The sequence below is a fragment of the Camelus bactrianus genome, chromosome 19 (assembly GCF_048773025.1).
Source record: "Camelus bactrianus isolate YW-2024 breed Bactrian camel chromosome 19, ASM4877302v1, whole genome shotgun sequence".
Lineage (NCBI taxonomy): Eukaryota > Metazoa > Chordata > Mammalia > Artiodactyla > Camelidae > Camelus > Camelus bactrianus.
In genome coordinates, this window is record NC_133557.1 from 34,209,463 (window position 1) to 34,273,276 (window position 63,814).

Genomic DNA, 63,814 nt, shown 5'->3' on the forward strand with positions numbered 1-63,814 from the left:
GACGGTGTCACGTCCGACGGGGACGCTGGAAACGGGGCCCCTCGTGCGTGGCTGGTGGGGATGGAAAACGAAGCGGTCGCCGCAGAAAACTGCTTGGCGGGTTCTTATAAAGCCGGACACACCACTTACACGTGATCAACAGTGGCACTCTTGGGCATCTACCCCAGAAAGGTGAAAATTTATGCTCCAAGGGCATCTGTCCATGCACGTCTATGCAGCCTTCCATTCCTCGCGGCACCTCCAAAGTGGGAGCAGCCAGATGTCAGGCGGTCAGCCGGTGAGTGTCTGAGCAGACGGTGGTGCCAGGACTCCGTGGATCCCTGCCCAGCGAGAAGAGGAGCGACCGCTGCCGTGTGCACCCGTTTGGGTGAATTCTCAGGGAAGCCGTGTCCCCAGAGATGACCGATGGACCGTGGTGCGCGATCCCGCTGCTCCGGCGTTCGTGCAGACACACGGCTGTGTCCGAGGTAGCCAGCAGTCACGTGCTGGCTTAAACTCCCTTCGTGAGGTTTGTTTTCCAGTCGCCTCTTTGTGGTCAGCACGGGCAGGGGACACCAGCTCTTCCTGAGGTGGCTGCAGTGGCGTCCCCAGCGCACAGCACGGGGGCGCAGTCCTCGGCGGGTCAAGTCCTCACTCCGCCCCTCCACCCTTCCTTCCTGCTTCCCTCGAGGGCCAGCTTGCTTGGCTCTGAAGCGAGCCCAGGGACCCCCGGGCTGCCGGCGGGGGCTGTGCGGTGCTGAGGACGGGTGGGAGGGGCGCCCGGGGAGGCCGGCCAGGGCGTACTGGACCGTCAGTCGCATCGCGCCTCTGCTCACCCCGCCCTGTGTGTCCCCGGTCCGAGTCGGGAGCGACACCTGCAGCTCACCGTGGAGGCATCTTTTCAAGCCACCTCCGCAGACGTGGCTTGCACGGTGGGCGGTGGGGGGGGGGGTCGTCATCATGTCGCTGTTGTTGTTTTAATTCCTGCAGTTCAGGGAAGCAATCAGTTTTACTGAGGCTGTCGTTTGGGGCTTGATGTTTTGTGAGGAATGTATAATTTATCGGATGGAAAAATGCTGTTTTTCTGAGTAAACACTCCACTGCCTTCTGCTTTATTCAAATACGTGTTTTAAGTTGTTCAAGTGGAAAATGAACCGACATGAAGGCCCAGTGAGCAACGTGACGTATTACAGGTGCTCAGTAAATAAGAGTTGAGTTGGGGGGACAGGAGGAATCTCCTACTGGGAAGGACAGAGTGAACCCCGCGGGCGGCCTCCGTGGCCGGCCCAGCAGACGCAGGCGCTGCCCCTGGGAGGGGCAGTCCACGGGGGGGATGCTCGGACACGGTTCTCCTGGTGGGAGGGACAGCCCCCCGTCCCACACGGAAACGTGTTGTGCTGTGTTGACCTTCCTTTTCTGTTGCTTTTTTTCCCAGTAAAACCCAATGGCAGCAGCATCTCTTGGCGGGAGATTGGAGGGGGCGGAGTCACAGCGACGGCGACACAGGGGGGTCGGTCAGGACACACGCTCGTCTGGGACCAGGACGCAGCAGGTCTGGGACGGGGTCCAGGAGTCCGCGTGTCAAGAGCCCCCCAGCGTGCCCTTCACAGAGTGTCTGCGCTCGGAAGAAAGCTGCGTGTGATTATGTTCACACGTTTGAACACGGTGGGAAAATGATACACGGAATCACAAAAGCGAGACCCAGACTGGGCGCCGACCCCTGGCAGCTGAAGCCTGGAAAGCGAAGGGTGCCGTGGGGCACGTGTGTACCTCTTAGCGTTATTCCAAAAGCACGCACCCCACAGCTCATCGAGCGAGTGGTGTGACAGTCACACACACACCCGTGAGAAGCAAAGCGGACCCAGTTCGTGGGTCTCCCTCACACACTCCTTGCGCCAGTCCACCCGACGGGTCCAGAAAGCAGAAATCAGGATTCGCTTGACGTGAACACTTAAGTACAGACCCACGACCCAGGGAGGAACGTCTCCCAGGAGAGCAAAACCCAGAGGGCAATCGTGGACGTCACAGGACCTAGTTAGTAAATTGCCGCTCTGCGCCCTGAATGTTCCAGCCAGAAATACCCATGTAGACAGCATCTCGAACGTGTCCCTGGAGCGGGCTGGGACCTGGGACGTTTCGGGCTGGAAGTGGGCAGGGCCTAGTGACAGTGGATCCGGGGGCCACAGCACTGAGGTCATGGGTGGACCCTCAGGAGGGTTTTGGCCACACTTTGGGCCCTGGGCACTGGCTGGGGTTGTGCTGTTGTCCACAGAGCGGCCCTCCCAGGGGCAGGGTGGACAGTGGCAGCTGCAAAAATGCAACTGCTGCCCAGGAACCACTGTCCTCGAGGGCGTCCAGCCACTGCCCACTCTCTGTGCGCCCAGGGAGCATAGAGGTTTCCTTTGCCTCTGAGTGACTTCAGAACCCAAGCTCTAGTCCCCAGGGCCTCCATCCCAAAGCCCCCAAGCTCAGACACGGATGTGGGGCTCCCCTGTCTCTCTGCACGTGGGAAGCTGGGCCACCTGCTTTCCAGTGACTCACCTTCAGACGCGGAGGCACAGATGGAAGGTGGAGACCCTCAGGGAACCAATGCCTGGTTCCCCCAGGGCCCCGGGAGGTGCAGAGTCCCCAGGGACAGGACCACCAGCAGTGAGAACGCCCTCTGCCCCACGCTGGTACCTGGCACCTCCCTGTAGGAAAATGGCTTCCCGGCTCCCATCCAGCAGTGACGTGGACGCACAGCCAAACCTGGGCCGGGAGACCCCGCCCTCCTTTCCCGCCTGCCCTCCCCTCCTGCCACGGCCCCTCTGCTCTTCCAGTGAGGGTGCCCCCTTGTCACATGGAGACAGAAGGGGAGGGGAGGAGGCAGCTGTGGTTGGAGAAAGTGACGAGAAGGCGTGAGTGGGTGAGGCTGGGCGGACTGCCTGGCGGGGGGCGCGGCGACCGAGGCAGGCGATGTGGGAGGGTGAGGACAACACGGCGCAGGGGTCGGGGCCGTGTCACGAGCCTTCCTTGCCTTCCAGATGATGGCTTCACATCTCGGCACCAGCCCTCACCACCGAGGACTCTCCTGGAGCACCAGGACCGTCCGGCGATTCAAGGAGAGAAGGTGTGCCCCGGGTGTGAGAAGCGCTGTGTCCTGGGCCTGCCCCTGGGGTCACAGGGCTGCCCCGCAGGCCAGCGGCTCTCAATGCTCTGCAGGAAGCATGTAGGTCTCACTTTGCTAGGCAAAGCATTTCTCAAAATTTCTTGATCCCAAGACGTTTTATTCATGTCAGACTTACTGGCTAGGATGCAGCAACTACAATAAACAGCGGGGAAACGTTCCTTGGATCGAGTTGGGGGGAGACGAGTGGGCAACCGTCGGAGGTCAGCAGCAGGCGGGGGTGATGCTCCCAGGCAGCGGTGTCGTGGGCCCCAGTCCTCGCCCCCTCACTGTGTGGCTTCGCAGGGACCCCCACCAGAGACGGGACGCTGGGCTGGCCAGTGGGGTGTAAGCAGACGTGGAACCACCAAAGGCTGGACATGGCGCGCACTCTGCCGCCCCCCCCAGGAACACGCCCTGGGGTGCCCCCGCTCCGAGGGGCAGGGACACAGGTGCTGACCTGGGCCAGACAGGCAGCTCAGAACCACGCCCCTCGGCCAGCCCCCGCCGCCCCCCGACGTGAGTGAGAATTAGTGATCACGGGGCCGAGAGGCGTGGCCTGCTATTTGTCTAAGAAAATAAACCAAATTCTGGGTTGAAATGGTAGCCTGTGAACAGGCATCTGATCGTGGTCCCCCTGAGTCCCCACTGAGCTGAGGACAGATGCAGTGTCTCAAAACAAATCCGCAGGGCTGAGCAGGAGGAGAGACCCCAGCAGGAGATTCCGGGAACTGGGAAGAAAGTGGGTGCGAGTAACTGGATCTGTCTGCGGGAACCTGGCTTCCGGACAGAAGTGGGAAAAGGGGGGACAGCACAGCTCACAGCACAGCTGGTGGGGCCGGTTCCCTCGGGAGAGGAGGAGAAATCGTGCAAGCAGGCTGGGGCGCGAGTGTGGCGAGACGCGGCCGGCCCCAGGCCCTGCCCGGGGCTCGAGGGGTGCGGGCAGCGTGCGCCGGGGGCTCGGGGCCGAGCCCCCGGGGACGGAGGAGACGGCCGCGCAGAGCGCCTGGCCCCTCTCCCCGGGCGGCGGCCAGGCCTCCCTCTCCCCCCGCAGGAAGTTTCCTGAGGAACTTACCTGCCAAGAGGAAACCATAATGATGCTAACCTCAGGGCTCCCTCAGGCCTGGGGACTCCCAACCATTTTTCCTCTTCCTCTTCCTAATAAAAGGAGCACACAGCTGAGGGTACCAGGTAGCAAGGAAAACCTCTAACCCAAAACGCAAGCAGAGACGGGGGAGGCCGTGGCGCTGGGAACTGCACGGCTGCCCTAGACTGACGGGCGGGGACGTGGGGCAGCCGGGCCTGCGCGTCGCCGGGGGCTGTGTCTGGTTCAGCCGCTTTAGTGGCAGTGATTGGATGGACGCCAGCCCCGGAGATTCTCGGTGCGGGTGCATGAGCCTCTGTTACACTTTTCTGTGACTTTTTAAAAAATTAAGGCGAACAAAACATCTTAAAGGCAGCAGAGACCCAGGACGCTGGGCCGGAGCAGCACGAACAGCGTGAGCTCGGCGCGGTGAGCCCTGCGGTCGGGTCAGCGACTGGGGCCTGAGGGACACAGGACATGAGAAGCCGAATCTGCCAAACGGTGTGAGAACCGGGCAGTGCAGCCCCCGTTCTGAACACCTGGCTGGTGAGGACGTCATTGAGCGAGATAAAGAGCTCATCTGCGGGCGCCTTGAACTTGGCTTAACCTTCGGACAGTGGGACGGACAGCGGAGAGCTGGAAGCGCTGGCCTGCAGTTCAGGAGAGGTCGGGGCATGTTTATGTCATTGCGTCTGAAAGGTGTCTATAGAAGACCAAATACTAAGACGCAAAAACAGCTCGAGTTGGAGGCAAGAAAGAGTGAATGTTGGCAAGTTCATCTTTGTAGAAAGAGACCATGTGAGGAACTATTTTGAGACTGATAAAACATTTTATGTCAGTTTGCAGAAGAAAACTTTGAAGACTGGAGAGCGAAACCCCTCGCCCAGCGCGTGGCAGAATCGCAGGCACCGCTGGGTCTCGGGGCGGACGGGCCCCCCAGCCCCTTTCCCTGTGCTACGGCCCTGCTGCCAGTTCACATGCTGAGCCCTCGCCCCCAGGCCCGAGCGTGACCGTGTTTGGAGACCGGGTCTTTACAGACAGAGTCAACTTAACCTGAGGTCATCGGGGCGGGCGCTGACCTGGTACGACTGACGTCCTTGTGGAAAGGGGAATTAGGTGCAGGGACAGACACACAAGGAGGGAAGGCGACATGGAGACAGCGGGGAGCCGGCCTCGGAAGAGGGCCGGGCAGGTCCCCCCTCACGGCCCTGGGAAGGAGCCAGCCCCGCCGGCCCCTGGACCTCAGACTCCAGCCTCCGGACTGTGAGACACAGACCCCTGCTGTCCGAGCCGCCCGTCCGCCCCAGAAACTCAAAGACCCCCTTCCGGCTCGGCCACACCAGCCGCTTCCCCAGGTGTGGTCACCACGGGAACACTGAAATTCAGTCTCTCAGTGTAACAGAAGGAGGTGCGGGTCATTCTCCGAAGAGTGTCGGGTGTGCCCGAGGACCCCGGAGCGTGGAGCCCGGCGGGTGCGAGAGTCCGCGTCAGGGGGCCAGGCCGCTGGTGTCGATGCCTGGGACCAAGTGCCCCTTCTCCTTCCAGGAGGCTCGGCCTGTGAAACACACCTGGGTTTGTGGAGGTTATTGTCAGTGTGTGTGATGCTCTCAGAATGACACAGACGTCTCTTCCGGAAGCACCTGCCCAGCCGGCCCTGATGGCTGAGACCCTGCCTTCTCTGTGAGCCCCCCACCCCGACCCTCCGTCGCGGGCAGATTGTTCTGGCTCACGTGGCAGGCCACTCCCAGCCTGCGGGGGCGCCGAGCCGGGCGATACGCCATTACGACCATTACAGGAAGACAGCTGGCATTTAAAGATGCTCCAAGAAATTTTATTTCTCCTCATGGCCGAGAGGACTCTTTGGAAAGAGGTGCCTCGCAGGCTTTTCAGCGGCAATTTCGTCAAACATGATGTGACTCCCCTGCTCTGGAAGTGCCTTTCACTCTGCAGCTGAACTCGCCTGGCAAATCGCGTCACAGTGTACCTCAGCATGGCACGTCCTCACCTATGAGGGGGGAGGCCTCGAGGCAGAGGCCGGTGAGGGTCCCACCCCCTCCTTTCCTCGCTGACTCCCCACCCCCGAGTCTCAGTTCGCACTCACAGTTGTCAAAGCAGAACCCACAGCCCCGCAGGCCCATGTGCACCTCGCCCAGGGCACGGTCAGGGGTCTCCTGGTCCCCTGATGCTGCAGCCATCGGGACGGTCTGGGGGCCGCTGTGGCAACAAACCACCCCAACCTCGGTGACAAGACAGTGACGCGACACCCAGCCGTGTGCCCTACTGTTCCGAGAGGCCCCGTGAGCCCTGGGGGGCTCTGGTCCACACTCTGCTCACCATAGGCCCGGGGAAAGAGGCAGCGAGCCTGCTCCCTGAAGTCCCACCAGGCGTCACCGCCTCTTCTGCTCTGCTGGCCAAAGCCAGGCCCATGACGACACTTGTCACATGGGAAGGGGCAGTGCGGTGCCGTCCGGTTCTTGTGAGAAGAAAGAGGAGTGTCAGAGGGCGGCCCTGATAGCCACCATGCTGCCTGACTGGGCGCCCCGCGGATGTCCGCACCTCGCCAGCTGCCCGAGGCGGGAAGGCAGAGGGACAGGACCTGAGGGCCACCTTTCCTGCCCATAGGGTCGCCTTTCCCGGACAGCTCTGACACCAGAACCCCGGGACTGGGGTCTGGTGTAAATTAGGATCTTGTAAATTCCTTACGTACAAAGAGGGCATGTGACCCCATTCCGTGATAACCGAGGACCGCGTGGGCAGAGCACCTGGGTGACCACTCGCTTCCCATCCACCCTGCCACCTGCTTCGCCGACGCTGGGGCCACCTTCCCCGACGGGTGCCAGGCGCCTGCCAGACTCCTGCTGGTTTGGAACGGGGCGGGCGTCCCGCCAGCTGTGACGCGGCCTGGCTCTTACCCTGCTTCCCTTCTGGGCTCCAGGCTCTGGAGTGTCTTCTCCTTCTCCTCCGTTTCCTTGTTATGCATTTTAATTCTTCTAGGTGATTTTCTAAACTGCGTGAAGCAATTTCCTTTTCGTTCCGGCAGCTCGTGTGAAGTGTTGCTCCCTTCTAATTATTCAAGCAGATCCCTCCACAAATGACAGCTTCTGAGTTGAGGTTTATGAGCGCTCGGGCCTGGCATCATGTCACTCTCCAGGTAGTTGCCGGGCACGTGGTCTGTGCCGGACGCTGGGCGGGTGCTGGAGAAATAGAGGGAATGGCTCCCAGCCCTGAGGGTCTTTCAGTCCAGGTGGGAGGTGGGTGCTGGACAGGCAGGCAGAAATCAGAGGAGAGGGCGGGGCCGGAGAGCAGAGAGTGGCTGGGGCAGGTGCTGCCCGCCTCTTGGTCCCCCCCCCTCAGTGCGACCTGCCCACCGCCCCATGTCCCCCAACCCTGTGGGCTCGCCTCTGTGGTGCCCGAGGAAGTGCTGGAGAAGTAACCCCTGCAAATCCCTCAGCCAGCGCCTGGCGCCCGCCGTCCCCCAGAGGTTCCATGACAGCCCCCACGCCCCTAGAACATGTTCTGGATCGACCCCTGGAAGCCACCTGCTTCTGAGCAGCCCAACCTGGACAGTCCTTCATGGACAATGGAAAACTGCTGTGTCACTGAAGGTGAGGGGAGATCAGCGAGGCAGCTTCAGGGGAAGGGGGCTCTGAGCAGAAGGAGGGTCTGGGCCCCAACATACGGGTGTGGGTCGGTGCCAAGTTCACATGAGGGACAACCACTCCAGCGTTGCCAAGGGCTCCATCCGCAGAGCTCCAGCTCAAAAGCAGCTTAGCTGTGGCCCAGCACAGAATCTCTCAAATGGCTAAAGGATTTGGAGACTGCAGACCCCCAACCTCACTGCATGAGTGTGGGCTTCGATTCAGACTACATGAGTTAAAATCCCGGCTCTGCCATTCCCAAGCTGTGAGACTTTGAAATACTTTCCTATCCTCACTGTGCCTCAGTTGCCTCATCTGTAAAACCTGTGATGGTGGTGGAGATAATGATGGTGATGGTGGTGGAGATGGTGATGGTGGTGATGGTGGTGGTGTTGGTGGTGGTAGTGGTGGTGATGGTGGTGGTGGTGATGGTGGTGGAGATAGTGATGGTGGTGGTGGAGATGGTGATGGTGGTGGTGGTGGTGTTGGTGGTGATGGTGGTGATGGTGGTGGTGATGGTGTTGGTGTTGGTGGTGGTGGTGATGATGGTGGTGATGGTGATGGTGGTGGTAGAGATGGTGGTGGTGGTGGTAGAGATGATGATGGTGGTGCTGATGACACTTATTGAAGCAGAGTGTGAGCACCAGTCCTGAGCAGGTGCCAGCAAGGGAAGTCCTGTGTCTCCACGTTCCTTAGCTCTGGACTCCGCTGAATCTCCTCAGCCGCCTCCCCTTTATGGGCAACTGTGTCCCTTACAAATGGGCCATGCGTTCTTGTTAATCACGGGAATGAAAGCAGCGAGCAGTGTGACATTCACACTTCTGTGTCCCAGAGCTGACTGTGAGCAGGAAGGAGCTGCCAGCTTGACGAAGGGGCTGGGGACCCAGGGAGAAGTGGAGAGAGGGGAAGAGGAGGGGCGGAACATAGACTTGTCTGCTGAGGGCCCTCTGTCACTGGCACCTGCTCCCAAAGGTCTCTGTCTCCTGGACAGTCCGTCTCCCTGCCCGGGAGCCCAGCGTGGCCTCGCTGCCAGGGAACGGGAGGCTGCTGCCACCTACTGGCATTTGTTCTGTTCGATACCCGCCCCCTACGTCCAGCAGTCAGGTCTCCAGCCACCACGGCAGTGCTCTGCAGGGCTCTGGAGTGTTCAGCTTGCAAAGGTCCCCCAAGTCAGAGCCTAAGTCACCCCAGGGATGCCTTCAGAATGTGTGGCCCACGGTGAGGTTGGACAGAGGACTAGGAGGACGGGGCACCAGCAGGCGAAGGCTTCCCTCTGGTGGTCACTGTGCTCAAGTGGAGAATGCGGCCCAGGCCCGAGACTCCAAATGACCGTGGACAGTGGTGTCATTAACCCAGCCGGGATGCTGCCGAGGGGCAGGTCTGTTGGCTAAGCTGGTGACCTTAACATTGGACACGGGTGGTACCTGTGTGACATCCAGAGATGACACCCAGGCGGCACCAGCCCATGTGGTGTCACTGCTTGAAGTCCTGAGCGTGGGGGACACAGCCTAGGGAGGAGGGCGAGGGGCGGGGGCTGGGGGTCAGGGCCTCCTCCCTGTCCTGGGAGTGTCACCCAGCGTCCGCGGTAGGGGCGAGAATGCAGGGCGAGGCCTGCCAGGGGTCCTCCCAGAGGCCCCAGTGAGATGGCGTTTTCATGTTTCTCCCTCGTTAAAAACACTCTCCCAGGCTGGGAAGAAACCCAGCAGCCCTTCCGATGTGTCACTAATTCTTTCTTTCCTGACGTAACTGGGGTTCCGACACACATTTTTGTCGTGTGTTCCTGGTATTTGTTTTCTTAATGCCGTGAAGTAAGTGACCACCGCCGGCTGGACACGCACAGCTGCACGTGTTCTCAGTAGAGCCTGGTGACAGAGGAACGTCTCCCGCTTTTTCTTCACGGGGCCACCTGATTGGCCATCCCTGGGTGGGGGGACCGCGGCGTGCCTCACCCTCCGCATACACCTTGTCTACGGCGGTCTTGGATCCGGGTCTCTGGAAGCAGAGCCTGGGGTGGAATTCCCGGAAAACGATGCCTGAAGGAGTGTTTCCAGGGGAAACTCGCACTGAGCAGGGGACGAGGGTAGAGCAGGATGGGAGGAGGAGGCTGAGAACAGAGGAGGGTTTCAGGTGACCCCAGGGACCCTGGACCACAGCGTTGTCACCATCAGGCGCAGGGTCCACACCCCAGATGGAGAGGCGGGGGCCAATAGCCCAGGTCCTCAGCCAAGGACACCCATCCAGAGCCAACACCCTCAGCTCTGCTACGGGGGTGCCCTCTGCTCCACGCGGAGGCGTCAAGTGTGGGGCTGGGAACTGAGGTCCTGCGCGCAGCACAGGCCCCCGCCAGGCCTGAGGGGGTAGTGTGAGGGTGATGAGTAATGAGAAGGACCACCTGGAACGGTCGTCACATCACAGTCACCGGCGTCCCCCTAACCTGCAGGTGCGTCATGACAACGTGGGGGGGCCCTTCCTCCCACCCCAGGACCTTCTCCCCTAGTTCAGAGCCACGACCAGCCAGACAGGAGAGTCTCGTTCCCCAAACAGCGCAAGGAGCATTCATCTCGCAAGAGGAAGGCCCGGGGTTCCGACTCACTTCCCAGTGCGAGCTGAGGTCTGACCCCGCCCCCATCTGCAGCACGCAGCCCACCTGGGAAGGGCCCCTGGTCCTCCTCCCCGGAGGAGCCGAGCATCCCAGAGAGAGGAAGCAGGGAACGGAGGTGAGTTCAGAACAGGAGTGCACTTCTGTGTCAAGGCTGAGAACTAGAGCCTGGTGGCCGGGAGGCGATGAGAGGTGTGCAAAGTCCCCGTCCCAATGCCGGCTCTGCGGGAGCCAGGCACGGGGCACGGGTAGGTCAGGGGACCGCGCAGCGCTCCTCCCTCTCCACCCCGACCCCCGCGTGGACTCGGTCCTCAGCCACCACGGCCTGCTGGGGTGAGGCAGAGACCGGCGGGCGGGGCTCTGTGGGACGGGCTCACCTTCCCACTGTGTTAAGGCCGGACGCACGCTCGCCTCCCAGCCAACCCGGAAGGCCTGGGTTTTCCACCTTCTCCCTCTGTTCTGCCCCGGGGCTGCCTTCCTCGCCTGCCCGTTAGGAGGGGCTGAGCCACGCCCGGGTCCCACGGGGCAGCAGGAGGGTCGAGTTCAGGATTGGGGTTAGGACTCAGGCAGCAGGCGCCAGCAGCCCTGAATTACAGAAACCCTGTCCAGCCCCTGCCCACCCAGCTCTTACCAGGGACGAAGCACAAACGTCCCTACCTCGCTCAGTCTCTCCAAGCGTGGCGTGTCTGGGTCTTCCCACGAGAATGGAAGGTGCCAGGGTCACCCAAGCCTCAGGTTCACGGTTCCACGCAGCCCACGTGGGAGGCCAGGTGCCGGGGAGGTGACATGGACAAGCCACGTGGAAGAGGCCGCATGATGTGGGACCCTCCTGGATGGGGCGCACCCCACACCAAGGAGGCCGGGCCCGCCAGCTGTGTGTGTCTGTGTGTCCGTCCGTGCGGCTTTCAATGACCTTTGTCAGTGATAGACTCTGGCTCTAAAGGTGTTCGCGTGTTGTTTCATTTTCCTTCAAGTAAGCCGCCCTGATGGAGACCAGCTGCTCACCTCCCTGGTGGGAGGGGCACCGCGACAGCTGTGACTCAGCAGTTCTGATTCAAGGTGTTGGTCTTGGATCCCATGCCTGGAATGCCACGAGAATGAGCACACTTCCCCGTGTCCTCAGAGGCCCCAGAGAGCGCAAAGAGCGCACGAGGCCCACCCACAACCTCCCCGCTTGGGTCAAGTGCCTGCTCAGTCCCCGCAGCCCTTGCACCCAGTGCGCAGCCGGGAATCGGGGGCGTGCATCAGGTGCCCAGGGGTTTCCGCTCCCCTCTTGTTTGTCGGGCCTGAGACCCCCGGGCCTTTGCACGGCAGTTTGAGAATGTTGCTGCTAATTAGGTTTCACTAGAGGAGGGCTGATCACAAGCCAGAGAACGTCTCAACGATCTGCCTTCACACTGTTGTGCCCGCCCTGTGGCAGCAGGACCTTCAGCTCCTGTCGGCTCACTTGGGGAGATTCATCTTCTCTTAAGTGGTGTCAGAAAACAGTCCAAAGGGGCGAGAGACACTGGGGCTGAGGCCTTTTGGTGCTGGCCCGTCTGCTGCCGCCGTCCTGGCCTTAGCGCACGTGGTCCCACGCAGATGGAGCTAAGCCCTGCGGGGCGCACGCCCCCAGCGAACCGGCACTAAGCAGTCAGCAGAGAGGCTCATTAAACTATTTAATGCGTGCTCCCAAAGTCGTGCTCCGTACTCACAGCCAGTGGCAGGTAGCTGTGTCCTAACTCCGCCTCTAATGGCTACACTGTCATTTTCCCGAGAAGCACTGGAAATCCCAGAAGACCCGGGACCAGCGGCTAGCGATGGACAGAGTGAGGCATTCGTCAGTGCTGTCTGTTATACCAGTGATGGGGTTCTCTAAATGGAGGAGCCAGCGCACTGCGGGTAAAACCCAGTCCCACTGACTTGAGAGAAAAGGCTTCATTTGAAAGCATGTGAGGTGGGTCCCAACGTGGGGGAGCCTGGAGAGCCCGGCTCGGAAGCGAGCACAGACATGGGGGCGGCGGGCGGCGGAACACGGCCTGGGCACGCTGGTCGGGGCTGCAGCTTCCCCGACGCCCGGCCACGGGCCCCGCCATCAGCGCTGCGGCCGGAGGGGCAGCGTGTAGGCCACCAGTCCTGCCATGTGGGGTGTGGACACGTCCTTGTAAAGTGTCCGTACGCCTGTTCCCAATTAAAAATCCAGAATGGGAGCGTCTGAGTGGCGTCCGAGTCCCAGCGTCCTGGACGGACTGGCTTTCTCAGCTTGTGTAGCCGGGGCTGGGGCTCTGACTCCCTGCACGACACACAGGCGGTGGGGGGGTGGCTCACAGAGGAGGCGGGTTCAGATGCTTGGCAGCCCCCAGAGCGCAACACCCAAGCTGCAAATGTCCGGCACAGAAACCTCAGATCTTAGCTTTGACTGAGGAGCTAAAACTTGGAGATCAATTCAGCAGCACCAGGTCGTTGGAATTTCACAGGCTGCTCTGAAAGGGTTCTTTCCCTCAAAGCGTCTCCAAGCCAGAACCAGGATTGTTGGACTTAAAGTAATGATGAGTTGAAGTTATCAATTTTATGGCATTTGGTGAAATGCACACACACACTGGTGCTGGGCGGCAGCTGAGCAGATGTCACTGCTCCTTGCTGAGGGCACGTTTGGCGCCGGCGACACAGGCCTGCCGCACTGACCCCAGGTGCCAGGTTCGCCAAAGGGAGCTAGTGAATCGTCCTACGGGAAGCACGGATGGAGGCCAAGGGCTGACCAGAGCAGACGCCCCTGGGAACATGCTTGCAGCTCGGCCCAGGTCTGCACCTGCGGCCCCAAGGCTCCTCGAGTCACGTCTGCGGCAGCATGGTACCTGGGAGTGTGACAGTCGCGCAGAGTCTCAGGTCCCCCGGAACCTGGGTCCCTGCACAGGTTCGAGACTGGGAAGCCCCGGTCCACAGCCCCCGCCAGGGCCGCTGCTCGGCCCCTCTGCCCCCACCAGGGCCGCTGCTCGGCCCCTCTGCCCCCACCAGGGCCGCTGCTCATTCTTCAGTTAGTGGCAGGTGGACTCGGTCCAGGACAGCAGTCCCACTGGGCGCCCCATCTTAGTCCCACGCCCCTGCACTGAGGGGAGGGCCCTGAGCCAGGACACCTTGTCCTCTGTCACCTTGGGCTGTTCCAGCCTGGTTTCTACCTGGGAGATGGGGAGTCTTAGGGACTCACACTGTTTCCCCCACTTCTCGCTGAGAGGGCACACGGGACAGTGCCCGAGGTCAGAGCAATGGCCACCCCACTTCAGGGTGAGTCCCTGCACCTCGTCAGAGGTCCTTCTGGTGGGTTCTGAGAGGCAGACCCCCAGCTGCCGGCCTCCCTCTCCACGACTGCCGTCCACTTGGTGAACACAGGCGGGGTAGGGGGTGTGCACCCTCTGGCTGGTCCTCGGTGCGAGCTCAGGGCTCGGAGGGGAAGTGAAAGGGGGTGGGGAGGGCTTGACTTCTCCTCCGTGGTGGGAGGCCCTGCTTTACTCCAGACCCGCGGGGAGGAAGGGAAAGAGGAAGTGGGAAGCAGGTGGCTGCAGAGGCAGGAAGCGAAGGCGCCAGGAAAGCCCCGTCCTCAGTGGGAGACCCTGCCTCCCCCGCCTCCTCTGGACCCTCCACAGAGAGAGGGCAGTGCCGGCGGGCGACCATGCGTCACGCAGAGCAGAGGGCACACCAGGGTCTGCATCTTGGCACCTGGTCCCAGAGGCCGCGTGTTTAGCCGTGACCCAGCTCCTGCAGCGCAGGGAGGCCCTCCCGACGCCAGACAGACCCTGCTGCTGCCCCGTCCAGGCGCGTCCCCGCGGCCTGAGGTGACCGCCCTGCGGCCTGAGTGCAGAGCATTGGCTGACAGTGCAGTCCTTCATTCTTCCCCTCCGTTCTCACGAGGAGAAATTCAGATTCTGGAAGGGACAAAGCTCACATTTATCCAGGCTGTTAATGAGGAAAGCTGGGCCAAATGCTGAGAATCCATCCAGCTTAAGAGGTCAGCCTTGAACCCGAAAGAGCCCATAGCTGAGCCAAGAAGAGCTTGTTTTCCCATCAGTCACTCCTTTGTTTTAACAAACTCCTTCCAGTCAGGATCTGCACACCCACCAGTGATGTTAGCCTGAAAAAATGTGTTCTGCTCAATCACTTCTTTCCGCCTGAAGCACCACCGCCAAACTCCCGCGGCTTTGTGACCACGGGGGGCGGGGGGGGCGGTGATTTGCTTAGGGGTCCCGCAGATCTTGGGGGCGGGGCTGCCAAGTCTTACTGAGAAGTCAGCCTGGGACACCGCGGGGGCTGACCCGTCACCCGCAGCCCTGGGGAGCTCGTGGGATCCCACCCCGCTTGGCAGAGGACCCGGGGCTCCCCTCCAGCTTCCGTCCCAGACTGCGCCTGTGGGCCCCAGCCTCACCTGTCACCCCTCCTGGTCCCCATGGGCCCCAGCCATCACTTTCCAGGCCCTGTGGTCTCCCACCAGCCCTCTTCCCTCGTCCACAGAGAAGACACACGCTTGGCCCCCAACCCCTTTTTGAGTGAGTGGGTGTGGGGACATCCTGACCTCTCGTGCCCACACGCCAGGCGAGGCTCCAGGAGCGTGGTGAGTTCTTGCCCCTTCTTGTCCCCCGTGCCTGCCACCTCCCCCCCTCCCCCCGCACTGCCCTCGGAGCCTGGGGCAGAGGGACTTATGTTCCTAGGCACCGTGGTGACAGTTTGGGGAAGAAAACCACGTATTCTCAGGATGGCCCCCTGCCACAGACCTCTGGCCTCATGTCACCCCAAGGCCCCTTGGACCCTCACTCGGCTGAAGGACCAGGACGAGGACCTCAGCTCGTAAATTACAAGTGAGATCTGCTGAGTGTGAAGCTTCTCCGCGGAGACAGCAGCCACCACACAGCGTTTGTCCCCAGGCCGTGCCCGTGGCCACCCCTCTGGGAAGTGGTCTCGTGAGTCAGGCTGTGTGTGATTTTGGCAGGACTTGCAGCCAAGATTAGCGAGTGGTGCTTCGCATGAAAATGAAAACCGGTGGTGGGATGTGGGTATGTGCACCGTCACTACACCCCCGGACTGTCTGACCTGGAAACTTCAGTGGAGCTCCATGTGGCCCCTGGGCCCACCCCGCCGTGGCCCAAGGGCCTGCGGCCTCCTAGGCAAGTCCTCTGTGCGCCCGGGCAGGCGTCTCAGAGAGACGGCGCCGGAGCTCCTCGGCCTTGACTGCCGGGAGCTCATCTGATCTCAGACCCAGCAGGATTAGCTCCCGGCTCCCCCAGCACCTGTCTGACCTTCAGGCTACCCAGTGCCTTGGTCTGGAACCACCTGGGGAGACTGGAAACTGTGGACACTTGGGCCTCTGCCCCGGGTGGTTCCCACACCAAACAGCACACCCACGGCTCTGCTGTGGGGCAGGGTGAGGACTGCTGGCCTGACCCCGAGGGACCCTCCCTGGAGACATGGCTCTCGGGGTGTCCCCTCAGGCAGGCTGGGTGCCACCTCCCCTAGTCCTGACCCCATAGGGGACCCCTGGGCCTCAGAGTGGGGTCTGGGGACAGCTCTGCCCACTCTGAAATCATGGATGGCAGAGAATGGGGTGGGGTGGGTGGGGTGGGAGGGGCGGGAGGAAAGGAGGAGGCCTGAGGCTGGTCCCCCAGGTCAGGTGCTCCCTGCCCTCGGGCCAGCTGGGCCTGGGTGGGCAGTGGCTGCCTTGGGCTGTCCCGGACAGTCAGCATCGGGCCCTCTCCTCCGAGGGCTCCTCTGAGGGCCTCTTCCTGACACAAGGAGCCACCAGTTAGTCTTAAATACACACGTTTCAAATCAGTTCCATGCGCTTTCAGGCATAGCACCGGCTTCTAAACTCAATCCACTGTCGTGACCCACCTCCAGCCGCCAGCCGGCACCTTTAAGGCCTGTGGACTCAGACTGATGGTTGAAGCAAAAGGTGTCACGATGAGTGGCATTTGCAGGGATCCTCAGACCTCAGGAAGGGGCTTCCTAATGCGTCTCGGGCCCGGGGCCTCGTGTGCGGCTCAGAGGAAAGGACAGTGGCCGCCTGGGCCGCACCCCCTCCCCTCGCAGCCTCTGTGACGGCGCCAGGCCGAGGCCGCGTTGCACCTGGGTGTGCGAGGAGCCGCCTGTTCCTCAGGCAGCAGGAATGCACCGCAGGGGCGACCCTGCCATTGGCATGAAGAGAGGAGGAGAAGGGGTCACGAGGGCAAAAGGAAACCTTTCACTTCTCTTGTTTGTTTTATTTTTCTCTCAACCCCCGCCAGCTAACCCGAAGCAGAGGAAGGCCCTGGACGTCTGTGTTAGAAGGATGGTCTCCTCCGGAATCCAGCTCTGTGTTTCGCTTCTGTGCTGTGGTTTTTTGTTTGCTGTTGTTGGCCTGTCCCCCGCCTCCCCACACAGCCCTGGGCTGTACCGCCCACCCCCTACAACCTTGCAGGCTGACCCAGGGCCCCACACGCGGGCGTGTGGACGTGCTGCTGGGGCTGTGACTGTGCTGGCCCTGCGGTGGCCCAGGGGGCTTGGACCCCACGGCTGTCCCCCTCCCAGACCCCCGGGCCGGGGGGGACCGGGCTGACCCTCTTTGCAAGAACTCCCTCTTCTTGGACAAGTCGGCCACTGGTGACTGCGCATGGGGTGCCCGTTCCTCTCTAGGTCACCGTCCCCGCCAGCGCCCGTCCGCCTGGGGCCTCCGACCCCAGCTGCGGGCCGAGCAGGAACAGCCCCACGAGGAGCAGGTTCATTGTCACAAAGCCCGCGGGTGCAGGAAACGTGCTTCTGGGGAGGTGAGACCCCGGGGAGAAAGGGGTGCACGTTAACCAGCAGCCGTTCCCCACTGGCACGCTCAGACTCGACTTGGAGGTAACCGTGTCTGCCTGCGGTCGTGGGAGGCCCAGCGCTCTGGAGCCTTTTCACTTCCTGTCACTTGTGAGGCAGGAAAAGCAGCGCTAGTGTGCGCTCTTTCCAATCCCACTTCTCCTTCTGCAAGTCCGCGCGGGGCTCTCCCTTCCCCGTCTTACTGAAGTAATTAACTCCCCTCCGAAAGGCTTGAGCTGCAACGGGAGGCACGGTGACGGCATCTTCACAAAAACAATTAGGTGGAGTCTGCGAGCGCTAACCTAGTTCTTTCACTAATTCAGGCAACGCTTAGCGACACCTGGTGTGTGCGGGGGTGGCAGCGATCAGACCAAAACCCCAAGCCTGTAACTCTGGTGGGGAGAGGCAGAGAAGAAGGAAATTATGGACGCAGACATCAGGAGTGATGGGGAAAATGATCCAGGAGAGGAGGACGGTGCCAATGGAAAGAAAAATCACAACCTCAAAGCTGAGAGTTACGTTTCATTCGGTGGACTCGTGAGGACCCCCAGCCGGGGAAGAGGCCTCTCATGTCTCGCTGAGGGGCGGCTCCCGAGAGGCAGGGGAGGAGCCAGGATATAGGGGTTTTTGCAACAAAGACCAGGCAGTCAGAACATCAAAGAATGACTGTTAATTAAGGAAAACCAGACGCCTCTCGCTAAGGAGCTTAGCGCTTCCTGTGTCTGGGAGGCGCACGGTCTGGGCTCACTGAGATCACTCCTTTGACGTGCCCCTCGGCTCTCCAGGGCCGCTGTCCTGCTCTTCCCCGGCCTGCGTCTCCTCGGGGGCACCGCTGGCTGTGGTGACAGAGGCCGGGCTGCCGCCGTCTCCTTCCTGCTCTGTCCAGCTGGCCGTCGGGGGCGGCCGTAGTGACTGATGGTCGGACGGCTGAAGGCTGCAATGTCCTCGGTTCACTGACGTGCAGGCAATAATCTGTATTCACGACAGACAGGTGGAGAAGAGGGTCACAATTTTAAAGAGTGAGATCGGGGAAGGTGTCACTGAGAGGGTGACCCCGAGGTCACAGCCCCGACTGAAATGGGGAACTCTGAGCACAGCAGGGAGAGGGCAGCATAGGGGGTCCTGGACCCCCAGGTGGAAAGGCAATCAGCTAGACTGGGAGGGAGGACTCAGGTGCCAGTTACTGCTTCTGGTCACCAATTCAGACGTGTGGGCTTCTCCCCAGACCTCGCTCAACACTGTGACACCAGCTGAGTGTCCTACAATTCAACTCAATCCTGACACCATCTACGTGGAGGTGACGTCAGACCCCGGGTTAAGCCAGTCGCACCGTCTGGGCCCCTCACCCCACTTCAGACGCCCTGTGCTTCCGACTGTAGACGGGAGCGTCCCGTGACCCTCCTCAGGTTCGATCCATGTGCTTGAGCGGCTCACGGGACTCAGAGAAGCAGTTTACTTCCTAGATCACCAGTTCGTTATAAACGGATAGGACTCAGGAGCAGCCAGAAGAAGAGGTGCGCCGGGCAGGGGGAGGGGAAGGTGTGAGCTCGCCCCAGATCTCCACCCGTGCACCAACCCGCAAGCTCGTGCAACCCCGTCCTTTGGGGTTTTTATGGAAGCTTTATTGCAAAGGTCTGATCGATGAAATCCTGGGCCATCGGAGACTGATTCAGCCTCCAGCCCCTCTCCCCTCCCCAGGGGTCGGGGGAGGGAGACTGAAATTTCCAACCCCCTAACCGCATGGTTGGGCCCCCCTGGAACCCAGCCCCAGTCCTGGGTGGGGTCCAAAAGTCTCCTCACTATGTAACGAAAGACACCTTTATGGCTGTCACGTAACTTCAGAAATCTCAAGTTTTAGGTGCAGTGCCAGGAATGGGGACAAAGACCAAGTATATTTCTTGTTACAGGTTTTCCCTGCTATCCGGAAGCAGAGCCTTGCTAGGAAACTTCCATACAGGAAGTGGCGAGCAGCGAAGAAGCAGGGGCCTTAGGGTGCACCTGGCCGACAGACACGCAGAGGAAACGGAGGTAGAGCCCAGGTGCCCACGGCTCCGGCCACGGCTCCAGCGGCGGGGCGCCCCATGTGGTTCCTGCAGAAGGGGTTGCGGGACCACCCGCCGCCCCCGTAAAGGCTCGCTGAAGACAAACACCAGTGCGATTTTCACCTTTCGCCTTTTGTGCAGCAGCGGAAATCCTCTTTGGCTTTCTTTCCGTCCGTGAAAGCAGGTCCTAGCGTAGGCCTTCGGTAAAAGCGAGGTGGCGTAACGCGAACTTCAAAGGCAGGCGTCCCTGTGTGAGTCACACTGTCACGCGGGGTAGAGGTCGGTGCTGAGGCACCGGGGGGGTCGTGGGCTTGGTGGGTATCAGAGCCGTGAGTGTGGACGGGGCGTCCGGGGGACGGTGCTCAGGGTGCTGGAGGCCCGGGGGCCGGCTGGGCCGGGCAGGACGGGCGGGGGAGGCCGGACAGGGGTCTCTTCGCACCTCGCCCAGCAGAGCGGGAGCAGCCACTGCCAGGCTTCTTGTCCGGGGCGGGGAGCACCGCCTCCGGGCCTTCCCTCATCTGTGACAGTCACATCACGCTCTGTTGAAATGCCTTTTTCTGTGTCTTGTCCTCACCAGGCCAAGACTTCTGGAGGGCAGCAGCTGAGCTAGTCCGTCTTTAAAGCCAGCACCTCGCGTCCTGTGTTCCATGGATGCTCACCAAATGCACGAGTGAGTAAGCAGGGCAGACGCAAAACTGTTAACGTGGTTCACGGGGGAGGAGCCGCGCAAGGCCGAGCCAGGGCGGGGCGGGCAGCACCGGGCCCGGCTGGCGAAGCAGCGCCGAGCAGGGCTGCACCTCGCCTACCCGCAGAAGAAACTGTGCACAACGCGCTGCTCCGGCCCCTGCTGGTGCCTGACTGGGTCAGGCGTTGTTTTCCAGAAAACAATCTGGCAATCTGCATCCAAAAAAATCTTTGTAGCTTCTGACCCCAAAATTCCAGTTCTAGGAAGAAAATCATCCAAAATACGCACGGAGACTTTTCCCCCCAGCATAGCGTGTATCACAGTGTTACTCACTGCAGAAAAAACAAACTGGGAACAGTTTAAATGACTAGCATTTCAGAAAAATTAAACTATGGAATAGCAAGTTGGCTAGGGAGCAGGACAGACCTCTCCAAGGCTGTCAACGCCGTGTGAGACCTTCACAGCCCGAGGCCAGCGAGAACAGTGGCAGGAGGGACAGTTGCCCCTGGGCTCCGGAGGGAAGCAGCACCCCCCAGCGCTCACGCACACACAGGCACACACGCTGTCACGGGCACACCCTCGTCACGGGCACACACCCCGCCACGGGCCCACACTCCTACCACAGGCACACACCCTGCCACGGGCACACCCCCCGCCACGGGCACACACGTGACCTACCGCCTTTATGCTTGTCTTTGTTTTCTTCTTTGTTTTTATAAGGAACATATTGTACTAATTTGATATTTTAAAAGACAGTAACTTTTATTTTCAAAGCATTAGTAACCTCTTAAAATCCAGTTTTCCTGTACTGATGGTGACATCTTTTTTTTCAAAAGTTAAAACTGGCTTTGGGGATGGGGAGCGGGAGGGAAGGAGGTTGAGGGGGGAGAGGGAGGGAAGGAGAGGAAGTTGCTTCAGGTCAAAAAGAGAAGCAGCTGCGAACGTTCTGAGTGCCCAGCGGTGTCCTCATCAGGCAGGCACACCTGCTCTCCGGAGCCTGAGGACCCCCGCCACCCCCGACACCCCTCTGGAGGGGCTCCTGTGTGGGCGGAGGCTGACTTGCAGGCACACAGCGGAAGCATGAGAGGGAGTCTCAAGCCAGGTGAAAAAGGCCACTCCGAGCCGTCTGCCCACTGCGGAATTCCACTCAATGAAATTCTGGAATAGACAAAACTAATCTATATTTTTAAAAAATCAGTGAAGCGTTATCTCTGGGGGTCAGCACCCAAGTGATGGGGAAGGGGATGAGGGTCAGAGTGAGGTGACGGCCACATTTGTAGCTGACAGGGTTTGGGTTTCCTGCATCCGTCCAAATCTAGTGAAACGTGTGCTCAAGGGTTGTGCATGTCACTGGAGGTAAGTTTTACAAAAAATGAAAAAGCTGTAAATAAACATCGAGCTCTAGTTACGCCCTGCACGTGTTAAGTGTTTTGGGGTGAAGGGTATTGATGCCAACAGCTTCGAAATGCGTCAAAACAGGGAACACAGCCAGTATTGTATAATGACTATAAACGGAGCAGAACCCTTAAAAATTATGAATTGCTGTATTGTGCACCTGTAACTTATGTAATATTGATATCAACTATATTTCAGTAAAAAGAAAACTAAAAAAAAAGGCAGCCATTAAAATATGGACTGACGGACAGACATGTGCTGGGGCAAGCACAGCGCAGGACTGACGGAGGGACCGAGGTGGCGAGTGTGCAGGTGTTCCCGGTAAAACCCTTCTAACTTGGGTGCCTGTTTGAGAAGTTCCATGACAACATCAGGGGCTACGCGCCCCCTGCCCCCCCCCCGCCTCTCTCCGTCTGCCCTCCCCCTTTCTCTGCCCCCGCCCCCTTCTCCCAGGTGCCAGGCAAAACCTGGGGCAGAGCACTGGCTGGTGGCCTCTCGTGTTAAAGAAATATTATTCTGACGCTTGTCCTCTGATCCTGGTCGGAGGGGTCAGGAGCCCCCGCCTGCAGGAGCCTCCTTAACCTGCAGCCCGCTCAGACAGCTGCAGGAACAAGGACTCAAGGCTGCACACGCAGCGCTGGAAGGCGGAACACTGACCGCATGGCCGACTTTGACAGGAAACTCTGAGCGCCCTGAGGTAGCAAGGGGATTGCTCAACCCGACCTAGAGCCGCCCTGCTTTCCTTGCGGCTGAGGCTGAGGCCCGGGCCGGGGCAGGGGCACTGCACAGCCGCCCCATCCCCGGATGCCCTCTCCCTGTCCCCAGACCCCGACACTGGAGCCGCTTGGTATCTGTGCTGTTCCAGAGGATAAGTGGAAACTTGCTGCACAGAGCGCTGAGGGCCGTTTCAAGCACCCCCGTGCTCCCTGAGCCCGGTGCTGGGAGGGGAGCAGGGAAGGTGTGCGTAAGGGACCTCAGGGCTCGACCCTGAGAACCAACCCCTGCCCCCATCAGAGAGGTTCCCAAGCTTTCCGTGCTAAGACGCCAGGAGACCTGTGACCTGCTCAGTCAGTCTAAGCCATCTTTGTGGACACCGAGGTTTCCTTGCTCCAAGAATCTCAACTCTTGGCCACCTGATGTGACCACTTACCACCCTGGGGGATGTTTTATGCGCTTGGTCATGTGTTTACTGAAGTCTTACTTAATATCCACCTAGCATTGTTTATTTCCGAGCACCACTGTCACTCCCTCCCTCAATTTCTCACTCAACTAATTTGGATCATGAGATCAGTAGTCACACACACAGCCCTCGCCCTGCTCCCTCCTGGGCAGACCTGCCCCTCCCTCCGCACAGCTCAAGGTGTGTGGGTGCCCAAGCCCGCCCTGGTCTGGAGTTCACTGTCTCCCTCTGGGTTCCTGCTAGCTTGTCCCGGGAGCCTCAGGGCGTGGCTGCTCCATCATTTTAAACTGTATTTACCGGTCCCACTGAAGCCTGCCCATCCCTGGGGTTCTGACTGCTGACACTATGGTTAACAGAGTGGCCGCCTCGCCAGGTGGGTGGTGTTTGCCAAGGTCACCCAAACAGCAGGAGCAGACGTCCAGCCTTAGCAGACTGCGCTGCAGGTGGGCACCCTAGGCTGTGATCAGAGATGTCGCTGTATCAAGACGCTCCCCTCTCCTCACTGTGTGATCAACGTGTCGCCACTCAGGCCACCCCAACACACTCACCGCCGGCTCTGGCTGTCTGGGCCCCCACCTCTTTTCACCGACACAGATCGAGGACCGGGTCCGTCTCTGCACGGCACCCTCCTGAGCTGCCCAGCATGTCGCAGAAACTCGGGGAAGGACCAGTTTCTGCTCTTCAGAGACACTCATGCTGCTCAGAAGTGCCAGGGTGGGGGGCGGGGGACAGCCGCCCTCTCCCAGCTCCGTGGATCTCCTGTCTTCTAAGTCGCTGAGAGAGCTCGGACGGCCTCCTCTCCCCCACTGTCCTGCGAGCGCAGCCCTGCTGCACCTGCACGCACGGTGGGCGCGAGACCTTTCTAGAGGCTCCGGACTCGCAGCAGGGAGAGACGGAGGAGGGGGGCAGAGGACACGGCCCCTAAGTGTGCCACTTTGGTGTGGGGGTTATTTGGAGCTGCAGGCCGTCAGGACCCAGCGGGTTCAGGAAAACCTCTCACCTCCTAACTGCCTGGAGGAGTGTCTACACCAGCCCGAGTCTCAGCCCCCCGCAGCTGCTCTCCCATCTTCCTGTGGGTCGCACCCCACCCCCCACGGAAGCCCCCACCCCCATTCCTTTCCTGAGCTCAGGATGGTATATAAGCTTCAACTGCCTGACGGCCTCCGTGTCGCATTTCTGTGGGGCGCCTGTAAGTACAGAGTTAATTGATCTTTCTCCTGTTAATCTGTCTCATGGCAATTTAATTATTAGACAGCCAAAGAACCTAGAAGGGGGCAGGGAATGTATTTCCAGCCCTACAGTTATAACTGGGCCTTGGGCAACAGGGTCTCAGAAATACTGAGCGTGAATCGTCATTGTTAATATTGTTCTGGATTCGGGGCCAGGTCCCTGCCGCTCCAGCCCCAAGGCCACCGCGGGTCTGGATGGATGCTGACTGACCATCGCCTTGGCCACCCCCAGGAATGTTCCTCTGGTTTCGCTCTGAGGGGCCTGGAGGCCTCCTGGTGACTCTGCACCATCTCCAGAGGTCAACCATTGGTCACGGGGCCCCTTGGCACAAAAGGGGCAGGTAAGAGGACCATCTCAGACAGCCTTCCCCGCCACCCTGGGGCCACACTCGAGCCCCGACCCACACTGTCCTGGGCTGGAGGGTGTGTCAGCCCCCACAGCACTCAGCTGACCATGACCTCTCGGTCCTGGGACAAAGAGAACAACAACCAGGTGGACACAACAAGGGGGAAGCTCAAAAATGATGTCCAGCGCCAGACATACACCTTTGGCAGGATGTTCAAAAACAGGCCGAACCCAGGTCCAGGGGGACAGGCCGCTGCACGGCCTGGAGCAGGGGTGGGTGCAGAAGGAAGCTCTGCGGGCACGGGAAATGCTCTCGACCTTGGCAGGGCAGGAATACTGGTGTGTGCATTTGCTAAACGTCCGCCGTCTGGACACATAAAATGAGGCATTTTATTGTATGAACATCACACCTCATTCAAGTTGATTTTTAAAAATAAAGGCAGTTTTCCAAGCAGTAGACAGCGGACTGGAGCCAGGGGTGTGGCTCCCCCAGGGAGAGGCAAGAGCAGCCCACCACCTTGGCCTCCACTCCCTCCTGCCCCTTTGGCCTGCCCCTCCACGGCCCCCCCTGCCCTCCCTGTGTGTCCACTGGCACCGTCTCTATTTCACCCTTCTCTTCACTTCCAGCAGAGCACCTGTCACTCCTTGACCGTGATTACTGATGACTGCCACCCTCACTCACACCCACACCCCCTGGAGCTGGGCGGGGCAGCCGCACCACCCCGGGGGTGGGGTGGGGCTGGAAACGGCAGTGCGCACTGGGGCCTGCTCCGAGGGTGAAATGCCCACACAGGATTCCAAAGACAGTACACACAGAAGAATGTGAAACATCCATAAACGATTGCCTGCATGTGTTGAAATAATACGTTGGATATATTGGGTTAAATAAAAAGTATTGTTTTCACCCGCTTATTATTATTATTATTTTTTCCCTCTTAAACGCGTCTTCTAGAAACTGTAGTTACACACAGTTTCGCGTTACATCTCCATCGGGTGGGGTCCCTACCACCCGAGGCCCTGGCCCCTCGTTCCCCCACCCTCGGAGAAGTCCCAGAAAGGTTTGCTGGTTGAATAAATAAGAGTTGTGAGAAAGAGAACCAGATGAGCGTTTCCCAAATAAAGGTTAGTTCACTGGTGTTTGGCAAATAAGTTCCCAGGACAGGGCGCAGACCCTCCTCTGCCTCGGAAACCACAGCCCTGCTCCGGGGACGCCTAGACGAGACCAGGCGCGGATGGTCCCTTTCAGACCAGGAGACAGAGTTCAGGGTTACCAGCTTCGGGCGGCCGGGAGAGGGCTGCCATCCGGGAGGCCAGGGCCAGCCGGGCTGGGGAGCGCCGAGTGGGGATCGTGACGCGGAAGAGGGGCCGTGGGGGTGGGGTGGGGAGGGGGGCTGGAGGCGGGACGGGGCGGGGAGGCGGGGCTGAAGGGGTGCGGGGGCTGGGGCGGAGCGGGGCGGAGCTGGGGCGGGGTGGGGCGGAGCTGGGGCGGGGTGGGGCGGGGCTGCGCAGGCGGGGCAGGAGGCTGGGCGGGGAGCGGGGCGGGGCGGCCCCGGGATAAAGGCGCCGCGGCGCCGGGAGTCCTCGCCATCAACCTTCGGCTGCGTCTCCGTCTGCCTCCCAGAGACCATGGCCGAGTCCCCGCGCGCCCCGCTGCTCTTGCTGGCCGCCCTGGCCCTGGCCCTGGCCCTGGCCGTGAGCCCCGCGGCCGGGCAGACCTCCAAACGGAACCGCTTGGTGGGCGGCCTGATGGACGCGGAGGTCAACGAGGAGGGCGTGCAGAAGGCGCTGTCCTTCGCCCTCAGCGAGTACAACAAGGCGAGCAACGACGCCTTCCACAGCCGCGTGATGCGTGTGGTGCGCGTCCGCAAGCAGGTACGGGGCCGGGGGAAGGGATCGGGGGGCGCGGCGCCCGGGGTAACGGAGGGGGGAGGACGGAGGGAGCGGAGGCGCGGGGCCGGGGTAACGTGGCCTGGGGTTAGGGGCACGGGACTGGGGTGCGGGGGCAGGGGGGAGGGGTGCGGGGTGCGGGGTCCCGGGGGGAGGAGGAGGCGCGGGGCCCCAGTGCTAGGCCAGGAGCTAGGCAGGGGGCGCAGGGGTGGGGCGGCCCTGACTGCTGGAGGCCCGGCCTCCCGGGGGGCGTGGCCCGCGCTCCGTCACCAGCCCCGCTCCCGCCGGCCGCGGGCTCTGGGGAGGGTCTCCCGAAGCCCCTCGGGGCCGCGTGGATTGCCGCTAACGCGCTTCTCACCCCGGCCGGGCCTTTCGCGGCGCCCGCAGCCCATCGCCGGGTGTCGGCGTGAGTGGCTGGACCCGCCGGCTCTCCGGGTCGGCGCCGGGTCAGGGCCCAACCTCCGGGATCCCGGGGCTCGGCTGAGTTTTCAACTAAATGACCACGGACGAGGGAAAAAAACAGACCCACGCCTGGCCACCCTCCTGACTCTGCCACTGAATAATTCTTTAAGCACTTCTTCCTCTTAAACTTTTTATTTTGGTATGAGTTCAGACTTAGCAATTGCAAAAACAGTGCATAGAACCTCTAGCTTCTTCAGGCAGATTCCTCTAACGTTAGAACGTTGCCACGTTTGCTCGGTGTACCTCATCCTACTGTGTGTCTGGATGTATGTATGCATTTGTTTTTCTGACTCTCTTGAGGGTAAACACCTTTGTGTATATTTCCTAAAAACAAGGGCATGTTACGCAATACACAGACTTTATTCAGATGATGCTGACCGTCCACTGTGTCCTTTACAGCCAAGAACACTCCTGGGCCACACACTGCAGCCACTGTCCAGCAACCTCCTTTGCTCTGGGGCGGCCCCTGCTCTGTCCCGTGACCTTGGCGTTATTTCTGAAGGGTCCAGCCAGTTGAGGCTCAGACTGTCGCTGGATTTGGGTTGGCCTGATGTTTCCTGGAGATGAGACTTGGGTCACACGGAAGGGCATGCAAGCCTTCTCTCAGCAGGTGCCACTGAAGTTACCTGGCCTTCAGGTCCTCATTGTGCAGTGGCGTTGAGGGCAGACATTCCAAATATCCTCCCTGCGGGGCCTCACTGCTCCCCAGAGGGGCAGTGACAGACGAGTTATCAGCTGACAGACGAGTCTGTGAGCTGGCACGTGGTGTCTGTGCACCCTGAAGCAGGGGCACTGGTATATGAATCCAAAGGCTCCTGGACAGTAGATTCCGCCCACAGGTCACATCCATGGCAGCAGTCCCCAGGTTGTGACATCCCACCCCCACCCTGAGATGGGCATGCCTTTACCGACAGCGTGACCCTTGCCTCTGCCAGCCTGCCTGGGGTTCTGGCCAGATGAGGAGCTCCTCCTTGGAGTGGAGAAGGGGACGAGAGAGAGGGTCAGAAAGGGCTGGTCCTTGAAGGAAGGCTAGAATTTAGACCACCACTCAAGAGCAGGATGCAGCCACATAGCACCAAAAGCGTGGTCCTGCGTGTGTCAGCAGATGGCTCAGGACTGGGCGCATTTCTCCCCCGGCAGCAGTGGGCTGGCACTGTCCCCTTTGGGTGGGACGTGCACTGCCCATTCACCAGGTCCCCGCCAGCCTGCACTTCTCCACTGTGACACTAGCTCATCCGCCACATGGGGGAACCGACAGCAGAGGGACCCCAGGACTCACTGTGGTTCCACTGCGCAGGGTCTGGAGCCTGGTGCCAGCCCTTCACCCCTGCTTCTCCAAGCTCTAACGAGGCGCGTCTGGAATGCCTGTGTGAGGACAGGGTTCACTTCTAGTCTGTAATCTCGGGTGTCAAAGACGTGGGGTATGTGGCACACTTCAGAAGTATTCTCATCAGAAGTAGCAGTGAAGAGGCGGTCTCTTATTGGCCCAAACACGCATGCGTTCTCTCCTTACGGGAGGGAGTAAGTCAGCCCTGGATGCGTGCAGGGAGCGAGGTGCTCTGGGCTCCACACTGGTGAGTGGAGTTTTGCTGAAGTGTAATCACCAGGCGACTGTCTTCCTGCAGAGGCAGTTTGGGCCCTGGTGTGGGGCCGCCACCTTGTGCTTGGTCCCTGCCCTGGCTCCGGGCGCTGGCCGGCTGCTCGCCCACACTGGACTGGCTCCCCAGAGCTGCGCCTTCTGTTCCTGGACCGGGTCCCTGGCTTCCACCTTCGGGGTTCCTGAGGGAGATGCCTATTGGAGCGGCTGGTTAACAAGTCCAGCAAGGGCCTGGGGCGCAGAGCCGTCGGGGGGAGTTCTGAGCGTGGCTCTGTGAATGGGGGTCGCTGGCGTGGAGGCGCGGCGGGAGGAGGGTAACTGCGTGTGCAGTTGACGGGTGTTGTAAACAAATCTGCCCTCCGCATGTCCAGGTCGTGGCCGGGATGAAGTACTTCTTGGAAGTGGAGATTGGCAGAACCACATGCACCAAGTCCCAGCCCAACTTGGCCAGCTGTCCCTTCCACGATGAGCCGCACTTGCAGAGGGTATGTGCTGATGGGGGCAGAGGGGTGGGTGTGGCTGTGCCCGTGGGGGTGGGCCAAGGGTGAGTGCTGGGGATGTGCACGTGTGTGTGCACATGTGACTAGACTGAATTTATGAGAGGGCTTTTGCTGGGGAACTGGGGCACTGTGAGCTTTGGGGATTGTTGCCTGTAGGACCGAGGAAGCAGCTGGGGAGGAGAAAGGGCTCCCTAATCTGGCCACCCCGGCAGATTACAGAGAATTAGAGGCCATAAATGGCTGAAATCCAGCCCCGCTCACCAGTTACCGAACTCTCCCGGGGGCTGGGCCAGTTCTCGGGGGTCTTGGCCTCTGGGAGGGCTGCACTGCTTTGTCACCTGTCTCAGGTTGTGCCTTTGTCTGGGGTTTTCCTGGACCTGGTCCCAGCCCCTGGGTCCTCACCCTGGACCTGCCTTAGTGCCAGCCACTCGGGGTGGCAGACGGGATGTGCCCCGCTCCCTCGGGGGCTCTGTGGCCTTGCTGGGGTTCTCCCTTCCAGGGCTGTGCCGGGGGCACCACTGTGGAGCCCTGCACGGGTAGGGGACACGATGCCAGTGCCTGGACTTGGAACCGTGGGCGGGTGACTGAGAGGTCACTGCCGGATCGGGCTTGGGGCTCAGGGCTTGGGCGGCGGCGGCTGAAAGTCCCACCGCCGCCCCGCCTCCCGCACTCTGAAGTCCGGGCCGGGCGCTGCGCGTTCTCCTCTTTACCTGTAGCCCTGACTGACGGTCCCTCTCTCCCTCCGCAGAAGATGCTCTGCTCCTTCCAGGTGCACACCGTCCCCTGGCTGGGCGTCGTCTCCATGGGGAAGTCCAGCTGTCAGGCTGAGTAGGGGCCAGGCGGCAGGCGGGCTCGCTGACCGCCTCTCACGCACGTCCCCCCACGGAGCACCCGCGCTTCAGATGGGCGGCCTGCCTGGGGGACGTCCCCTCCGTGCGTCGGCCCCAGCGACACAGAGGGTTTCTCAGCACTCTTTGAGCTGCTCAGCGGCTCTAAGGCACCTCTTCTGCTTTCCCAGTGCGCCGGGTGTGCGTGTTCTGTATTCTGCTCGATTAAACGGTCACAGCAGCTGCCCCTTGAGTTGTTCACTGTCTCAGGCTGACACGGAAGGGCGGGTGGGGGAGGTCATCTGAGGGACAGCCCCTTGTCTCACGGGCTCTGAGGGTGGGCAGACGGGGAGCTGAGAGCCGGCACGGCCACACGGGCACTGCAGGGGACTTGGGCGCTGGCTCTCGATGCCCGGAGAAGGGTGAGGAGGGGCTACTGCACTTGGAAAGAAGCCAGTCGGTGCGGGGGGGGGGGGGGGGACCGCCAGGAGGCGGAATATGAGACGGAGCCTGAGCCAGGCCCAGGGCTGCCCCGGCAGGTGGATTCCAGCCACGTGCATGAGCTGGTCATACTCCTGGGAGGCACTGTCATGGTCACAAATGTTCCCTAGAAACAAAGTGAGTCATGATTTACATCTCTGTTTCTGCAGAGAACTTTGGGCCCCTACAAAGAGACAAAAACTAAAATTAAAGTATGTGTAACTGATGGGGGTGGGGCGATCGGAATCAAGGTCAGTCAAGAGCGGAATTGGGGGTGAAGTTGAAGTGACACCCCTCCTGCCCCTTCCTGGGCTCCCGGTTAAAACAAGTCTCAGTGCAGAGCTCCACGTGCGGGGTGGGCTGCTGCTTTTCCTAAGGACTGCTTAATTAGCACAGAATGTCACCTCTCAGTGTCGCCATCATTCGCAGAAGAGTGGGTATTGGTGCCCCGAGCCGGGAGCAAGCCAGTCCTGGCTCCGTTCCCTGCAGAGTCCTCATGTGGACCGTTTGCTCCTGAGGGAGACCCCTCCTCACCGCTGACCACCCAGGCAGTGTTCCCAGATACCTGCCACACTCAGGGTGGCGCTTACCAGCCTCCTGCAGTGAACCCGGCTCTGAGGCCGGCACCCCACGGCATCAGCAGAGCCAGAACCAGGACGCCGGGAGGAGGGTCCGGGAGGAGGGTGGGGACTGCTGCCCCCAAGGAGTTTGCCGTCCCTGTCTCTCACCTTCCTGAGGTCCCAGCAGAAACTTCTCACCCCAGACGCGACTTCACAGAGGGCTTAGGGACTTGAGGAGTGTGCACTGGCCAGGTTTGGGCCTGGGGCTGGGCCCTGCAGGGGGCCCCGGGACTTGCAGACATGTTGGCTGGGCAGACAGGACACAGAGGTGGTGGCCTGGTGCAAAGGCCTCCGCAGAGACTTTCCTTCATGGGGGAGTAATGACAGCCTCCAGGATGGTTTCCCGTAAAATCCTCTGCGGACAGTTCCAGTGCCCTGTTCCGTGCGGAGGTCGGGGTGCTCTGCTCGGCCCACCGCCCAGCCTCCTGCTCCACAGCCCACACTGCAGGGTTCTAATTGGCGCCACCCCAGGGCCCCCATGGCCCCTGGGCAGCGGGCAGGGCTGGAGAGGGGGCGGGTAGCCTGGAGGGCTCGCCATGCCGGACGCCACCCAGACAGCGTGTGTAGGGAAGAGCCACAGCCCTTGCAACTTTCATCTGCGCGGCTGGACTTTTATGTTTGTTTATTTTAAGCTTGTGTTGTTAAAAAACAGAATTCGGCCAAGTGCAGCCAAAGATCTTGGCTTTATTCAACGGTTCGGGACTCCAGCAGCTTTCCATGCAGGGGCTAGAAGGGGGGTCACAGGAGCCCTGGAAGGTGGAAGCCTCCTCTAGGAAGGGAGGGCGGGGAAGTCAGCGAATGAAAAGGGAGGGTTGCTTGGGGCCCAGACGCCTTCTCTGGGGGGAAAGGGAACAGAGAAGGCGTGGGTTTTACCAGGCAGTTGCCTCTTCTTCCTCTGGGGATGGGGAGGCCCCACGTGACAGATGCCTCGCGGTGCTGCCCGGAAGGTTCCGTGCTGTGGACGAAGACGACACTTCTGGGCAGGTGGGGACTGCGGTCAGGCGAGGCCTTAGGTCTGGGTTTCCTATCCCGGGCTTTAGTGCAAGTGACACCGTTTGGGGGCTGCGGTTTCCCTCTTTGTGTATAATTTAAGTGAAATTGTTCATATAAATAGATTTAGCCCAGTGCCTGGCTCTGGATAGACAGTCAATAAGTTTTAGGTATTTTTTCATTGTTCTATTTTGCAGTGGCTTAAAATGGTGACACTCCTTGTATGGAGAGGTGGGGTCTGTAAGCCACCTCTTGACTCTGGGTGGGCTTGTGACCCCTTCAACCGAAAACTGCAGAAGCAGTGGTCCCGTGACCTCCAGGGTGCACAGGCGGCCTGTGGCGTCCTTCCCGAGCTCCCTGGGACGTGTGCTGTGGGAGAAGCCTGGCTGGAGAGGCTCCCGGGGGGTGCCCCGGAGACGGCCCCAGCAGAGCTCCGGGCGAAAGCCAGCGTCACCTGCCGCCAGGTCGGGGGACCACCGTGGACACGTGTGTGTGTGGGGGGGTACACACACTGAAGGGGTGAAGCCCAGGGCTGCTGGGTGAGAATCCCCCTGGCTGTGTGGTCCCCAGCTCCCTGCGTGTCATCAGGGAGGGGACAGCAGAGCCCCTTCCTCGTGGGGTCTCGGGGATCCGTGTGTTCCTGTCTGTGAACACCGAGGTCAGCACACAACACACGAAGCCACTGGAGTCTGTCACATAAATGCGCCGTAGGGCTCCAGTCAGAATGTTACTGACTATTTTTGGGGGTCTTGTAAGAGTCTGCCTCCGTTTTTCCAAATGAGGTGATTAGCCTCGCTTCTCCGAGGGCTCCGAGAACTGCTTCAAACAGCGTCAGGGGTCACTTTCTGCATCTCAGTGCGAAACCTAGAGGGCTTTATGCTTCTGTGCCAGCTGCTCCATTTTTCCTTTTTTTTCTTTTTTTTAATGGAGGTACCAGGACCTCCTGCACGCTTAGCACGTGCTCTGCCACTGAGCTGTGCCCTCCCCTCCATTTCAAATTTAATGTTTTAATATACGTTAGGTGAGAACCATTTTCTTTATCCTTTAATAAAAGTTTATTTCTAAATTTGTTGTATTTATTCTTCCAGACGAAAAAATTTGTTTTCACGTTCAAAAAGTAGAATTACTGTGTTTTGATCTAGAACAACATTGAACTTATATCCTGATTGGGGAAAAAAAATGGACAATGTCTAATATATAAGTTTTCATTTTTGAATAAAATACGTCTTGCCGTGTGTTTACACTTTTATTGTGTCTATTCAGCTGTGTGGCCAAAAAAAGTCAGTTACTCTAAGAAAGGAATGGAAAATTTTATTCGAGCCAAACTGAAGATACAACCCGGGAACAGCCTCTCAGAAAGTTCCGAGAACTGCTCCGCCCGTGAGAGGTCAAAGTGCATTTGTGTCCTCTTTTTCCTTTCCTTTTTCTTTTTTTAGAGTCCACCTGTGAGTGATATCTTATGGTATTCCGTATTTTGTAGGAGCCTTTAATGAAAAAAACTATGAAAATGAAGGTATGTATGTAGACACATGACCGGGACATGGTGCTGGACACCAGAAGCTGACACATTGTAACTGACTGTGCTTCAATTAAAAAAAAAAACAATGCAGTTATGTGAGTTCTTGAGACAGAGGGCTGGACGTTGACGAATTACTGACAGTTTATACAGCCCAGACCTGTGTATTTAAAGTGAGGAGTAGTGGGGTCACGAGTCATCGTGGCCCCTTCCAGCCCAGGAAGGAACGTCCCCTCTAAGAGAGCTGTGACCCTTTATGAGACTAAGGGCTGGGGTGGCAGAGGGCAGAGGGGTAGGAAGTGGCTGCTATGGGTGGGGGGGTTCTTTAGGGGTTACTGAAAACATTCTAAAATTAGATTACGGACGTATTTGCACAATTCTGTGACTATACTAGAACCACTGAACTGCACCCATTGAATGGTTGGATTGTGTGGCGTGCGAATTATATCTGAATAAAGCTGCGTTTTAAAACCCTCATCCCAAAGCTACAATTTACCCAAACCAAATGTTTGCTGAGTGTTCTCTTTCCTATCCCAAATAATTTCCGGCCACATTTCCAAGCGTCAACAGAATGAAGCAAGGACAATCACACAATTGTCCTCTAATGACAAGCCAACACAGACATCTCCACCCACCCTGACCCCTGTTTTCTCATTCCCAGGGAAAATTAAGTTCAAGATTAACTCCTCTTGCAAGATGGAGTCCTGGGAACTGACACCCCAAATAGCCTCTTGTCCTTGTGTGAGCTAGACAGCCTAAGTCTTAAGCTCACAAAGGATCCTCCCTGAGTTCTTACTCAGCTCAGGCTCAGCCAGAATCTCAGCCACGGAGGCTCGGGGCTGGGCCCGTGGGTGAAGGCCAAGTTCCTGCCAGGGCTGGGGCCTGTTTCCCTTGGTGACTGCGCACCGGGGTTTTAAATCAGCAATTTCCAAAGTGTAGTCCTGGGACCAGCAGCAGCAGCGGAAATGCCAGCTGAGAACTTTGTTGGGAATGACAATTCTTGGGCCCTGAGCAGCCCTGCTGAATGAGAAGGTCTGGGATGGTTCCAATAACCTGCATTAAACCGCGGCGGGCGGCCCCGGCTGGTGCCCCTGAGCTCCGCCTGCTGGGAGTCACACCCCTGTGTAATCCCTTCCCCTGCTGGAGCCGAGACGTGCCAGCAGCCACCCGGGGGGCGGGGGGAGTGGAGGGGGTAGGCCTGGAAGCAACCCCCAGCCAGCCGGCGCAGCCAAGCCTCCGTCTGAGAGTGCATCTCTGCCGACAGCCTGACTGCAGACTGGCGGTGCACTGGGCTGGAGGCACCCAGTTCATCTGAACCTGGATTCCTCACACAGAGAAACTGTGAGATAACTGATGCTCACTGCTTGAAGTCACTAACTTGCTGCACAGTGATGGGGGTGGGGGGGCTTGCGGAGCAGAGTGAGGTCTGAGAGCCACTGCTGTCACTGCAGGAATGCTCAGCCACCAGCTGAATCAGAATTGCTCCTCCCCTGGCCGCGCAGGGAGGGTCAGGTAAGTTTGTGATGGTTCCACCTGTCTGTAGGTTGGTCCCTGGCCTTTCCTAACTGACTTGTGTCACCTGCCGAACTGAGTGCCCCCCCTGCAATGTCTTGTGCCTGGCCTCCCAGCCCCTCACTCCCTGCTCCCTCAAAGTCCGTACGCAGGATGTACGTCAGTGGCGTCTGGCTGCCCAGATCATCTGCTGCTGGAACAAGTCTTGTCCCTCCTCTCTTCCTGAGACGCATGACTTGCATCTAAGGAGACACTTCCCACCAGAAGCTCCCTCTTGCAAGTCCCACCTCTGCTGCCCTCCCTTAGTGTCCTTGGGTTCATCAGGGACATTCCTTGGTGCTGAAGCCAATTGGTATCCCCACCTGTAGGGTCTGTGTCCCCCAGGAACCCCTGGAAGTAGAGCTTTGGTGAGTTGGGGCTGGTGGCATTGACTGGCAAGCTGACCCAGTTGCAAGCTGGGCTCCTCACCCCAGAGGACCACCTGAGAGCTTTGAGTCAGTGTGGACCCCAGGCCCCACCCAAGCTGCTGAAGTCCCGCTCCTCGGGTGACCGACAGGCTTAGGGGCAAGCCCCCAACTGTTCCAACTAGGGGTAACCTTTGCCCAGTACCCCCCACAGCAGTTTCACGGGTCTTACACCTCCACCAAAGGTGCCTTCCAGCCTCTCCTGAGACCTCTCTTCTCTTCATCTGAGATGCCCAGTCACTGTTTCCGATTCAGTAACGGCTTCCACCCTCATGCCTCTCACCTTCCCAGCGCCCCCTCCAAGGGCAGCTGGACAGCACCAGTCCCTCCAGCCTCCCCGCCGCCACCCCCCCATCTCCCTGGTATCACTTTGCTTCGCTTTGTACTTCACGTCGGTCTCATCGGCCCAGGTCCTCAGAGACCTGAAGTCCTAAGGACACGTCCCTCATCCTTCAGCTGAAGGAGTGTATCGGTCAGGGTTCGCCACGGAAGTAGAGTCGATAATGTGCATATATATACAAAATAACGTAGGTGTGAAATAATGTATGTGTGGAATATATATGTGAAGTAACACATATATGAAAAGATACATGTGAACTAAGGTGTGCGTACATTATGTTAAGGAGTTGTCTTGTGTGACTGTCGAGCCTGGCAAGTCTGGAGGCCGCCAGGAGGGCCAGCAGGGCGCACCCCAGCGGGACCTATGTCACCACGTTGAGGCAGAACCCTCTTCCTCCCGGGGACCTGCTTTCCTCTGCAGGCCCGGCCCAGCTGGACGCGGCCCACCCCGTGTTCTCGAGGGTCAGCTCCTTACTTAAGGTTGACTGGGTGCAGCTGTGACTCACGTCTGCACAGCACCTTTGCAGCGACGTCCAGACCAGTGTCTGGCCAGCAGCTGGACCCCACGGCCTAGTCAAGGGGACACACAGGCTCGAACTTTCATAGTTGACTTTCTTCTTTTGTGGTTTTTTCCTTCCTCTGTTTCTGTTTTGAAAGCTAACCTGAAGGACGTTTTCCAGAATTCTCCTCTTTCTACTTGGTTTCCCCAAGAAACCTGACTGTAGGCACAGAAGGTCCTGAGCACAGGCCCTCGAGGTGCCTTCCTGGCCTCCAGCTTCGCGGCGATAAAGCGGAGAAGACAACGAATTACATTCAGAATCAGAGCAAGGAGCAGGCGACATCAGCAAGACCGCTGCTCTGAGCCGCACCGCCGACTGGCCGTGCTGGGGGCACCCACCTGGGCCGCAGGTTCCCCTTTTGGAACAAGAGCTGTGGCTGGGCTGGCCCTTGTGGTTCTTCCTGTGACTGCAAGACGTCCTGAGCCGTAACCATCAGGAAACATTGGAAGAGACAAGGTTTATTGCTCACAGATCCTGGATGGTGCAGGGCGCAGCTTGGCAGGTAGAGAGAGAACGCTAGGCTGGGGTTCTGCTTTTATTGAGATGGAGGCTGGGGGCCTAGGGTTTCACAGGGTCACCCTTTACTGATGAATTTAAAACACAAGAGTGCGAATTAAAGCTCAGGAAGAAAAATGGGGCGAGGGTGGAGTGGCCAAATGGCCAGTTATCTAAATCAGCTGAAGACCCCTAAGACGAAGGAGCCCGGCGCTGGCGGGGGCAGGGAGGACCGGCTCCTGGTCTAGCCACGTGGCCGGCAATGCGTTTATCCAAGAAAGCCACCTTTGAAACAGACGCCTCTCCAAGCAAAGCTTAGGCCAGGCACGTGCATCATGAAAGGAAAAGCCAGCTATGAAGGGTTACGGTACAACTCCCCGGAGTTCAGGGGAAGGACTTCAACGGCCTGGGTGCTGGTACATTGTAATGAAGAAATTACGCATCTAAATGGGGCTAGAGTGGCAGATCCTGTAATAATTACACAGGCAAAGATCTGAAATCCAGTTCACAGCCACTGCCCCAAACCTGAAGCGTCCAGCCCTAAAATGTCTCGCTGATCTCGGCGGCCGTGGGAATCTGGTCAGAAGTTTGGGTGACGCTGTGAGACATTGTAACGCCCTGGGCCACCCGGTCCAGCAGGTCTGACCCGTCCTGAGTTGACAGGTTGCTCCACATCTCACTGAACCAGTGATGCAAGTTTGAGAACACAGGAGTTCAGTGAAGGGTTGTGTCTCATCTTGGGAGGCAGTGATGCAACACCCGAAGTTAGGCCTGAAAGGTGTAAGTTTTTGCATCAGGTGTTTAATAAGAAGCATTTCTATGGAAACAAAAGAAAAACAAGAGTTGATGGTTGGAGCGGACGATAAACACAGTCTGAGCCCTGAGCTGGCCAGTCCAGGGGATTTCCAGATGTCCACGCATCTTCCCGTGGAGTGAGGGCAGAACCGCCAGACAGACAGAGCACAGCGAGTGAAGTGGCACCAGTTAGTCCTTATCCGCCAGTGATCACTTTACAAAAGCGGATTAAACTCACCCATCAAAACACTAGAATGACTGAATGGATAAAAAAGCAAGACCCAACCGCACGCTGTCTACAGGAGACTCCCCGTGGACTCAAGGACACACACAGGCTGAACGTGAGGGGCTGGAAAAACGTATTCTGCGCAAATAGGAACCAAAGGCAGCAGGGGAAGCTGTCTTTACCTCAGACAAAATAGACTTCAAGTCAAAACTGTCACAGGAAACAAAGCGTCATTACATAACGATGAAAGTGACATTGCAACAGGGAGAAACAACAATTATAAACATATAGACATCCAACCTCAAAGCACCTCAACACGTGCAGCGGACGGAGAAACAGACAGCAACGCGATGACAGGTGGAGACTTCAATATCCTGCCTCCAAGGCATCCAGGAAGAGCGTTCGTAAGGAGAGAGCAGGTGTGAACACTGTAGACCCAATGGACCTCGCGAGCGTATACAGAACATCCCGCCCAACCGCGGCAGGGCTCTCATTCTTCTGAGCACACAGGGAGCTTTCTGAGGACAGATCACAGGCCGGGGCACAAAATAAGTCTTGACAAGTGTAAGATAATTAAAATCATTCCAGGTATTATTTCTGACCACAAAGGAATAAAACAAGCAATCAATTTCTTAGGAAATCATGGAAACGCACAAATGCATGGAAATTAAACAACACATTCTTCAACAATCCTTGGGTCAAAGAAGAAATCAAAACAGAAATTAGAAAATCTCTTTTAAGACAAATGAAAACAAAAACAGATACCAAAACCTAAGTTCTTGTCTTTAGAAAATACGCTGAAGTACTTAGGGGTGTAGACACAATAATACAACAAATGTAAAAAGGGGAAATGGTATTGGAAATGCGTCCAAATGGTAATGATTGTGAGTCTGGGTACACGGGACTTCCTGTGCTAGGTTTGATACAGGAAAAACGGATGTGGGGCAAGAGGAGGGCCGTGTCCCATGTCTCGGTGGAGCCCCTGAGACGTGCCCCACCAAGTGTGGGTCCTTGCCTTCGTGCAGGAAAGAATTCAGGAGCGAGCTACAGTTGAGTGAAGGCAGATTTATTTAGAGAGATAACATAGTGTATGGAGTGCAGGCTGTTCCAGAAGGCGAGAGAAAGGCCACGAGGTGCAGGGTTGGGTGCTCAGGTTAGAGTAAAAGTAGGTGCACACGCCATAGACAGAGCGCGGGCTGTCTCCAAAGAGGAGGGAGGGAGAGAGGCGGCCACGAGGTGTGGTGTTGCCAGTTCCTATGGGCTCCAGAGCTTCACATGCTAACGAGTGGGAGGACCATTCCCACTGCCCTGGGGAAGGGGCTGGGATTCCCAGGAATTGGGCCACAGCCCACTCTTTGACCTTTTATGATTAGCTTTGCCACCGTCATGGCGCCTGTGGGCATGCTACTCACCATGCTAGTATGTTGCAATGAGCGTAAAGTGAAGCTCGAGGTGTCCTGGAAGTCAATCTCCTGCCATCTTGATCCTCAAGGCCGACTGGGAGTTGACCCTTCCACCACTTCGGTGTTAATGGCTGCGTCATTCCTTGAATGGCTGTGCCCTGCCCCCTTCCCTCCTGTCTCAGGTTTACAAGTTCTCTGTAAGTTTTAAATTGTAGCAAATAAAAGTTTAAGGGAAAAACAAGATCAGAGAAAGAACCAAAGACCTCATGACCCACGCGACCATGCCCAGCTGCCAGGGGACTGGGAGCCAGTGTCCAAGCAGGTGGTCACGTCACGTGCCAAACCGCAGCTCCAGAGGTGTGTCATTCAAGAAAAGAGAACAGATACACAGCAAGAGAGAGCACTGGCTCCAACTGTTATCCACACAAGTAAAAAACTGAGTTTCTCCGCTTGTTATGTTCTGTAAGTTATACTTCTCTGGCCGTGAAATTAACAGAACTGACCTTACTCAGATGAGAAGTACACCACCCTCCTCACGTGGCCGCAGAACCAGGGAGGAGACCGCCGCCTGCAGGAGACAGCTTCCTGCTCTCGTCAGTCCTGGGCCCACCTCCTGGGAGAGTCACAGCCTCCTGAGAAGGCCGTCTTCGCAGGGCCCCCCTCCCACCTCCTCCGCCTGGCAGTACCCTCCCCCCAAAACCTTGGCGGAGCCCAGCAGGGAGCAGCTGGCAGAACGGAAGAGAAGGCCGTCACTGGCGACCTGGAAATGTGGTCGCTGCACCTTGTTCTAAATACATCTCCCCATTTAAGCTTCCACCTGGCGTGTGTGCAAATGGTTTCCACCTTTTAATAGCTCTGTTCTCTCTTTACATCTGTGTGTAAGAGAGAGGAAGAGGGACACCCTGGTGGGCTAGACCCTTCACTTGCCTTGGAGAGGCGAGAGACATAACGTCTCACAGAAATGCGGGCGCAGGAATTTGGGGAGGTGTGAGCAGTGCCCAGAGGGTGGCTGAGTGGAGTCAGGTGGAGACTGACTGGCAGGGCAGACCAGGTGCGGAGCCACAGCCCGTCTTCCCAGGTGCACGTCTAAGCCCACGGCGGGACGGGGCGGCTCCGGGCCGAGCGCACTCTCCCGGGGCTAAATTTGGCGCCCTGAGCTCTCGTTGAGGGGTCCGCTGGTTGCTGAGAGGTTTCTGTTTGGTTGGTTGGGATGTTTCAGCGCCGGGAAAAGTGAACGCTACTGTGATTTCAGCTTTTTTCCCGAAGCGATCTTGCAATCTCATGAGACGGGGCAATGTGCAAGCTCTAAGGAAGGATGTCCGGGGAGAGGGAGGGGCGCAGAGGCCAGGGTGGCGGGAGCCTGAGGGCAGGGCCTGCCACCCCAGGGTCTGCCTGCGAAGCCCAGGCCTTGCGCTCTTGGACACACGCTGGTGAACGAAGCTCTCCCATGGTTTGCCGAGACTGTTTCGTTGGAAAATCTAAAGATAAATGCCACAAACCTCTCTCTGAGTGACTCCTGGGTGTCCCTGGGCACCGTCCTTTCCTTCCGCACTGCTCCTCGCCGGATGCCCTGTGGAGGACACCCCACGGAGGAGGGCCTCCCCTCAGCCCGGCCCCCCCGCCCCACCCCACCCCATCACTCTGAGGTCCCACAGCTTCTCCCTGCGTTCACGGGGATGCAAAAAGCTGAGAAGCACTATTTTACTTTTTTCTAAAGGACTTCAGTACTGACAGAAAGTGCAGATGCTCTTGAGATTAAGTCCCATCTGCTCCAAGCGCCGTCCGGGCTCTGGGAGCCGGTCCTCATGTTCCAGCTCTCCCAGGGTCTCCCTGTGGCTGGTCTGGTCACAGGCTTGCCCTGCTGACCCGAAGTGGGCAACTACCAGACGGACAACGTCGGCTCTCCGCTGTGCCAGGGCCAGGGGCCCACGCACCCCCGCCTCCGACGGTACACACACATCTCAGTACCGCCGAGGGCCACCTTTGACCTCGACCCCCTGTATGTGGACAGCAGAGAAGATCCCGAGGCTAGTTCCTTAGCCTGAAGTCACAGGGCGGGTGGGGAGGCTGGAGAAGGACGTCGGCTTGGTCCAGAACAGCTGACATGCCTGGAAAAGTTAAATAGATGGAAAATGGACTGAGTCAGATGTTATTCCCCCAAAGGGAGGGTCATCTCTGCACTGAGTTTCCTGTGCGATGTTTTCAGAGGAAGCGCCCGTGTTGGGCATCTGTGGCTGATCTCCAAACACCACCAGCTGAGGAAGTGGAAATTTGGCTGAGTTGATGGAAACTTGCTCAGGAGACCCAAAATGGACTCTGAACGGAGTCGTCCCAAGGAGAAAGCGGGCACCGTCCATGCCGGGGAAGCAGTGAAGGCAAAAAGGACAGGCCTGTCACTGGCTGCGTCTAGAGAGACCAGTCTGAAAAGAGCAGCGGCAAGCCTGACCAGAGCATCAGAATGACCGTCGGGGGCTCCGTGCGCAGTGAGAGAGCACCTGGAGGGGGGCAGATCCAGACACCTGTGCAGAAGGGCTTCCGCAACATGGGCCGCAGAGGTGGAGGGAGGTGCCTGGCCCGGAAGTTCCCAGGCCCGGGGATAGTGGGCAGCTCCCTCTGATTTCATCCCAGAGGAGAACAGGGGCCCAGGAATGGGGGGAGGTGCCGGGAGCCAACGGCTGCCCACGACCCACGTGGGAACTTGACCTGAGATCACATGCAGGAGGAGGGGAGGGGCTGGGAAAGCTGGGGATGGTGCTGGGTTCCCAGCTGCGAGGGCAGGACACAGGGACTTGACCCCAAGCTTCCCAACACTTGGAATTTGAAACTGGGAGGGCAAGTTTGGTTATCAGAGCCTTTCAAAGAGGCAGCCATCCTCCAGGATTCTCCAGGATGAGTTTTCCTGAGCTCCTCCCGCCCTCTCCTGGGCCACGCTGTGAGGATCCATGCTGTTCACAGGCCTCCAAACCTTCCCTCAGGGGTGAATGTACGGACATCACTTCGAATGTGCAGGGGCCTGGCCCTCGGGATGGGGAGGCCACAGACACTGGCAGGAGAGACCCGTTTTTCAGGCTCCTCCAGTGACAAAGCGAGGGGCCTCTGTGGGCTCTGCTGGCCTGGTGGGACACTTGCCATCCATCCAGGGGTCTCAGGACTTATGAATGCCTCCGCTGCCTGTTCCCCCTGGAAATCCACCAAGACGTGCCTACAATTGCTGACAACCCCAACCTGCCTCCAGACTTGCATGTTGATTCTCCAGCTAAAAGTCATGCTGCTTGCGCTTCCGTTTCAGTTTTAAGAGCTTAAATCCGGCTGAGAAGAGACAGGCTATTGTGCGGTTTTTGTCTGGTTAAACCACTTTATGGAAACACGCTTGGCATACAACCGATGTCTACACTTAAGTGTCGGGAGACTAGGGCCCATCAGACCAACCTACGCAATCTAGGCCGTCGACTGCTCGCCGCCCCCACGGGGCGCCTGCCCGCTCGGGGTTTAGCAGTTGCTTCTCTTTCCTGGCAACAGCACACACCACGGACCCCCCAGCTCGGGTTCAAGTGCACGGAAGGCCTGCTGTCGCACAGTCTGTGCCCAGAAAGTGCTTGTCTTATAGCTAAAGCTTTGTCCCTTCTGACCAACATCACCCACTCCCCTCCCTCAAGCCCTGGGAGACCCCCCCCCCGCTTTCTGCTTCTGTGACTTTGACGACTTTGATTTCCTCCTTAAAATGGAGCCACGCAGAGTTCTGTCCCACGTCTGGCCTCTAGCGCCGCCACGTGGGGGCGACCTCCTTCTGCTCTGAGGTGGCTCACTCGTCCACAGATGCAGCTCTCGGCAGTCTCCCTGCACAGCTTCCTGCTTCTCACACGTGACTCCCGTCTCCCTTGTTCCCTGCAAACGGCAACTTGCAACATGACAGCCTTGGGCCAGGACTGAGTCCTGTACTTGGAGACCGGGGAACAGTGACCATGGCACTTGACCAAAAAGTCTCCCTTTCTTTAAAGATAAGAGGCTGGGGGCTCATTTCCCTGGGAACAGGCAGCCAAGATCTCAGGGGAGGATGAGCTGTGAGCACACAGTGGGCATCGTGAATGTAGGGACCCCGCGAGCGGGAAGGTGAGGCAGTCTCAGAGCTTCCCCCCAACCCCAGGAAGCCCCCGGCTGTGAGCGAGTCTGTGCAGGGACAGGCTGGCAGGTTCACAGCAACCCCTCTCCCCACACAGGCCCCACCTGCTCGCGGACACCTGGCTTCTGGACACCCACCTTTTTCTCTCTCACCAGCATGGTGTTCTGACCCCTCCCCTGAGCCGGTGCAGCCCCCAGACCATCCTCCAGCCCCAAGTCCCCAGCCCACGTGGGGTGGATTTCTCACTGTGGCTCCACTGCATCCAGGCCCGGGGGCCCTGAACCGAGCTGCTCAAAGTGTGGTCCAGAGGCAGGAGCGGCAATGGCCCCGGGAACGGGCTAGGGTGCGGATGCCCAGGGCCTGCCCAGACTGGGGTCAGAATCCCGCAGGGCCGGGGAGGCCCAGGAGCAGGGCACCCACAGGCCTCTGGGGGACTCCGGTCCCCTCTGAAGGTCTCAAGGAGCCGGGAACAGAGGCTAAAGGCCTATGTCAGGGCACAGAGCTGAGGCCTGGATTGGAAAGAGTGTGTTGTGGGGTCATCCCAGAGCTGCCTGAGCCGCCCCAGTGGGAGGCTGGGAAGGTCTCTTCTGCAGAAACAGACTCTGCACAGGAAGCAGTGTCCTCTGTGCCGTGTCCTCTGTCTCCCGTGGACACAGCTCAGCCTCCCTGAGCACGCTGGGTCCACCCCCGACCCCCGCCTCTCTGCTCCTCCTACACTCACGCTTCCTCCCCTAACGACACCCCAACAAAAGGGGCGTGGGAGGCCACCGTGGGTCGGTGGAGGGGGCGTGGCCATCACACAGCAAGGTTGACCACCCCGGAGCGGAGTGGGGGCGGGAAGGGAGACACAGGGGCTGGCCGGCAGCTCCGGGGCCCAGGAGTGTCCAGGACCTGCACGTCCTCTGACCTGGCGCCAGCCCAGGGGCCACGAGCCTCACTGCTCCACAACTCGGGGGGTTGGGGGCCAAGTGGGACGAGGCCACGCCCGCACCTGTCAGGACCCCGGCCCCTGCTGCCTTCTTAGCATGAATGCCCTCGACGTCTGGGCAGGCGCCTCTGCCGCCCTCAAAGCCGGCCCTCGGCAACCCCTCCTCTGCGGCCCTGTCCCTCCTCGTCCCGCTGACCCTCACCCACTGCTGTGCCCACGGACCACCTTCCTCCGAAACCTCTCGCGACTGAGTCCTCGATTTGGAGTCTCGGTCTGGGGCCTCCAGGCAAGCCTCCCTCCCCCGGAGGGGTCCAGGGGCGCCTGCGCTGGGCTTCCGCTGCAGCGGGCCCTCCTCCACGGCCGGCCCCTCCCGCCCCCGCCTGGCTCCTGTGTCTCTGCCCTGGGCCCGCGGGAGCTCTATCAGCTTCGGAAGGAGGAGGCAGGGTCACAGGAGGGAAGACACAGGGTGCAACGCCAGAGGGAGGCCCAGCAGAGGAGTGCGTCCTGGAGCAGATGGACTGGACCGAGGCCCAGGCAGGCAGGGTGGGAGCCGGAGTGGGGAAGGCGGGAGGCACGGGAGCCCGGCCGCCCACAGCCACGCAGCGCCGGCGGGGCAGGTGGAGGTGGGCTCGGCCCTGGGCCCTGCTCCTGCTTCTCCTGGGTCCCCAGCTCCTGGAGGCGCGCGGCTGGGGTCTCCAGAGGGAAGTGAGCGCGGAGGACCAGAGGGTGCTGGAAAGGTACTTACCTGCCACCGTGGAGTACGCCGTACACGAGTTCAACCTGAGGAGCCAGGACGAGAACGCCTACAAGGTGAAGCGTGTCCTGAGGTCCTGGAGGGAGCCGGTGGGTACCACGCGCCCGCCCCGCCGGCCGGCACCTGCTCTCGCGGGAGGCCGGGGGAGGGTCCCGTCGGGCCGTCCTCTTCCCCACCCGAAGCCCGTAAAGCAGAGGGGAAATGCAGTCTGTTCAGTTGCTCTCAGTTCCTATCAAAGGAGTAACTTGGAAACTTTTAGCGCCTCAGTCCATCAACTCACACGTAAGGTGTGTCTTCAGTTTTCGTCATCTCTGGACGTGGTTTAATGAAGAATGACCAAAATATGGCCGATGAGGGGATGAAGGTATTTAGTTAAAAAAAAAAGAAAAACCTCAGGGAGTATTGGATTCGATAGATTCAGAAAATATTTCAAGGAAATAACAGTAAAGTGGGTTAATTCAGAAAGAGAGAGACAGAGACGCCCAGACATGCACGGAGGGAGGGAGGAGGCCGGGGCCTGGAGGGGTGGGGGCAGGCCGCAGGGTCCCCTGGCCCTGAGGACCCCTGCGAGGTCACGGCCTCTCCTCTGACCCCACCTGCTCTGGGCGCCTTCCGGGTCTCCGCCCACGCAGGCTGAGTGTGACTTACACTCTTCCGGACCTTGGTTCTTAATCCTAAACTGTTCTCCTGGCCGTGGGGTCTCTGCAGAGTGCCAGCAGGGGTGCGATTTCCACGTGGGCTGCAGACGCCAACACTGAGACCCTCGGCTGGAGGAGCACGTCTGGCCTGTGTGCGCTTGTGAGTGTGTGTGTGCGTGTGTGAGTGTGTGCGTGAGTGTGTGTGTGTGTGTGCACGTGTGTGCGTGTGTGTAGCCGTAGCGCCGAGCGGCATTTTCCTGCCGTGGGGCAGCTGAAAGCGTGACATGGGGCGTGAGGGTGAGCCCCCCTTTCTCAGAACGGACTGACCCAGCAAACTTGCGGAGCCGGCACCCCCGGCCCGGCCCGCCCTCCCGCTCTGCGGGGACCTGCTGTGCCTGCCACCCGCGGGCAGGAGGGACGCCCTCACCTCGGTGTCTCCCCGACCACAGGTGGACACCGCCATGGTGTTCTCCACGGAGCTGCAGCTCACCCGCACCAGGTGTGGGAAGTTTGACGAAGACATTGACAACTGTCCGTTTCAAGGACGTCCGGACGTGAACAACGTAAGAGACGCACCAGCCGCCCTCGGGTGACACGGGGTGGATGCCGCCCCGGGGGCGGGGCTGTGGCAGTGATGACAGCGCCGCTCCTAGAGACACAGGGGGGTGACCGGCACCCTGCCCCGCGGAACTCCCGCTCCTGCTCCAGCTGACAAGGGGCTGAACCCCGCCCCAGGACAAGCCCCGCAGGGTCGAGGCCCCCGGGAGACAGCAGGTGTGCAGGGAGACTCCCAATGGGGCGCTGGGGGCTTGGTCCCACTGGGACAGCCTCTGGGGACCACAGGCCTGGCGGGGAAAGAAGGACACAGGCGCCCTGGGGTCAGGAGCGAGTCCCAGGTCGGGGGCATCCACGACCGAGGGCAGGAGCCTGCACCCCCTGCCGCCCCCGCCCCCAGGAGTGCAAAGTTGTGTGGGTGCTGGGCTTAGAGCCAGAGCCACCAGCTTCCCAAGGCCCCTCCACCCACGCTCCCTCCCCTGCGTTTCCCCCGCAGACCGTCACCTGCCTCTTCACCATCAGCACTGAACCCTGGAGAACAGTGTTTGAGCTCCTGAACAACACGTGCTCAGAGGGGCTCCTCTGAGGGAGACCACGGCCCCGCCTGGCCTCTGCTGTCCTGCCCCTGGCCACCAGCGAGGCCTGTTGTGGCCCTCTGGTGGCGGAGCAGCTCCGGTTCTGTTCCTTCACGAGCAGGTGTCTGGGGGGGGTCGCATCCGGGCGAGGTGGAAATTGCTCCCTGTCCATTTCCCCCCGTAGAATCGGCCATTAAACACCAGCATTTCCGGCAGCCTGTGCCGCCTGGTCCGGAGGGCGGGGGCCGGGCAGGGAAGGCGTCCTCCCGCCAGGGCTGCCGCTGGCCTAGGGGCGGGTCCGCTCCCCCTTCCTCTCGGCCAGAGAAGCATTTTTACAGTTTAACGCTTGATTTCCTGATTATCATCATCATTAGGAAACAGTCACTGAATGTTGGGTGCAGGTGTTGACCGGAAACTGTGACGCTGTCTAGTTCTCGGCCTCCCCCTCCTTTGTCCTGTATCATGTTCGGTCTTCTTGACGTCGGCTCTGCCCGAGGGGCCTGGGGAGCGCGGGTGTCCCTGTAACTGCACCAGCTGTTCTCCCAAATATTCCAGCTCCTTGGTGATGTTCTGATGGGGGAGGAGGGTTGGAGTCTGCGACGGATGGAGCCTCTCAAGCCGTCACCGGGATGCGCTGTCGTGGCCGGACCAGTGCTCGCCGCCACGGCTACACACACGCTTCCGGGTGCCATTTGACTAGTGACGTGAGTGAGGGAATCGTCACGAGAAGGCACGTCTATGGAGCCGTAGATTTCAACACTTGGTGGTGACGTCTGGTTACTGGGGACACGTATGCCTGCCGGGTGCTAACGAGCAAGGGAATCTGACTTGGACACCCCGTGTGTGGGGGGGCTCCAAAGGGACACAAGGTGCTGACCCAGCCTCTGGGGGGCCCACACTGCATGGGGCGGATGGGTCCCACGAGTCCCCGTGATGGGGAGATACTTCAGGGTGACCCAAGTGGATAGCCTGGAGGAGGAGGGACCGCCTCCTTCAGTTCCGGGGGCTATGCCCGTGTCTAGGGCTCCAGGCACCCACCTGCTCGAGGCCTGTTCCCTTGCACTCTCCTTCTGGGGTTCCTCCCCTGGCCGATGCTCAGGGTCACTTTGACAGTCACGGTGGGGAAGCACTCCTGGGGTCTCCACACGGCCTCCATCTCCGTGGCACCGCTGGGCCCCACCTTAACTTGTCCCAAGGCTGTGGCCGAGGTCCAGACACGGTGGGAGATGGCGTGTGTGCCAGGTCCCAGGGGACCCACGGCAGAGATGAGGACGGAGGAGGAGCACCGAGAAGCTCCAACCCAAAGGGGGACGTGGCCGTGCTGCAGCACCTCCCCTCCGTGACCCTGGATTTTGTCCCTCACAGCAGCTTTCAGGAAAGGCATGGCCCATGCTCTCCCTGTGTGGAGAGTGGGCCTGTAGGTGCCGAAGGCTCGGGGCACAGAGGAGGGTCAGGACTGGCCCGTGGCGGAGCGGGGCTAACCCTGAGGTTTGGCCCAGCGCCCGGCGCAGAGAGGGTCAGCCAGTGGGCAGGGGAGGCGCTAAGCCCCGGGTGTCAGCTGGCATCCCGCTTCCTCCCCACCCCCTCAGGGCTCAGACGCCGCCGTGCTCTCCCCCTTCCCCGGGGAAGGGAGCACCACGTGCACACACAGTGCCCTAGGCCCCACTCAGCGTCCCTCACGGGCACCCTCGTCATCCACACTGACAGAACCCTCGGCGGACCCGGGTGGCCAGGAACAGGACAGCAGAGGGCTCCCCGGACACTGGACAGGAATCACGGAGGGTAAAGGACCTCTAAGCTTCCTTCTCTTGGAAGAGCCACAGGTCAGGAAGGGCCAGAGAGGAAGCAAAGGAGGGGTGGGCTGTCTTCCAGAGCAGCCGGCCCAGTCCGGGCACAGGTGGCAGAGGGACAGGAGCACGGCTGTGCTCACACCCAGTGGTGCCCGGCCAGCAGCGAGGACCCCGCACAGGGCTCCCCTCAGCTCCGCTGCAGTCACAGGCCTGGGAAGCCATCCGGTGCCTGTGGAGGATGCGACCAGGCATCCTCACACCATGTGACCTGACCCCTCCACCAGGGAGACCCTGCGTGGGAGTGAGGTCTTCCTGGAACGTGCCCACTCCCGCTTCAGTCCACGTTGTCCGCGGTGTTTCCAGACACAGCCTGGCGGGGGTGGGGGTGTTGAAAGCCAGGCCGCAGGGCCTGGCGAGTTGGCCAGGTGGCATTCTGGGGGAGGGGCGGGGCCTCTGGGGCAGCAGCAGCCGCAGTGCCTCGCAAGTCGAATTGTCCCAAGGGCCCGGGTCCTCGTCGCAGGTGCAGAGTCCCCGAGCTGCATGCTTCTAAAGGGGCCCCAGGAGCCACTGCTGATGCCGGAGGCTGGGCCCTCCATGTCCTCCCGCTGCCCCGAGCGCCCTGCTGGACCTGGGCAGATGTGAGCAGGCCCCCCGAGGCAGGCACTGAGGGCCAGAGGCGCGTCGGCCCTGGGCTCCCGTCAGGTCATGGCGATGCCGCCCTGAGGACCAGGCCATCACGTGAGCCCAGAGATGGAGATCAGACCACCTGCGCTTGCTAAGTGGTGTCACCTGCAGCTGTCTCAGGTGTCCAGGGCAGAGCAGACCCGCCCCTAGGCCAGCGGCAGCCCTGGCGGGAGGACGCCTTCCCTGCCCGGCCCCCGCCCTCCGGACCAGGCGGCACAGGCTGCCGGAAATGCTGGTGTTTAATGGCCGATTCTACGGGGGGAAATGGACAGGGAGCAATTTCCACCTCGCCCGGATGCGACCCCCCCCAGACACCTGCTCGTGAAGGAACAGAACCGGAGCTGCTCCGCCACCAGAGGGCCACAACAGGCCTCGCTGGTGGCCAGGGGCAGGACAGCAGAGGCCAGGCGGGGCCGTGGTCTCCCTCAGAGGAGCCCCTCTGAGCACGTGTTGTTCAGGAGCTCAAACACTGTTCTCCAGGGTTCAGTGCTGATGGTGAAGAGGCAGGTGACGGTCTGCGGGGGAAACGCAGGGGAGGGAGCGTGGGTGGAGGGGCCTTGGGAAGCTGGTGGCTCTGGCTCTAAGCCCAGCACCCACACAACTTTGCACTCCTGGGGGCGGGGGCGGCAGGGGGTGCAGGCTCCTGCCCTCGGTCGTGGATGCCCCCGACCTGGGACTCGCTCCTGACCCCAGGGCGCCTGTGTCCTTCTTTCCCCGCCAGGCCTGTGGTCCCCAGAGGCTGTCCCAGTGGGACCAAGCCCCCAGCGCCCCATTGGGAGTCTCCCTGCACACCTGCTGTCTCCCGGGGGCCTCGACCCTGCGGGGCTTGTCCTGGGGCGGGGTTCAGCCCCTTGTCAGCTGGAGCAGGAGCGGGAGTTCCGCGGGGCAGGGTGCCGGTCACCCCCCTGTGTCTCTAGGAGCGGCGCTGTCATCACTGCCACAGCCCCGCCCCCGGGGCGGCATCCACCCCGTGTCACCCGAGGGCGGCTGGTGCGTCTCTTACGTTGTTCACGTCCGGACGTCCTTGAAACGGACAGTTGTCAATGTCTTCGTCAAACTTCCCACACCTGGTGCGGGTGAGCTGCAGCTCCGTGGAGAACACCATGGCGGTGTCCACCTGTGGTCGGGGAGACACCGAGGTGAGGGCGTCCCTCCTGCCCGCGGGTGGCAGGCACAGCAGGTCCCCGCAGAGCGGGAGGGCGGGCCGGGCCGGGGGTGCCGGCTCCGCAAGTTTGCTGGGTCAGTCCGTTCTGAGAAAGGGGGGCTCACCCTCACGCCCCATGTCACGCTTTCAGCTGCCCCACGGCAGGAAAATGCCGCTCGGCGCTACGGCTACACACACGCACACACGTGCACACACACACACACACTCACGCACACACTCACACACGCACACACACACTCACAAGCGCACACAGGCCAGACGTGCTCCTCCAGCCGAGGGTCTCAGTGTTGGCGTCTGCAGCCCACGTGGAAATCGCACCCCTGCTGGCACTCTGCAGAGACCCCACGGCCAGGAGAACAGTTTAGGATTAAGAACCAAGGTCCGGAAGAGTGTAAGTCACACTCAGCCTGCGTGGGCGGAGACCCGGAAGGCGCCCAGAGCAGGTGGGGTCAGAGGAGAGGCCGTGACCTCGCAGGGGTCCTCAGGGCCAGGGGACCCTGCGGCCTGCCCCCACCCCTCCAGGCCCCGGCCTCCTCCCTCCCTCCGTGCATGTCTGGGCGTCTCTGTCTCTCTCTTTCTGAATTAACCCACTTTACTGTTATTTCCTTGAAATATTTTCTGAATCTATCGAATCCAATACTCCCTGAGGTTTTTCTTTTTTTTTTAACTAAATACCTTCATCCCCTCATCGGCCATATTTTGGTCATTCTTCATTAAACCACGTCCAGAGATGACGAAAACTGAAGACACACCTTACGTGTGAGTTGATGGACTGAGGCGCTAAAAGTTTCCAAGTTACTCCTTTGATAGGAACTGAGAGCGACTGAACAGACTGCATTTCCCCTCTGCTTTACGGGCTTCGGGTGGGGAAGAGGACGGCCCGACGGGACCCTCCCCCGGCCTCCCGCGAGAGCAGGTGCAGGCCGGCGGGGCGGGCGCGTGGTACCCACCGGCTCCCTCCAGGACCTCAGGACACGCTTCACCTTGTAGGCGTTCTCGTCCTGGCTCCTCAGGTTGAACTCGTGTACGGCGTACTCCACGGTGGCAGGTAAGTATCTTTCCAGCACCCTCTGGTCCTCCGCGCTCACTTCCCTCTGGAGACCCCAGCCGCGCGCCTCCAGGAGCTGGGGACCCAGGAGAAGCAGGAGCAGGGCCCAGGGCCGAGCCCACCTCCACCTGCCCCGCCGGCGCTGCGTGGCTGTGGGCGGCCGGGCTCCCGTGCCTCCCGCCTTCCCCACTCCGGCTCCCACCCTGCCTGCCTGGGCCTCGGTCCAGTCCATCTGCTCCAGGACGCACTCCTCCGCTGGGCCTCCCTCTGGCGTTGCACCCTGTGTCTTCCCTCCTGTGACCCTGCCTCCTCCTTCCGAAGCTGATAGAGCTCCCGCGGGCCCAGGGCAGAGACACAGGAGCCAGGCGGGGGCGGGAGGGGCCGGCCGTGGAGGAGGGCCCGCTGCAGCGGAAGCCCAGCGCAGGCGCCCCTGGACCCCTCCGGGGGAGGGAGGCTTGCCTGGAGGCCCCAGACCGAGACTCCGAATCGAGGACTCAGTCGCGAGAGGTTTCGGAGGAAGGTGGTCCGTGGGCACAGCAGTGGGTGAGGGTCAGCGGGACGAGGAGGGACAGGGCCGCAGAGGAGGGGTTGCCGAGGGCCGGCTTTGAGGGCGGCAGAGGCGCCTGCCCAGACGTCGAGGGCATTCATGCTAAGAAGGCAGCAGGGGCCGGGGTCCTGACAGGTGCGGGCGTGGCCTCGTCCCACTTGGCCCCCAACCCCCCGAGTTGTGGAGCAGTGAGGCTCGTGGCCCCTGGGCTGGCGCCAGGTCAGAGGACGTGCAGGTCCTGGACACTCCTGGGCCCCGGAGCTGCCGGCCAGCCCCTGCGTCTCCCTTCCCGCCCCCACTCCGCTCCGGGGTGGTCAACCTTGCTGTGTGATGGCCACGCCCCCTCCACCGACCCACGGTGGCCTCCCACGCCCCTTTTGTTGGGGTGTCGTTAGGGGAGGAAGCGTGAGTGTAGGAGGAGCAGAGAGGCGGGGGTCGGGGGTGGACCCAGCGTGCTCAGGGAGGCTGAGCTGTGTCCACGGGAGACAGAGGACACGGCACAGAGGACACTGCTTCCTGTGCAGAGTCTGTTTCTGCAGAAGAGACCTTCCCAGCCTCCCACTGGGGCGGCTCAGGCAGCTCTGGGATGACCCCACAACACACTCTTTCCAATCCAGGCCTCAGCTCTGTGCCCTGACATAGGCCTTTAGCCTCTGTTCCCGGCTCCTTGAGACCTTCAGAGGGGACCGGAGTCCCCCAGAGGCCTGTGGGTGCCCTGCTCCTGGGCCTCCCCGGCCCTGCGGGATTCTGACCCCAGTCTGGGCAGGCCCTGGGCATCCGCACCCTAGCCCGTTCCCGGGGCCATTGCCGCTCCTGCCTCTGGACCACACTTTGAGCAGCTCGGTTCAGGGCCCCCGGGCCTGGATGCAGTGGAGCCACAGTGAGAAATCCACCCCACGTGGGCTGGGGACTTGGGGCTGGAGGATGGTCTGGGGGCTGCACCGGCTCAGGGGAGGGGTCAGAACACCATGCTGGTGAGAGAGAAAAAGGTGGGTGTCCAGAAGCCAGGTGTCCGCGAGCAGGTGGGGCCTGTGTGGGGAGAGGGGTTGCTGTGAACCTGCCAGCCTGTCCCTGCACAGACTCGCTCACAGCCGGGGGCTTCCTGCCCTGAAAAGTCATTCTTTTTTTTAAATTGACGTATAGTTGCTTTACAATGCTGTGTTAGTTTCCGGTGTGCAGCACAGTGATTCAGTTACCCATGTACATATACGTTCTTTTGCAGATTCTTTTCCATTATAGGTCATCATAAAACACCGGGTACAGCTCCCTGTGCCGCACAGTAGGTCCTTGTGTGTACTTTATGTATAGAAGTGTGTTGAGGGCAAAAGTCGTCTTTTTAGTTAGTCAATGCCCAGGAACTGCTGTTGGAACCTGTCTAATTGCAGCGACTCCAAGGAGCAGCCACACTCCTGGGTGTCATACCTTGCTGTGTCCCCGACCCCACCCACCCAGAACTAAGCCAGGTGACCGGTAACACAAAGAGGAGCTGGTGGGGCACCTAAAGCCGGGGCACAAAGGGCGCTGTGTCTTCCAGCTGGTCTCTCAGGCCTGTGTCTGGAGGAACCAGGCAACACACGCAGCCCCCGGCCGCCCCCGGAGGGGCCACACGGAGGAGAACAGAGACCGCCTGCCAGCAGCCACACCGCCCTGCAGCCGTGAGAGCGAGCCAGCCTGCAAGTGGGCTCCCCGGAGCCAAACTCACCTTCTGATGGGTCGGTGCCCTCAGAGTCTGAGTCTGCCACCTCGGGAGAGGTGACCCCAGCCAAGCCGCCGCAGGGCCCTGGCCCGCAGACCCCGCAGAGACACAAGAAATGGCTTAAGCAGCAAGGGCAAGGCGACCAGTCACGCAGCACTGGATTATACCTCCCACTGTGTGCGCACAGGTACACGCAGACACACGCAGACACACGCAGACACACGCACACACACACACGCAGCCTACTTGCCAGGTACCATCGCTCTGGCAAATTTCTGCCTCATTTCAAAACCAAAAGTACAACACAAGTCTGCAAATGACCCAGCTGTCTCCCAGCTTGGATTTGGGGTTTAAACCTCTGTCTGCAGCCGCGTGAGCTCCTGCGTCCCGGGCAGGGAGCTTTCTGGAAACCCACGGATGGACATTCCCACACGACCGCACCCTCGGAGCCTCGCAGAAATTACCCACCACGTAAAGGCAGCACGGCTCCGCCTCCTCGCGCGGAGAACGCACAAAAAGGCAAAAGGCTACAGGAGGGAAGCCAGCATGTCAGCCGTGTTATTTCAACGTTCTCAGGCGTCTGTGCTTCTCCGGAGGGACGTCAGGGCGCAGGACGCGCCGGAGGGCTAGACGGGTCGGCATTCCTTCTTCAGCAGCTTGAGTTCAAAGTTCCAGGGTTTGGACGCAACAATAAAGGTGCAATAAAACATCTAAAAGAGACAAAAAGGATAATAAGCTTGTAAGAAAAAGTGAAACAAAACCCACAGTCAAAAAAGCCCCAGAAATGTGTATTTCCAGGAGCGGGGATCTGGCTTCAGGCGGCTAAGAGGCTTCCTGAGCCGGCCGCGCCCTGCAGAGCCCTGAGCCGTCTCCGCGGGGTCTGTGGGCCAGGGCCCTGCGGGGGCTTGGCTGAGGTCACCTCTCCTGAGGAGCCCGCCTTGCCACCAGGAGGAGCCCTCGGCAGTTCACGTCCCCACGATCTGAAGCCATCGCTGATGTGGGAAGAACAAGATTTGGAGCCCAGGGACTAATCATTCTCAAGAAATCCTCATGCCCAGCTGCAGCCCTCCTCCGGCCACACGGAGACCCCGTGCTGAGCGGAGGGCCCAGCTGTCCTCCCCGGGGGAGGCGGCACCACAGAAGAGTCAGGGTCCTGCATGCCTGGGAAAGGGGCCACGTCTGGCTGGGGACCACCATGAAAAGCTTGCCCTGGAGAGCTGGGGGGTTACACAGGGAGCCCTTTCCAGGGCCTGTGGAATGAAGGGGTTCAGGTTTCCGGCGTGGATGACTCGCCGTGTCCCTCCTCTCTCCCGATATCTTTATTCAGTTAGAATAAAAATACAAAGAATTCTTTCTTTTGAACTCCATTGCATCAGCGGAAGCACGAGTGACAGCATCAAGCAGATACGAAGTTGTGTGAGGTTCAGTTTGAGTGGGAAACAGGACCAAGCTACCACAACCCAGAGCTGCCGCGGAGGAACTGAGGCCGGCCTGGGGGGCGTCCGGGCAGAGGGGGCATCCAGGATGGGTTGAGATGGTTCCTGGCAGCGGTGGGAGGGGTGGGGAGGGGAGAGAGTGGGCTTATCAGAGGGTCAACTTTTTCCTTAACTTCTGGATCAACCAACATAGAAAGCAACCCAGGCACCAGGGAGGGAGGAGCCCAGCGGTAGAGCACGTGCTTAGCACCATGCACTAGGTCCCGGGCTCCATCCCTGGGACCTCCATTTAAAACCAAATTTAAATAAGTAAGCCTAATTACCTACCCCCCACCAGAAAAAAAAAAAAAAAAAAAAAAGAAAGCAAGCCCAGCTATTGAGAGCAATCCTAGGGGACATTTTAGTGAATATATAAAAATCTTCAAGAAGTTAAAAGAAATATTGGATGAGTAATTCAGCGTCTGGGAATTTGCCCACAAGGCAACAACAACCAGATACACACACAGACAGAAATAAGGAAGAATATTCATTAGGACACGCTCGCAACGGCTAAAAATGAGAAAAATGTGAATAATTCGCCGGGATCGACTGAATACTACGTGTAAACGTTAAATGAAGTCAACTAGTTCCGCTACAGAGTGCCCTCAGATAATTTTACAGTTTGGGAAATCCTTAGATTTTATTATCAAATAAGCATCTAAATTGTGGAACGGTGCACAGTGTGATCCCAACTACACAATAACCCAAATACAAAATACAGGAAAACTTGGCTACGTGACAAGCCGACAGGGGTAACCTTTACACAAGCGTCTTTCTAGTTGATTTTAAGCCACTTAAGTCTTCTGAAAATGCCCAGCTTTTCTACCTGAAGTGAATCAGGCCTGTAACTGTCTAAAACAATATCAAGTTTTAAGATTTGTTTTCCAAGGAGCTCAGATATTCACCCTTTCTTCCTTTCTAGGTCTCAGTAAAAAACTAGAGAAAGCAAATATGCTCGAATGCACAGGAGCTCTGGCACGGGGACACGGGGACCCGCAGGCGTCCTGAGACCCACCCACGGCAGAGGCAGGGAGGCGTCTCCGCAGGACAGGAAGGCATGTCGAGCTGGGCAAGCGAGGTCTGCTGGACGCCATCTGAGCACCTACCTTCTGCATCTGGGGGTCCTGCTGCTCTGAGCAGTTCTCATGTTCTCCTGAAACTTTCTTGCATGTTGTCCGGACAATCTTGGCTTCAATAAGGTAATCCAAGCTATCCGTGATCTGCCCGAGAGTAATTTAAGGTTAGACCTCATAAAAGCGCACGTGGTGTCCGTGATCAAGTGGATAAACAAACATGCCATCCCTGCTCAGCGCAGAGGCTGTTTCTCCCTCCCTCCCTCCTACGGCTGTTTTTTTTTTTGTCAGAGTTTTGGGGTAACAAGGGCTGGTCGTACCTCGATCTCTCTGTTTCTCAGTCTCTCTTGTATTTAAAGTCTCTGCTGAGAGTGTATCGCTTCTCCCTGAAGCTTTGGCAGTTTTGATAATCCACCATAATTCCACGTGGAACACCCCCCAAATCCCTGACTTTCCGCATCTTCCCACACCCGCAGCCCTAGGGGCCCACCTCCATTCAGGGAGGGCCCCTGTTCTGGCCTCTTTGAACCTGTTTCTCCTTGATTCTTTCGCATCCTTATCTGCATTCAAGGCTGGCAGAGCAGACAAATAAAATGTACGTTCATGAAAAGAACAAGCAAACAGTATGAAATGAGACCTAAGTTTTGGGACATGTGGGTCTCTGGTTTGTTTTATTACTGAATCCCTGTCTATGAGGCAGAACCCACCATTTCTGTTTGATAAATGGGGAGCACAGGGAAGGAGAAGTCCCGGGAAGCGGGCCGGTCCTGGGAGGGGGGAGCCTCACGAGGAACGGGTGCCACGCTGACACCCATGACGTCCGAACTCGGCAGGTGACCACTGCCTGCGGACACGAACGACAGAGCCAGGGCTGCACGGAGGACCGGGGGAGCCCGGGACCCACCGCGTAGAGGGGGTGAGGCTGCCGGTGTCCGGCCTCTTGTGGGGTGGAGGCATCGCCTGCACCTTCCGACCACACAAAAAGGCAGGAAACGGGCAGGTTGGCGGTGACGGGAGGGCAGAGATGCAGGTCGGGCCAGGGTCACCTACAACGCGGGCTCCCCCCACACCTCGGGCTCCAGCAGACCGGCCCGCCCCCCAGCTCCGGCCCCTGCGAAAACCACAGGACAGCTCTTCCTCAGGAAACACAGCGTTGGTTCAACGTGCTCTTCTAAGACACAGTCCATGTTCAGACCCCTCCCGCTGTCCTCACATCAGCCTTTCCAGCATTATTTTAAATCCAAGAGGCAATACAGAACCACCCCCGGCAGTTATCCCCCCTTGTTTCCTAAGCCCCCCTGAATGGAGAAATGTCCCCTGCTCCCCTGTCTCACGACACTAATACTTTCGTCGGGCTCGGAGACGCTAACTGCCCTCGTGATTACCGTCGGGGGTGCGTCTGGGGTGCCCTTCCAGTGACGCCGCATCGGAGGCGCGTGACGTTCAGTTTGCCCCGGTGTTGGTACGGGCCTTCGGGGAGCGAGGCCCCCGGGCATCCTGGCTGTAATTACTCAACAGGGACTCCCTGCGGGGGTTCTCCCTCCCACGCTGTCCTCGCGGGGGGAGGGTCACTGCTGGCCTCTGCCTGAGCCCCTCGTGACCTTGGTGGTTGCCAAAGGTGATGTTCGATTTCATGCTCGTTCACAGCTGTAAGCAGGCACTTTGCTATAAAGAAGAGCTTGCCCTTCAGCCCCAGTTCCTTTTTCAGTGAAAGCTGGATGTGGAGTTTGTTTGCTGGTTTACTGTGTCACAAGGCACCCCCGCCCACACCACCCCTGTGAATGAGGTCCGTTCAAACTCTCCCAAAAATGACCCCCCCAAGAGCCCTTCTAGGCCCTCACCTGCGCCTTCTGATGTGACGGTGGCCAATTCTAAGTTATCTTAATGGATGTGCTGTATTTTACCCCAGAATTGTACGGGAGGAGATTTAATTGATTTTCTTCCCCAGTCCCCTAGAATAAAGTTCACATACTTTGGCTCAGGGCCTCTCTCAGCTGCTCCCCACGGCAGCGGGCCTGCCTCTACCGCAGGCCCGGAGACAGAGGGGGAGCCAAAGCCACCAACCTGCTCCTGGGACTTCAGGATCTCCACCACCTTGAAGGCGGACTTGTCTGAGCTGGCTTTGTTGTACTCCTTCATGGCGAACCACACAGCCTGCTGCACGTACACGTAGGACTTCGGGATGTCTTGGAACTTCCTCACCACCTTCGGCGTGCCCCAGGCGTGGACAGCACTGGACGCCAGGGCCACAGTGGCCACCAGGAGCAGCAGGCTGGGGCAGAGCCTGGCCATGACAGGCCAGCCAAGGGGCCCTGGGCCGAGTTCCTTCTGTCCTCCCACGCCTGGGGGGCCCTGCCCTGCTCTGCTGCGAGTGAAAAGGAAAAAACTGCTGTTAACATCATCTTCCCCACCAAAGGCAGCCGCCTGCAAAGTGTGCAATTCAGTCCAGTTTCCCATCTTGGCTGCTTCCTTTCTTGGAGGACGCACATCTCCGTGCACCCACGTGGTGGAGGTGGGCGCACACACACACACACACACACACGCACGCACACGCACACGCATACACACACACACTCATGCACACACGCACACACTCACAGCTATTCTTCCTGCTGCTCGGCCCCCAGCCCTTGTTTGCAAGGCCCGCGTGTGCCCAGCGCGCACAGTTCTGCGTGCAGACAGCACAGGACCTGTGGCACACGCTGCCCGGGGAGAGCGTGGCCTCTACACCCTCCTTCCCCTCGTCTCCTTCCCAGCACGAGCATGGAGACCTTGCACCGGCTCAGACGGCTCTCGCTGGTCGGGCTGGTGAGCAACACGCTGGAATCCGTCCCCGAGCACCAGGGAGTCTCGCTGGGCCCTCACCGCTGGGGGACGTCTCATCCCCGCCATCCCCCCGGGGCTGGGAAACCCTTCCCACAGGAGGAGTGTCTCTGGGACCGCCCTGTCGCAGTCTGACCCACGCGCACAAGGGACCACAGCCGACCCAGTGTCTGCTTTCAAGGCGGTTCCTTCTGCAGGAGAAACTCATCAAGGGCGGCTAGTGATGCCGAGGCCCAGGGGCCGATGTGTTAGGTGCAAATCAGGAGCAGGCAAGCAGCTCGAGGCAGGCCGGGTCCGGGGGTGCGCTCACTGCAGAGAAGTAAGGACAATGTGTCCAAGCCAAACAGAGGGCATGATGGTGAGACCAGGAGATGCCTGGTAGCTGGCAGACACACACGGCACCGAACACTCACAAGGTCTCAGCTCAGATGCCCGCCGGGGACGCACTCTGGCCCGCGCCCTCTGCCCAGGAGTCGCCAGCCAGACCCTCACCGCTGGAGGCCGACCGGGCTGCGCACCTGCTCAGAGCGCACATCACTGCCCTGCAGGGAGGCTGGTGCACAGGGGATGCCACGCCCGGGGCCCAGCTTGTCCCGTGGTCACCTGCCCTCTCGCTGCCCTACCCCCCGCTGGATGGCAAGCGCTGACGTCATACCCGTGGGGCTCGAGCTGCTGACACCCGCCCCGCGACCTCTGCAGTAATTGCCCGCGTCGTTCCTGCCCAGCACAGCTGCACCCAGACCCACCTAAGCACCCAGCCCCTCTCCACTCCCCGGCTGGCAGAACTCCAAGCGGCCGCCAGCCACAGCGGGTCCTCCTCCTTCCTGAGGACCCGAGCTCGCCGGCTCCTGTCCCGTGGCCCGCGTGCTGTCTCCAGCGCGCTCAGTTCATGGCCCAGGGGCTGAAGTCGGAGTGCATCTGCTCTCCCACCAGTGGTCACCTCTGTGGCCCCTTTGTGACATCAGCCCTGCCCCTCTGATGCTGCGTGAGTGACTGGCTCCCCGACAGGGGCCCCTCTGGCTCAGAAGTCCACAGGCTCACGGGAGCCACCTGCCCCAGCACAGAGTTCCACGCCTGCCGACTGCCCACATTTCTTCAGAAGTGCTTCAGGTGGACCAGTGGGAAGCGAACCCCTCCAGGGCCATCCTTTCGTGTGACCCTGCGGCTTAGAGGCCGGAGGAGGCTCCGTCAGCCAGGCTCAGGGGGCCTGGGCTGCGAGGCCCTGGAGGGGAGGCTGCGGGTGGTGCCCAGGCCAGAAATGTGGAGTGGAAGGCGGGCAGCAGCGGTGCAGGCGTGACTGTCCTCTGAGGGTGAGCGGGGGACCGATCCCTGCTGGCCTGTCAGCCGTCCCTGCCCGGCCTCCAGCCTTGTCCCGGGCAGGAAGACCTTCCCTTGTCGCATTTCCTTTCCCGTTTGTGATTCTCGGGGCCCAAGCCAGGCTCCCTGAGGGTCGGAGCTCCAGCCCGCTCTGCACGGAGGGCCTGGCTCGGCCGCAGTCGGGAGCTCCCGAGAGCTCGGAAGCTGGGAGTCTCCCCAGGACGGGGTACAGGTGAGCATGGGCAGGAGCCTACCTGACCCACCAGAAAATTCCACATGGAAAGCCGGGCTCTCGGGCCGACAAGGCCCCTGCTAAAGGGCCGGTGTCAGAGACAAGTCCTGTGCTTGGCCTCAGCAGCCCTGTCTGAGCTCGTCGGAAACACAGGAGCCAGAGCGGAGAGTGACAGACCTGGGCCTGCAGTTTGGACGCACACACCCCTCTCCCCGACTGCCAAGGGAGGACTGGGAACACAGAACAAGTTATTTGAAAGATGTTTGGCAATGGGCTAAATTCCCTTTTATGGAAAAAGCTCTTTAAAACCCCAAAGAAAAGACAATTTCCTCAGAGAACCCACATCCTTCTGTGAATTCCACAGGCCCACAAGGGAACCATCCCTGGTAAACCCTGAAAAGCTGCATAGTTGTCAACACGATGCACCACATCCAGATTTTTATCCCACAGAAATATTTGCCGACGTGCACAAAAGCGGGTGGGGGCACGGTTTTCTGGGCTGGAGTAGAGTAGTCATTGCCTAAACGTTTCGGTCTGGATAGACCCTGTCCTGGACCTGTGGCTGGAGAGAGCAGGCTTTGGCTGGAATGAGGGAGGACAGAACCGTTCCCAAGAAGGCGTCCTCCCCAGCTGTGTCCACACTGGCCCATCTCGCCAGCCCCAGCGGCCCCAGTGGCCCCGGCAGCCCAGGCAGGGTTTAGGTGAAGGGGAGGGGCGTCCGCGGGTCCTTGGGGTGCAGGGAGCCTCACAAGCTGCCTCAGAGGCGGCGCCTACGGAGCGAGCATCACACTGGAACTGGTCCCGGGAGGCAGAAGTGTGGTGGGCCCGGGGCTGAACTGGGGGTCTTGGCTCCATGGTTATGGCCATCGGCACCTTCACCACTTCCTGATGTGGACAAGCGGGGCTCATTCTGACATAAGCCGGGGAAAGCAGCTCAAGACAGGTCCTGGCCTCCCCTTCCACCCTTACTGCTATGGGGGAGCCCCCTGCAGAAACTCTGGAGCCGCCCGGGCGGTGGGGCCAGATAACGTCACTGAAATAAGTTCCTTGGAGATTTATTTGTCCCTTTGTCTCTCCACTCTGACCGCCACCCCACAAAGCTCCCCACCGTCCACCCTCCCTGGAGGCAGGGCAGCCGATCTCTCTCCCAGAGAGGCCCCCATGAGACGCTGCACCTGAGGCTCAGACCCCGCCCCAATGGGGCCTGGAAGGAAGTGGTGCCACCACCTTCCTCGCATCCGCACTCACCAACCACCAGCCAAGGCAGAGGCTGAGCGAGGGCAGCAGAAACCAGGACGGGGCCCAGCGCAGCGGGATTCCCTGGAGGCGCCATCCGGGGCCTGACCCCTGGCTCCGGTCCTAGTTTGGGAAAGGTGCCTGTCCTCACCGGCACTCAGCCAGGCTGGGAGACTCGGAATTCCAGCAAAGCTAGTCTGACTGCGGCCATGCCCTGAAGGCCTGCTCCAGGGGTGGCTGAATTGGGAAACCCTGCAGAAACCTGCATTTTGGCAGGAAGCATGGGGGCCTGTTCCCAGGACTTTGGAGCAGTTCTCTGATCTGCAGCCTGGCTCTGGCTTCTCCTGTGGGTGAAGTTTGCCGTGACACTGAGCAAGTGGAAGTTAGTCCCACGACAGGGCAGATTCCTCATCTTGGAGCCACATTCTGGCTTTTCCCACCGGCAAGGGCGGGTGGGATGGTGAGTGATTGCAGAAGGGGCTTCCTTCGTGCACATGGAGTTTCTGCACAGGGAGGGGCAGGCAGGGTTCTGGGCACCACACACGTGCAGACCTCGGGGTGAGCCCACCGCGTCGGGAAGCTTGGGAGCCTGTCGCTGCAGTGCCTGTGGTGGGGGCGGCGTGGGGCAGGGGACGAGCTCTTTTCCTCAGAAGGGACCACAGATTCACGTGCTATCTGCCCGGGGTGCACGCTGCAGCCGCGCCTGGTGTCCTGATAAAAGCCGGAGACTCCCAGACCCACGCCCTCCCCGTTGTCCGGTCCAAGGACACTGCGCTTCGGACAAGAGCACTGCAGATTGTTTCGTCCCTGGCCCACTTTGAAGCTGCAACAGTTACACTCTGTGTCAGCTCAAGAACGACAGTGACCACAGAACTAGCACTTTTCTATCTTAACTGGGACGAGGTTGGCAGTGAGAAGTGGGAGGAGGCAGCAGAGGCCAGGGCTCAGGTCTCTGCTGCCAAGGGTCCCCCAGGCCACTGCCCGGCCTGACCCCAGCAGGGACCCGCAGGTGTAAGCGTCCAAGCATTGATTGACAGCTGGGCCAAAGCATCACCCCTCCCCCGTGAGAAGTGCTGGCCCCTCGTCCCCTCCCCCGCCCTGGTCCCAGCACCGCTCAGAGAGGCAGGTGTGCTGTTGTCCAAGGTAAAGGTGAGCAGACGAGGCCCTGGAGGTAGAAGGTGGCAGAGCTGGGACGAGAACCCCACTTCCTGCGCCGGCCTGAGGCCGTGGCCCTGCCCTTGCAGGGGCCAGCGCCTGCGGCGCAGACCCGCCGGTGTCTGGGAGGTGGCTGCACGCTGCCCCCGCTCCTGGCCTCGCCCCCCGGCCAGGGGGCTCCTGCGGCCCCACCAGGGCCCGAGCCTCACTTCCCTGTGCACAAACACGCTGACGCCTGGGAAGGGAGGCTGTCACCCGGGACTGGTCCCGGGTGGCCAGGCTCTGTGCAAAGACAGTCAGACACTGCGGCTTCCGGGCTCCACCTGCCAAGCCTGGCCCACAGCTCCTCCGCGCGTGCCCATGCCCCGCGCACTCTGGCCTCCGCTCCCCCCGCTTCCTGGGGAAGCCTTCCTTAGGCCACAGAGGCCAGGCCAGCGGCTGCAGGGAGGAGTTGGGTGGCTGCCCAGCACCAGGGTGGGGAGCACTGAGGGAGGGGCAGGGCGTGTGAGTGCCCGTGTGGAGCATCTCTGCTGACAGGCATGGGGCCGCAGTAGACCTGCCGCCGGGTAACTGGGCGGTGCGCGGGGTAGAGCTGGGGCATAAAATGTTATGGGCCGCATGGGCGCACGAAGGCACATTTGGTCCCCACTGGCGTTGTCAGTGGCCTGCACAAGGGTCGTCCAGGCCCTGCAAGTCGCCTCTCCTCCTGGACGATCCACCAGGCAGTCTGCAGGAGAGGACGGTTCCTCGGGGAGGAGTGAGGCTCTCGCTGACCCTGGGTTAGGCTGGCGGCAGCGAGCTGACCCGCACATCCAGCAGAAGCTGGTGAGCTGGCCTCCCCACTGGTTAGGCTCACGTCCCCCTGATGCACCTTTGGCCGTGTCCGCTTGGTTTCAGTTTTGTGACAGCAGCACCCACAGATGGCCCTGGTGGAGGGGCGGAGCTGGGAGGATGGGCAGGAGCCGTTTTGGCCAGGCCAGTGCAGGACCCGTCTCAGTCCCGGGCCTCCAGGGCAGAAGTGCCATTCACCACCGAGGCCAGCACGTGGGCACAGGACCCACCATTAGCAGAAGGGCCCCATCTCTCCCCGACCCAGGCTGGTCATGCAGGTTGGGCCTCCTGGGCCTCTGCTCTGGCCACAGCCTGGCCACTCCTCCCCTCCCTCCTCCCTGGCCGAGTTCCTCTGTTTCTCAGGAGTGAACCTGAATCT

The 63,814-nt window shown here is 59.9% G+C and overlaps 4 protein-coding genes and 2 long non-coding RNA genes across 13 annotated transcripts; 3 read left to right on the forward strand and 3 right to left on the reverse strand.

Moving 5' to 3' along the window:
• Positions 1–18,209: 18,209 nt before the first annotated feature.
• Positions 18,210–25,029, forward strand: LOC141574083 (uncharacterized). 5 transcript variants are annotated; one of them, XR_012500742.1, is made up of 5 exons: positions 18,210–19,536; positions 19,863–19,955; positions 20,944–23,734; positions 23,931–24,115; positions 24,748–25,029. It is a non-coding gene; the product is annotated as an uncharacterized LOC141574083 (long non-coding RNA). The 5 variants fall into 5 exon arrangements; XR_012500741.1 differs by having other exon boundaries at positions 18,210–18,757; positions 19,151–19,955; XR_012500740.1 differs by lacking the exon at positions 20,944–23,734.
• A 626-nt stretch (positions 25,030–25,655) lies between these two features.
• LOC105083181 (cystatin-C) lies at positions 25,656–29,639 on the forward strand. Of its 2 annotated transcripts, XR_012500743.1 has the most exons (4): positions 25,656–25,992; positions 28,438–28,551; positions 29,315–29,461; positions 29,508–29,639. XR_012500743.1 is itself a non-coding variant. In XM_074347765.1 (3 exons), exons 1-3 carry the CDS (start codon positions 25,747–25,749, stop codon positions 29,396–29,398), a joined length of 444 nt encoding a protein of 147 aa, XP_074203866.1. In that variant the 5' UTR covers positions 25,656–25,746; the 3' UTR covers positions 29,399–29,639. The 2 variants fall into 2 exon arrangements, 1 of the variants encoding a protein (XP_074203866.1); XM_074347765.1 differs by having other exon boundaries at positions 29,315–29,639.
• Positions 29,640–37,506: 7,867 nt separating this feature from the next.
• LOC123613660 (uncharacterized) lies at positions 37,507–39,251 on the reverse strand. Its single transcript, XR_006721046.2, has 2 exons — positions 38,803–39,251; positions 37,507–37,908 (listed from the first exon to the last, which is right to left on the reverse strand). It is a non-coding gene; the product is annotated as an uncharacterized LOC123613660 (long non-coding RNA).
• Positions 39,252–44,162: 4,911 nt separating this feature from the next.
• Positions 44,163–46,578, forward strand: LOC105083180 (cystatin-9-like). 2 transcript variants are annotated; one of them, XM_045508664.2, is made up of 3 exons: positions 44,163–44,651; positions 45,683–45,796; positions 46,285–46,578. In XM_045508664.2, exons 1-3 carry the CDS (start codon positions 44,355–44,357, stop codon positions 46,372–46,374), a joined length of 501 nt encoding a protein of 166 aa, XP_045364620.1. In that variant the 5' UTR covers positions 44,163–44,354; the 3' UTR covers positions 46,375–46,578. The 2 variants fall into 2 exon arrangements, with proteins under 2 accessions (XP_045364620.1, XP_074203867.1); XM_074347766.1 differs by having other exon boundaries at positions 44,236–44,684.
• Positions 46,579–49,058: 2,480 nt separating this feature from the next.
• LOC141574084 (cystatin-9-like) lies at positions 49,059–52,163 on the reverse strand. 2 transcript variants are annotated; one of them, XM_074347768.1, is made up of 3 exons: positions 50,986–52,163; positions 49,841–49,954; positions 49,059–49,352 (listed from the first exon to the last, which is right to left on the reverse strand). In XM_074347768.1, the coding sequence occupies exons 1-3, from the start codon at positions 51,280–51,282 to the stop codon at positions 49,263–49,265; spliced, it is 501 nt and encodes a 166-aa protein (XP_074203869.1). In that variant the 5' UTR covers positions 51,283–52,163; the 3' UTR covers positions 49,059–49,262. The 2 variants fall into 2 exon arrangements, with proteins under 2 accessions (XP_074203869.1, XP_074203868.1); XM_074347767.1 differs by having other exon boundaries at positions 50,953–52,163.
• Positions 52,164–53,493: 1,330 nt separating this feature from the next.
• Positions 53,494–58,201, reverse strand: LOC105083208 (cystatin-13). Its single transcript, XM_010972968.3, has 3 exons — positions 57,906–58,201; positions 55,875–55,988; positions 53,494–54,003 (listed from the first exon to the last, which is right to left on the reverse strand). Exons 1-3 carry the CDS (start codon positions 58,131–58,133, stop codon positions 53,920–53,922), a joined length of 426 nt encoding a protein of 141 aa, XP_010971270.3. The 5' UTR covers positions 58,134–58,201; the 3' UTR covers positions 53,494–53,919.
• Positions 58,202–63,814: the final 5,613 nt, after the last annotated feature.

Excerpts from the sequence above, each read along its gene's own strand:
- LOC105083181 (XM_074347765.1), top strand. The coding sequence starts at position 25,747 with ATGGCCGAGTCCCCGCGCGCCCCGCTGCTCTTGCTGGCCGCCCTGGCC. Across the intron at positions 25,993-28,437 it reads TGGTGCGCGTCCGCAAGCAG|GTCGTGGCCGGGATGAAGTA; the intron begins GTACGGGGCCGG and ends CCGCATGTCCAG. Across the intron at positions 28,552-29,314 it reads ATGAGCCGCACTTGCAGAGG|AAGATGCTCTGCTCCTTCCA; the intron begins GTATGTGCTGAT and ends CTCCCTCCGCAG.
- LOC105083180 (XM_074347766.1), top strand. The coding sequence starts at position 44,355 with ATGGACTGGACCGAGGCCCAGGCAGGCAGGGTGGGAGCCGGAGTGGGG. Across the intron at positions 44,685-45,682 it reads TGAGGTCCTGGAGGGAGCCG|GTGGACACCGCCATGGTGTT; the intron begins GTGGGTACCACG and ends CCCCGACCACAG. Across the intron at positions 45,797-46,284 it reads GACGTCCGGACGTGAACAAC|ACCGTCACCTGCCTCTTCAC; the intron begins GTAAGAGACGCA and ends TTTCCCCCGCAG.
- LOC141574084 (XM_074347767.1), bottom strand. The coding sequence starts at position 51,282 with ATGGACTGGACCGAGGCCCAGGCAGGCAGGGTGGGAGCCGGAGTGGGG. Across the intron at positions 49,955-50,952 it reads TGAGGTCCTGGAGGGAGCCG|GTGGACACCGCCATGGTGTT; the intron begins GTGGGTACCACG and ends CCCCGACCACAG. Across the intron at positions 49,353-49,840 it reads GACGTCCGGACGTGAACAAC|ACCGTCACCTGCCTCTTCAC; the intron begins GTAAGAGACGCA and ends TTTCCCCCGCAG.
- LOC105083208 (XM_010972968.3), bottom strand. The coding sequence starts at position 58,133 with ATGGCCAGGCTCTGCCCCAGCCTGCTGCTCCTGGTGGCCACTGTGGCC. Across the intron at positions 55,989-57,905 it reads TCCTGAAGTCCCAGGAGCAG|ATCACGGATAGCTTGGATTA; the intron begins GTTGGTGGCTTT and ends ACTCTCGGGCAG. Across the intron at positions 54,004-55,874 it reads AGGACCCCCAGATGCAGAAG|ATGTTTTATTGCACCTTTAT; the intron begins GTAGGTGCTCAG and ends TGTCTCTTTTAG.